General features: G+C 33.9%; 2 protein-coding genes across 2 annotated transcripts in view; one reads left to right on the top strand and one right to left on the bottom strand.

The window, feature by feature from the left end:
- Nucleotides 1–1,619, top strand: part of LOC129229413 (WD repeat-containing protein 70-like) — a 2,149-nt gene extending 530 nt beyond the window's left edge. The window contains exon 1 of the mRNA XM_054863717.1: nt 1–1,619. This exon is cut by the window's left edge and continues 530 nt beyond it. Within this exon, the coding sequence (XP_054719692.1) occupies nt 1–1,508 (1,508 nt within the window). The 3' untranslated portion in view covers nt 1,509–1,619.
- Nucleotides 1,620–12,802: 11,183 nt separating this feature from the next.
- On the bottom strand, nt 12,803–46,094 carry LOC129229922 (sulfotransferase 1 family member D1-like). The gene is made up of 6 exons (XM_054864301.1): nt 45,721–46,094; nt 36,716–36,927; nt 35,161–35,287; nt 31,196–31,290; nt 20,226–20,400; nt 12,803–13,037 (listed from the first exon to the last, which is right to left on the bottom strand). The coding sequence occupies exons 1-6, from the start codon at nt 45,899–45,901 to the stop codon at nt 12,925–12,927; spliced, it is 903 nt and encodes a 300-aa protein (XP_054720276.1). The 5' UTR covers nt 45,902–46,094; the 3' UTR covers nt 12,803–12,924.
- Between the last annotated feature and the right edge of the window lie 25,995 nt (nt 46,095–72,089).

Raw genomic sequence — 72,089 nt, 5'->3', positions numbered from 1 at the left:
CTGATAGTGACGACAAAAGTTCTGTTATGGTTAATGACAGGTATAAAATCATACCTGCAAGCCACGAAGTTGTTTTAGAGCATGGTAGCAAAACGGTTTCAGCTATCAGTCTTGATCCAAATGGTGCTCGTTTAGCAACTGGAGGATATGACTTTGATGTAAAATTTTGGGATTTTGCAGGCATGGATGCATCTTTACAATCGTTTAGGACACTGAGACCTTGTGAAGCTCATCAAATAAAAAATCTTGAATACAGTGTCACTGGAGATACAATACTTATCGTTGCTGGTAATTCTCAAGCAAAAATCCTTGATAGGGATGGGTTTGAGTTATTAGAATGTCCAAAAGGGGATCAATATATCACTGATACTGCTAAAACCAAGGGTCATTCTGCCATGTTAAATGACGGATGCTGGCATCCAAGGGTTAAAGAAGAATTTCTCACTTGTTCAAATGATGGAAGTTTAAGAATTTGGCACATGGATGAAAAGGCCAAGCAGGTAAATGTCATTAAACCAAGACAGCAAGGTGGATTGCGTGCCCTCCCAATTTCATGTCGTTATAGTAGAGATGGCCTTCTTGTTGCTGCTGCATGTCAAGATGGCTCAATTCAAATGTGGGACCACAGAAAGCATTTTGTAAATACAGCACTTTTGGTTAGAAATGCTCACGATAGAGGGACAGATATTTCATCTTTAGCATTCTCTTATGATAATAACTATATTTGTTCCAGAGGTTGTGATGATACTCTAAAGTTATGGGATTTAAGGAACTTTAAGCAGCCTGTTAATAGAGTCACTGACTTATTCAACAGATATTCAGTGACGGACTGCAATTTTAGCCCTGATGATAGTTATATTTTTACCGGAGTTTCTTTGGAAAAACACGAAAAGATAGGTAGACTTGTCTTCTTTCACCGTCATACTTTTGAAATAGCGTACGAGCTGGAAGTGGGAGACTCTGACGTTGTTAGGAGCATGTGGCATCCTAAGTTGAATCAGATTATTGCGAGCACAAAGAGTGGTACTGTAAAAGTGTACTACAATCCAAATCTCAGTGAACGTGGGGCTAAGCTTTGTGTGGTAAAAGAAAAACGCAAAGTCAAGCAGGCAGAAATGATTTGTGAGCAGCAGATCATCACTCCACATGCTTTGCCAATGTTTAGAGTTGACAGAGCAAGAAGTACGAAAAAGCAAATGGAGAAAGACAGGAAAGATCCTGTAAAATCTCAAAGGCCTGATTTGCCTGTTACCGGACCAGGACAAGGTGGTCGAATTGCTTCGGCCGGAAATACCCTCTCATCTTTCATAGTAAATAATCTGGGACTAAAGAAAAAAGTTGACGATACTCTAAATCCTCGAGAAGCAATTTTAAAGTATGCTAAAGAAGCAGCTGAGAATCCATATTGGGTCACACCTGCATATTCAAAAACACAACCTACACCTATATTTACTGCAGAAGAACAAAATACTGACGAACCACCGAAAAAGCAGATGAAACTTAATTAACTATTCTTTTTTAATGCTAAAGTTAAAAACTTTGTACCAACATTTATGACTAATGTATTTTATAAATTTATAAGGACCCAATTTTTTTGAGGAAATGCTTTAATACTACTGTCAAATACCTACATTATCCAAAGGTTACTAAAAAAAAAAAGTGATAAGGTGAGTTCGGGTAAGTGCGTAACCCTAATTTTCAAAGATCAGTTTCTGAAGGATGGTGTTCTGTACACATACACTTGCCAAATTTTTAAGGTTCATTTTCACGTCCTTTCTTAAAGTTTTCAGGCATATATTATAGCAATTAAACCATAAGCAGAAGCTTTAAGATCTCTTTTAAGGCACTTCTTCTGAGGGTTGCACTTTCTCTACGTGGCGGGACAAGTGCAACCCTTGGCCCTTTTCATCACGCATTTATATTTACATTGAATTGAGCATGGATGTTACACTGTGTTAATGAATTTTAAAGTATATTTTCCGTTACAAACCTACATGTATAGTTTTCGTATATAATTATGATTTTTAGGATTGACTTTATCTCGCTTATACGTATTTTGGTTTGCCCAATTTACAGAAAACATAGTCCAAATCTCCTTTTTTGATTTTCTAAATATTTAATTTATTCATATTTTCTAATTTCTTCAGCCAGTAAAGCTTTAAATTTGACTTTTTAAACTCATTGCTTCCATCTAAACTCTGTCTTCTTTCTACCAATTGAAGAATCGCAGTAGCTCTACCAAACAAAAATAACCAACCTCGCCTAGCTTTAAATGGCCTACGAAAGTTCATTTAGTAGAAGTTATTGAAAAGGGTAAATAAAGAATGAACTGAAAATAGAAATTATACGCAAAATGAAAGGCAAATTGCATGGGGTCGCACTTACCCTACAATATGGAACTTAATAGTCCAGTCAATGAGTGCTCAAAACGGGTGTAGCGTGCATTGAATATGCGATAATGTTTGACTTCATAATATTGTTAGGGGTAGTTAGTAAGTAAACATACTAAAAGTCAACAACCCTAGGGGGTGATCTAAAGGTGGGAGGGAGGAGGGAAGAAAACTTTGGGTTTTTCGAGACTATGTCGGAAACGGTGGAAAAAATTCATTTAAAATAAAAATTCTAGCTAAATAAACTTTCTACGAAACTGTTTCTACACTTTTTTGCCTAATTTTCTGGGTATATGTTATGAAAATCGATGATTTTCGGAAAAATTCTCTCTTTTTGTCAAACATTTGCTCCTAATGCCTCCCAGGATCAGTAATCATGAAAATTGTCAGTGACAATGTTGTAGAGCTTTGAATTTCCTTCAATTTGATATGCTTTTTTGTTATATTTTATTTAACAATCAAAAGTTACAGAATTTCACACACGCATTTTAATGGCAAAAAATGGAACACTTGCCTTTCAAACTGACTCGAAAGGATCGCGCACTTCCTCTTTCTTCAATGAATTCGACAATCCTGATGGAAAATAAAGAAGTATTTGTGGATTACTAAAACACAAATGATGTTTAGGGGGGGGGGGTCGTGAAATTGTGACAAGGGGGAAGGAAAGAGTATGAAGTGTGCCATCAAGAAATTTACTTTAACGAAAAGGAAAGTGCAACCTCTCTTATAAACAAAGTCTGGTTACAGTACTTAATTAAAACACACCATATATGTTAGTAGTAAATTGTTACTAAAAACACAACTTACACTTGCTGACTTCAGTTGATTGTTATGGCAACAAAATAAACAAAACTCTAACCTTCTCAATTTTCACATTAGAATTCTGTACAAGACATTTAAGTTATCACTGATTGTGTTTTATCTATGAGTACCAGTGCCAATCTCCACTTATAGGAATCATCACTAGACATTCTCCCAACATATTCAATGCATGGCAGAAGTCTTGACAGGTCAGCATTCCCAAAAATCTCAGGACACACTTACCCCACAGATGGACTTACCCGAAGTCACCTTATGTTTTTTTTCCATAGATATACCGTGTTAACTTTAAATGTTACATTTCAAAATTTTTTGCCCTATGAATAGGGTGCAATAGGTATCTTGCATAAAGTACTTGATAATGATGATACATGTGCGCTAGTATAAGAGAAATCCCATTTCTTGCTATAAAACAATGTCCAGAAATACACATCAAGAGTGTTGGACTCAGGGGTGATTGTGTTCCGGCATTTTACTGAATTTCCGGTATTTTCAGACGTATTTCCGGTATTTTTATGTCCAAAAAGACCGGAATTATGTTTTTTTTTATGCTTTTATCTCCCTACCTCCGCAATTTTTTAAAATTATATAATACTCATCAAATATACCTGCAAGAGCCTTGAGATAGACACCTATCCCTTAAGATGGACAAATAAATGTCACGATAATTTGTATAACACCAGCTCAAAAGTAACTTTGTAATCCATTAAAAGTTTTATCACATGTACACACAATATTTTGACTCAGAACTATTTAATACTATGGCAAAGGGGCACTTAAGTACCGTATTTTCGGGATTAAGCGCCGCGGCGCATACAAGAAAAAAAGTTTCAAAAATGTGGATGCGGCGCATATAATGGGAGCGGCGGGTATAGTGTTTTTTTTTTTTTTCCCCGATCAAGTTTTAAAAAAAATCCGAGTTTGCAAAAAAGTTGAACATTTTACCAATAGATGGCGCCACACTTTTCCCTTTCGTTTTGCGAAATGAGCGACAAGCAAAGCAAAGAGGGGTAGCCATGAGGGGAGGTGAGTCAGCGATTGCTGGTGTTGCACCATAGAGAGAAACGCTAAACCACGTGAGCGCTGAATGACGTGAGCGGCGAGGAAGCCTCATCGAAGCGAAGGGGGACGGAGGGTCAAGGAAAGGAGCTTGTTAGTTGGAAGTTATCGCTAAGGCTGAAGCGATCGGAAATCGTCCTGCTGCCCGGGAATTCGGAATTGATGAAAGATGTGTTCGGCGTTGGAGGTCCGAAAAATCAACGATCGAAGCGATGCCGAAGACAAAACGTGCCCGACGAGGAAGATCAGCTCACTGGCCGGATTTAGAACGGGACCTGAAGAAGTGGGTAGTGGAGCAGAGAGCTAAAGGAATTTCCGTTTCGACTGTCCGGATTCGAATAGAAGCCAGGTGCATCGCTGCTAATTTGAATATTTCCAACTTCAAAGGCAACGCGAATTGGTGCTTCAGATTCATGAAGCGGAATCATTTGTCCGTCAGGCAGCGAACAACTGTGGGGCAGAGTCTTCCAGCTGATTGGATGGAGCAGAAAAAAAAGTTTTTAGACTACGTCGAGAAGCTGAAGAAAGAAAACAACTTTCAGCCTCATCAGCTTATCAACATGGACGAAGTCCCTTTGACTTTCGACTGCCCTCCCAACAGGACTGTCACATCTACCGGTGAGAAGAGCGTCGCCATTACAACCACGGGGCATGAAAAAACATCATTCACGTGTGTTTTGGCTTGCACGGCTAGCGGAGAGAAGCTGAAGCCTATGCTGATTTTTAAGCGGAAAACGGTCCCGAAGGAGTCTTTCCCGTCCACCGTTGTCATCCGCTGCAACGAGAAGGGGTGGATGAATGAGGCCCTGATGTCAGACTGGTTTAACGAAGTTTGGAGAAAAAGGAAAGGCGCTTTTTTCCAACCAAGTGGAATGTTGATTATGGACTCCATGGCGGCGCACAAGACCGACCCTGTGAAGGAAGCGGCGCGGCAATGTTTGGCGTCCCTGGCCATCATACCAGGTGGGCTTACAAAAAAGTTGCAGCCCTTGGATTTGGCCCCCAATCACAGTTTTAAGAGCCACATGCGTCAACAATGGGAGTCCTGGATGGTGAACGGACTGCACGAATACACGAAAGGCGGCAACCTGAAGAAAGCGTCGTTCGCGGAAGTGGCGAAGTGGGTAGCTGCAGCTTGGAATGCGGTAAAGCCGAGCACCATAATTTCCGGCTTCACCGAGGCGGAGATCATTCCCCGAGTCCCGGATGTTGCTGCGGAGGACGATTGCTCCGATGACGAGGAAAACAGCCCGGAGCTCGATGCAGACTTTCTAGGACTATTTGCGTCCGACAGCGAGGACAGCGATTTCGAAGGATTTTGAATCGCCGATCCATAGTGGATGCGACCCACTGAAAAAAGCGTGCTTATAGTGGCGCCGACCACTTAAAAAAACGTGGAGCGCCATGAGGAGAAGGGTCCGCGTCCCGCGCTCTGGATAACCAACCAATGTCTCCTCCCAAAGTACGAAAATTTTAATTATAGTAATAATAATATAGTTATGTTAATTATATTCTTTTAAATTTTATTTTCATTTTATTGCAAGTTTCTGAACGTCTAAATTGCGCTTTTAAGTTGCGTTAAGTTGGATGCGGCGCTTATAGCGGGCGCGGCGCTTATAATGGGTGCGGCGCGTACATTAATTTTTTTTTTCCGGCGACGATAATTTTCGATGCGGCGCTTATACTGGGTGCGGCGCTTAATCCCGAAAATACGGTAATAAGGGTCAAAGATTACCCCCCCCCCTCTCGCTTTGAAACTTTCAGGTATTTTTTGATGAACTCACAATCACCCCTGGTTGGACTGCGACTATGGATATTTGGAGCTTGGCTTGTCAGAATTTGGAAAAACTAGCTTAAATCTGATCCTTTGTCATATAAAGAAATATCATAAACATTTCTAATATTTTTTTGGAGTCGACAGCTCTGAAAATGATTCATATCGTCCAAAATTCATTTGCATGTATCCTGGCATAGGGATAATCTTTTGTAGTAACTAGCAAGGCAAAAAATGAGATTGAATGAAAAAGATGTTGTAGAATTTTGATACTTTTGATAGGTCTCGGTACTACAATGCTGCTGGGGGTAAATAAAGGGCAATAACTGCAGTTTTTCATTTTTTTGTAACCTATTGTACATTAAATTCATTGTACAAGCTTGCTTATTTGGTTTCCATTAAAAAAAGTGCGAAAAAGACGTCCAGTTCCAACACTTTCCTATTGTTAGCATTGAATCTGAAACAGGGTTCTTCAAATATCTCAAAAACTCATTTCTGCAGATATTACTGTTTTACCTGCTCATGGCAAAATTGCTTATTGCATCAGTGTTAAGATTTTTTTTCCCTCAGCACACATGCTTCAACTTATTTCACCATCGATTTTTTCTTTTCCTTTTAACACCAGCTATGAAAATATTTTGGTACAATACTGATTAAAATCAGCTGTGCTTCTTGATACAGTGTTTCTCCCAGGCATTTTTAGGAAGGTGCTGCTTCCTGCCTCTTTTTAATTACTTTTTGATGCCCCCTTTTTTAGTATTCCTTGCCCCCTTTGGAGTTTTGACAAAACTGCATCATAAAAGCAAACTTTCTTTAGAAAGGTGAAGACTCATGCAAGCCTGGCCTTTAAATAACTTTCCCATTTCTCTTATTCACTAGAATTTGCCTGGAACATAAATCTGAATTTTCTATTGAAATTTTTAAAATTAAATACAAACAATCTTTTTATTGTAAAAGAAAAAAAAAATAATGAAAAACATTGTTTTTGTAAATATATAGGTACTATTCAAAAAGTTTTAAAAGCTCCTTTTCTACTACAATATTTTTTTATTAAAATGCAATTTTATCTAGAAGTACCCTTCCTCTTTTTGGCAGTTACAAGTAAACTATGAAAAAAGAACATCACCATTCCTCTAGTGATTTCTCCTCATATAATTATACCTTCATCTTAAACAACTTCCCCTTGATATTCTACAAATAGGGTACATGGATTCCATTTTGATCTTTTACAAACAGCAATCTAAATAAATAAGTTATGGATACTTTGTAAGATAATCAATTATTCTCTTTTATTTGATTATCAAATTTTGTTTCATTTGGCAAAATCTTAGCAAACAAACTACTGTATTGTGAAGAAATTGAGAGCAGGCTGCGTATAGACTGCAGAGATCCATTACATGACTTTGTTCGGATACCAATGTATTTTTGTCAATAAAATTGATCATTTGAACAATGTTGGAATTTAAACGAGTAGTCCCAAAATCAAATAATTTATGAATTACATTAATATTTCATACTTAATATCAAAAAAATCAATCTACTTTTAAAGTGCTTAATTTCATTATGCTTGTTTTACTTGATTATAAAAAAGCTTGTTAAAAATGTTGAAAAAAAAAAAAAACCTTTTGTGATAGTTTAAAAAAGTTCTTGTATGAAATGTTACATTCGCCCAGAGTGTTATTTTTTGACCAGGATTGTCTTCAGTAGTTCACTGTAACCAGATTCAACTGTATTACAAGTTACGACTAAGACCTCGATTCCGCAACCGTTAGCCCTAGATGCATACTTCCAGTTGCAATGGTCAAATCAAAATAAGATTCAAAGTTGAAATATTGAAGGTTTGAAACAATAGAAAATTAGTGAAAAAAAAAATCTAACTTTTTATAGGGAACCCTTGGTCCCCTAACTTATATATACCCTATATTTAAGGAAATAATCTCCATTAAAAAATAATTCCAGCACAAAAATTTTGAAACATTTGGGACCAAAACTCAAGGAGTTATCAGAGTTTAAAATTTTAAGGGACTGTGCAGTCGAGAATGGAACTTACTGCCCTTTCAGAAGAATCACAGGTAGTTGAAGTAAAATAACAAAATATTTATATTTTTCATTGCTATTGAAAAATAAATGCAAGTAGGATGCATAAAAACACACTTCAAAAGCTTGTACAATTTGAAAAAAAAAAAAAAACTATGTACTCATAAAATTGTTAGCTGCTATATTTCCCCCAAAATGTGCTATTGACTGCAAATGTTAAGTGGTGTAACCTACGCTGCATTTCATATCAGAGAACATTTGTCATACTAATGTCAAAACTTTCTGCGTTTGAATTCTTTTTCAATGGAGTTTATTTCAAGAAAATTTAGGGGGCCTGAGGTCTGTATAAAAAGCTAGTTATTGTATTTTTTCACATTTTCTTTTCTACTTCAAAATTTCAATACATAAAGTAAGTCTGCATCTAGTACTAACAGTTGTGAAGATCGAGGTCTTGCAGGTTAAACAGGAACACTCTGTATGATCACGGCTGGGTGATGTATTGATGCATCTCAAAAAAAAAAAAGCATCATACATCATTAAACCGGTCACCCATTTACACGCTGATCCACGATAGTAGCCGTTTTAACCTCTAATTTTCTCTCCCTTATGTTAAATTATAGTTATGTGTCACGTCAATCTGTTTTAACAACGGAGGTGTAAAGCGAAAGTTAAAGGAAACTTTTCAAAGCAACTTCTCGCTTTTCCATTAACAATCCATGAAGCAAGAAAAATATTAATAAACTAGATGTTGTCATGGTGGTTATTCATTGCCAAAAAACATAATGTTGTCTGAGAGTAAAATGCATTAAAAATACAGTAAAATCCTAATACAATAAAATATCCATTTCAATGAAATTAATTTTGTCCCAAATTAATTTCCATTGCACTGATTGAATTCCATCACAACAAACAAAATTTGTGGTCCCTTGAAGTTTTGTTGTCATGAGATTTCACTATGTATGTACAATTGAATTTGGTTTCAGTTTGCTAAAAATAATTGCAGCAGTTGAACGAACATTTCCTTTGGTGAATACAATTCGGACACCCGAGAAATCTCAATCATCAACTACTTTTGAAATATAGTGCAGGGGTAGAAGCGGTCGACTTGTAATATATAGGACATTTTCACAAAAAATATAGGACATGTTTTATGAATGATTTTGATGTGAAAAAATAAACAATACATAGTTTATTTTTTCTAATTATTTTTGCACCAATTATTATCAATGATTTCAATGAATCATACTGCATACAGTTTAAAAACCCAAATAAAAATGATACTTAGAATGAGTTTCCTGTTCCTGAAAAAATAATGTTATAAGAAAATAAGTTTACTTATATACAAAAAATATTTTAAAACAAATTTAAACAATCTGAAATCTATTTACATTTAATACAACTATTTACAATCATTGATTATTTATATTTTAGAAAAGCTTTTGCCTAACATTTTTCTGCATTTCATCTTTTGCCAAGTACATCAAATCCCCATTCCTCAAAAATTTTTATATTAATATTTTTTTTTTGCATAATTACCTACATTTAAATATTTTAAATAGATTTTTTTTTTTTGTATTAATAAAAAAAAATCTGGCTGAATCTTCACCACATTTTGTTGTTAGTGAAGATTCATTAACAAAGTGCTTTATCAAAAGTTTGAAGAGCTTGTCATAAAATATGGATAACTGAAGCTTTCTCTCAAAATAATTTTTAAATTTTGTCAAAAATACTCTACACTTACAACAAAATTTAAACAGACATTTACCGGCAGACATGAAAAAAAAAATGATACTAATGTATCTTGTTTTTAAGCAGTCTTGAATTATCTTTTGTCAACTTGTGAGATAAAGTGCAAATCAAGTAACCTAAAGGCTTTTCAATAGTCATTTTCTAGAAATCTTTATAACAAACTATGGGAATATAGGAAATATAGGACAATTGGCAAAAATATAGGAAATACAGGACACTTTTTATGCTTTATTTGAAAATATAGGATATATAGGACTACTTCTACCCCTGTATAGTGGCTGGAGCAATCTTGAGGCTAGTAAAGGGTTGGAGGAGAAACATACCAGCTAAGTCCCGGGAGGAAAGAAACCATGACTTGCGTTTTTCGAACATGTGAAAAGGGCTTTTCTCTTTAATATACTCGACTGTCACAAGTTCTCATCACTTTCAAGCACTGTGGATTGTTCATGAGGTATTCGAATTGATTCTGTTTATTTTGTTATGTCACCTTTAACCCGGGAGAACTCGCGGTACTTTTCGTCACATAAATGCTCGCGGGGGGCTCCGTAGGCCCGGAGTGGTTATTTCAGGAAATTAAGTTTGCAAAATGGAAAAAAAATGTGTTTTCAACACTGAATTATAAATAGATAAACAGCCTCTAAAATATGTTTTAAAAAGTAAGGTTTAAGAAAGTTTTATGATACATGAATCTAAATCTTCTTCTAAGCATTACTGATGATCGCTTTACTGTTCTGTGTCAACTTCTTCATCATCTTCATTAAGGAAGTTCTCATCAGTTGAAACCTCAACCAACAAGGTCTGCAACCTCTTCATTTCATCTTTGTAACTTAAATAGTGATGCATTTCACAACCTCTTCCTTTACATTCACAATCTGAAATGAAAAACGTGAGCGCTCGCTCCGGAACTCTGAGGCCCGAACTTGAATTTTCTAGGGAAAAGGGGGAATGTACATTCCTGAAAAGCATGTGGTCAGTATGTAGATCACCTCGAACGCAGCTACTGTGGATCTCATTCATTTTCGTTGAAGGGGTGATTTTTGGCAGCGTAGTTTTGTATTGAATGGGCTTGAGAGGCCCGATGCGAGTTCTCCCGGGTTAAAATAAATCTATAGGTACAGGGGTGTGTCCCTCGTATAACAGTTAATTCGTTCCGTGTAGTATTGAAACTGTGTTGTACAAGACTTTTTTAAAATTACATTTTTACTTATTTTTAATACTAATTATGTATGTGCGTGAGAAAAATCAGGTTATATAAGATGTATCGTGTTATATCGAAACCCTGTTATACGAGACTTAGAAATAATGTAAATCAATGGATGTGTACCATGTTGTATCGAAACCAAGTTTCATAAAAACCAAGTAAAGCATTAGAGTTATTAGCAAAAATTAAAAGAATGTATTAAACAAAAATGAAATTCCATCTTTTATAAATATAACATTCGAGTTGTATCAAAACCATGAAGCATTCAAGTCAAGTTTCGTACGGTGTAATATCGAAACCATGTTATAAGAGGGACGCCTGTACATATAAAGCAGACAGTGTTTGTTTCTTTGTACCCGATGGGCAGAACCCCCCGTAGCACCTACAGCTCTGAAACTTGGCACAAAATTTGAACGTACCCCGGGGGTGTGCATCTCAAAGCTGAAATTCTAAATTTTTGATTAGTTTTTTCTTAAATGTTTTATGAGAATTTTAGCCCTTTTTTATTTTGTCACAGACCCCCAACCAATCGCACCAGGAAAATATTTTTTGTACTATAATGTAGGGAATTTATATTCAAATATGATGACCGAAAAAATTTATGATTGACCAAATTTTAGAAAAACCTTTATTTTACATTTTGGCCCGGGTTTAACTTTTTCCTAAACCCATCCCAACAAAAGTATGAGAGATTTCTTTCTGAAAATTTAGTATGTAGTAGTCAAAACATTTCCCCTTCAGAAAAAAAAAGTTTTCAAAAGTACGCAATAGCTTTTTTCATAAAATTTTAAAAAACCCTTTATTTTATGCTTTTTTTTTGGGCTTAATCTTTTTAAACCCATCCCACAAAAAGTATGAGAGATTTCTTTCTGAAAATTTAGTATGTAGTCATCGAAACATTTCACCTTCTTCAGAAAGTTTCTTTTTTTGAAAAATATGCAACAGCTTTTTTTTTTACAATTTTTTAAAACACATCGTATTTCTAGCATTGGCCAACGGTGAAAAAGGCTTTCTTCATTATCAAGCTGAGGCAACATAATAGGGCGAAAAAGTTCCTTCCCAATTGTTGTGACGTCTTGCTTAGATTTCGATTTGCTTCCTTTTTTTTTTTGCTATTGCTTACAGTAGCACTTGCTTTTTTCTTTTATTTAGGCTTTCTTTCTTTTTTCAATCCTCCCTCCCCCGCCGGAGATTTCGTTGCATCTATCTTAATTAAAATAGTGAAGGATTTTTTTTTTGCAAACGCTACTTTTTTTACACTACGGAGAACAAGGAGAGAGGGGTTTTTTTTTGCTCTACTTAATTTAATGAATAAATCAGTTTTTTGAATGATCTTTATTTAGCTTAGGAAACAAGCGGAGAGGTTAAAATAAATAGACAAATAAAAAAAAGTAGAGATAGATGGTGTAGGAAGACAGCCGACGAAGGCGGCAATTTTGGTGTAAAAAGGTGAATGACACAAAATACCACTTCCAAATTTGTTCAATCAGCCGGCTTAGGCGGCAAACTTGGAATAAAAACAGAGGGGGGGGGGGGGGCTTGGTTTTTTTTTTATTCAACGGTTTTCCTTTAAATTCTTAGCACGGGCATCACCGTGCAAGTACTGCTAGTAAATAAATACAATAAACTAAATTCTTGAATTGATTTTGAACTTGACATATTTTTGTGTTCTTTTGGTGTGTCAAGTTTTTGAGGTTTCATTATACTTAAAGATAAAACATTATTTATTTTGTAAAATAAATTATTCAAAAAATGAAACAGGATGGAGGAAAAAGGAACATGTTTTTTATTCAATAAAATAATTAGAAAAAAGTTTTTTAAGAACATTCAATTTATATACTTTTAATACAAACAATAAAAATGTACAATTCTGAAATTAATGATAAAAAAATATATTACAATTCATAAGTGTATTCTAGGCCTGATTTACCACATACTTTTACAACTTCTTCATCTAGTCTTTCTATCTGTTCAGGAGTAAGATAGTTTTTCCAATCTCCAACTTGACCTAAAATCAGAAACAGCTATAATGACGTTGAACTCATTTGATACAAAATGTATTTGTCTTTATTAGCTGTTGTTCATAACAACCATGAATAAATGGTGCGACGTAAATAAAGAAATGCTTACCCATATTAAAAAACTAATTGCTAATATTTATTATTTCTAATATACACATTGTAACGTAATTATTAGTGCATTCAGGAAAAAAAAACCTTATTACTTAAATTTGAATGCTTGTAGAAAAAATTGAAAAAAGGAACATGAAAGTCAACAATTGTGGGACAGATAATCCACTATCAGGGTTGCCAAATTTAAAACTTATGAATACGGGATAGGCTAGCAGTGGCAATGGTAGGAGTGGTAATAGTAACCAGTGGCAATGGTAGGGGGCACGGAGCACTTCAGGTCCCTGGTGACTAATGTGTATGAAGCCGTACAAATAAAAGAAGAGCAAAAAATTGTACAAATATATCATGAGTTTTTCATCTGTCATAAAACTCACAGATGTGTAACTATTTTAACATATAGCAACAAGTAATTAAGAGTTTATTAACTGAACAAAACTTCTTTAGTGCCACTTTAAAAAAAAAGTTTTGTTTTGAATTCAGTACTTGATAATCATTAGCTTCAAAGCTGGCACTGCTTAATAACTAAGAAAAATTTGAAAATTAAGAACCTTGAATAGTTCTTCTGTTGCACTTTCTATAAATTTTTTACTTTAGGGCCAAATGTAGCAATATTAAAAGGGTCAAATGCAGCAATATTATTTATTTTTCTAAATGTTCTGAGATTCAGTTCAAATACAAATGTGACGACCAGCAACAGGCAAATGTTCAACAAAGCGATTGAGGCACGTTGCAGCCTTCCAGTATACTGATATATGCTAGTGCTTTGTCACTTTGAAAGACAGCACAATATAAATACACAGAGCATTGCATTTGTAGTAATGCAAATGTTTCCATAACAGTAACATTTAAACTCAGCAAGAATATAAGACTTTTACTCTCCCATATCTAAGTTGTCCGGAACGTGGGGCAATGTCTCAAAATACAAGACTGTCCGTTAAAGTCTGGGACTTTTGGCAACCCTGGCCACAATGGAACAAGGGCGCCCAGATACAAAATTGTTAGGGGGGGGGGGGGCTCAGATATTTTCCCCATGGTTTAACAGGGTATCATCCCCATGGAAACTGATTTTAGTGCAGATTAGAGTTATTAAAATATGTTTTTAATAACTTATTCATTAACGGCTGGAGAAGAAATGTTTTCACATTTTTGCAAAGAAAAAAGTACTCAAAGCAAGAAAGCTCTAATTTCAAAGGGGGGGGGGGGCTCGAGCCCCCCTTGTCCCCTATATGGGCGCCCTTGCAATGGAAGATCGACAGTTTTATCTCCAAGCAAATCAAAGTGTCCTCAGCATGGGCGGATTTATGGGGGGGCAGAGGGGGGCAATGCCCCCCCCAATTTTGGGAGGACTTCTTGTAGTAACAACACATCTTCCAAAAAAAAAAAAAAATATTATTTTTTCTTTTTTGAATAGTTCAGAAGGGCATGGGTGGATTTATAGGGGGGCATAGTGGGCAATGCCCCCCAGTTTTTGGAGGACTTTATAAAGTATCAACACATCTTCCAAAATCTTAAAACAAAAAAATCATGACTTTTTCTTTTTTGAATAGTTCAATGAAAATGAAGAGAAAAGCGAATGTCCTTTTCTGATGGGAGAAAAGAAAAGGGGGAAAAAAAAACAAACATTAAATATACAAATAGTACAGCTGTCACTGGGGTGCTGAAAATGTGTCTAAATTCACTGTTTTGGACTGAAAACCATTTGGGCGAGTATATGAATGAAAATATAGGCTAAACGAGCTATACATTAAGCTGCAACACTTATAATAATTGACGATTATTTTAACAAATTGAAACCTAAAGCGAAGGAGAAAAAACTCCCCCCCAAACTCCATTTGCACTAACAGAACGATACACTCGATCTACTCGTTATGATTTGTGTCCACATTTAAAGTATATTTGTGCATAATATTTATGTTCTTAGTAGATTAATTGGCCTTTTGAGAAATTCTAAAAAACAGTTTTTTTCCTTCTCCCCCCTAGCTCTCCCCCCTCTCCCTCTCTCAAAAAGAGAGAGAGAGAAAATAAATACTATCGCAAACTGAATAAATTTCAGTTATCTGAGTGTTTTGATTAAATGAATCTTTTTACTTAGAGGGAGAGTACAATTTTACCTACTTTATAAATGAAGAGCAAACATTCAAACAGTGTTTTCTCCAAAAATGAAAAAAAATGAGTTAGTGATTTTTCTTTGAACTCAACATTAAATGGTACAAAAATATGCTATTGTCTTCAACCAAAACATATTTTTTCCCATTATAAACCTATTTATAAAATTCAGGTTTCATTCAAAAAGTGTTTCCTCCAGAGCCAGTTTCCAGTCAAACAGTGATTCCTCCAGTCAACCAATCAGAGCTGTTCTTACTGATCACGTGACCCAGCTATTTCCCAATGTGTCTAGTGCAGCGGTTCCCAACTCATGGGCCGCGGCCCACTAGTGGGCCGCGAACAACGTCTTACTGGGCCGTGGGCACTGATTGAGGATTTGAACCAAAATAACTCTTGGAGTCTTAAATTCCGTTTTTTGCAAAAATGCACTTATTAGATGTATCATCACTCAAAAGCTTTCTCTGGCTCATATAAAATTTTTCATATTTCTTAGGAACTTTTCCCTAAAATTGAAGATGAAATCTAATGAATCGAAACACCAAAAAGGAAAATTACCAAAGAAACTACTAGTATTAGCTTCAAGCTTCAAGTTAAAAATGCTCCTCCTTTGTTGAACTGGCATATGCTTGCCACGGTTTGACCGTTATTCCCAGTTTTCGGACAAAATCTCGGCGAGGCCCGGCCGGCATACTTCACGCCCCGGTAGAAGATAAATTTGATTACAGATGACCAAAAAGGTCTAAAAATAATTAACTGTGAAGGATTATTAATATTTAGGTAAATTAGCAGGGATTTTTACAGCAAGCATTTTAATTTCTCAATCAAAGTGTATAGTAACTTATAAATATTAACATGAAGGAAATAAAATGTCTAAATTTATCCGCTTGTGTCATTTATTGTTACTCCTGGTTTAGGGTTCACAATTAGTAACCATTTATGAGAATAAAGCATTGAGAATGAACCCTCTTTAAAACACTGAAAAACCGACAAGGGTTGTGTGTACCCTTTTGAATACGCTGGGGGGGGGGGGGGGGACATTCCGATGGCCCGGTTGAAAAATTTCAGAAATCTGGCAAGTTTAAACTGGCATGACTAACCAGCGAATTGAGACACTTGAGGGACTTTTCGACAATTTATCTATTTGAATGAGACTTTTCATTGCAATTTAATAAAAAAAATAATAACGATATAGATATGCATTGAATGTTGCGAGTTATTTGAGAATAAAACGATCTAGTTTCAATCCAGATATCAACTCCATTGTAGCAGAAAAACAAAAAAACCATGGAGCTTTAATTTTATTGACTTGTTTTTGAGTTTTATAGCTATGCCAGCTAAGTGAATGCAATAAAGTTGTTTTCTTTTAACACACTTAAGGACAGTAATGAGTAGATGTCTCCACTCCCCTGAAAGTAAATTTTGGCTGTGCAAGTAATAGATAGTAGTTAGTGGGCCTCAATGGTGTTTTCTACAAAACAGGTGGGCCGCACAACTAAAAAGGTTGGGAACCGCTGGTCTAGTGTTTCAGAGGTTATGTTATTGTTTGCTTGGTACTATGTTGGGGGTTTGTTTGTTTATTTTAGAGCGGTGTGCTTTTACCTAAATTTTTATTATTAATTTAGGGATGGAAGAAATAATAGATGCACATTGTGAAAAGTGTTGTCTTACAATCTCTTCCTCTTAGCCATGGAATATCAGTTGAAAAGAAAAGAGACGTAGACAAACTTTTAAACTTAATGTATGGCGAAAAGTGGCAAAATCAACCTCATTTTAATTGGTACAAAGACATTATTTATAATTTACCTGCACGCAATGATGAAACGGAGGAAGTAGTGTGCGATTGCTTGGATGAGGATTATGCAGGACAATTTTTTTCACATATAAATTTCTAGCTTTATTTTATAACAATCAGTTTTATTATGTCATTAATTAGTTTTATTCCATTAAAAAATGTAATCGTAGCAATTTAAGTTACTATCTTTTTCATTCAAAAAGTGTTTTATCCACGTTGAAAACATTCAAAACACGTTTCCTCCTTTGAGTTCGGTCAAAACATGATTTCTCCAAATTTCAAATGCATTTTTCTAATTCATTTTAAGTTTATTAGGTAAAGTACGCCTACAAGTCTTACTAGTAATCAGTAATACAACTAAAAAAATGATAATTGGGGTCTAATACAAGATTTTTTAAAATATATTAGTTTTTTGTGTTTCCTGAAAAACTGTATCCGAAGGAGAAAACATGGTTTGAATGTTTGCTCCTCAAATACTGTTTAAAAAGTAAGGTAAGTCATAATCATCTAAGTCTAAGTGAATCAGTCCTTGTCATTATGGAAACATAAATAATTGAGTCATCAAAAGTTTTGGAAAAATTTGCTGAAATTTTATAAAGGTCTATAAAAGCCTAACAAAGATTGGTAAAATCGTAAAAATCCTTTAACCGTAAAAACTGACAAAATTTCGTAAAAATTACAAAAAAATCAAGCAAAAATTCGCAGGTAAGAGTTACAAATAGGACCGAATTTGCCTATAAGATAAACAAGCTATTGCTTAGGTCCTCTGCTTTGAAGTGGGTCCCTAACTCCCAAAAAAAATTCATGATTCGTTCCTTAAAAAATGGAAATTGCTTGAAAAAACTAATTTCATTTTTAAGTGCTTGAAAACCTTGAATATTTGGAAACGTGTGGCTACAAACCTTAAATTTTAAAATTTCTAACAAATGGTAGAGGGGGGAGGAATGCCAAAATATGTCAAATTCAGCTCCTTGCCACATCCTGTATTAAAAATGTAAAAATCATGGTCCTCACGTTGGTAACATATTATTTCAAGTAAATTTTTGTGACTCACATATTTCATATCTTGCTATTGATTCAATCCCGAATGCAGTATTTTGGAAATTCTTTTGTATTGATTGCTTTTATCTTACTTCTTCTGCATATTGTCTATCTGTTTAGCACGGAAAAAAATACACACTACTTCTATTTCTATTCGTTTTCTGCCCCACTTGCAACTGAAGAAAAGTTGTTATGAGAAATCTATGGTTTCTTTTTTCTTTTAAATTTAAAATAGCTATTTCTCACAAAGTTAGAACAGGACTGTAAAAATTTACAATCAAGTACTAAAGTATCAGAGACTGGAAAGTACAAATGAAGTGCATTAAATAATTTTATTTATTCTAAAGTCCTTGAAAATAATTAGATAAGTCTTTGAAAATCCTAAGCAAAATGGGCTCCAATTACTTCTACTGCATATTGTTAATCTGTTTAGCCTTCCAGGAAAAAAAATGTTACACTACTTCTATTCCTTTTCTCTATTCCTTTTCGTTTTCTGCACTACTTAAAATTAAAAAAAAAAGGTGGTTGTAATGAGAAATCTATAGTTTATTTCTTCTTTCAAACTTAAAATGGCTGCTTCTTACAAAGTTTGAACAATACTGTACAACTGTATAAGCTAGTTATCAATTGCTATATCTATCCAGTTAACCTTGATAAATCTTCAAAATGCAAAATTTTATATCCATTTTACAAAATTTTCTCCGGGGAAGAAGCCCCTGGCCCCCTAAAATTGGAGATATTCTATTTCCCACTTAAAAGGGATCCCTACTTCAATCTCTTGATACCAACTCCCTCTCTTAAGGTCAATTCAAAAAGGACAGCATGAAAACACACATTAATGAAAACGACACACAAAAAAGTAAAACATGGACTTATGCAGCACAGGAAACAGACAAAAACATGAGAGTGGGGGGCAATAAAAATGTTGCTAAAAAAAATCCTGCCCCCCCCCCCCAGGAACTCAGTCCTAAATCCGCCTATGGTCCTCAGGAAAACTAGTGTGTTTGCTTTATTCTATCAGCAAAATATTTTTTAAAAATTTCTTGATACGCAATAGGCCTTCTACAACCTTACAAAATGATGAATAATTTCTAAAAAAGAAAATTACAGCATTCAATGCCAAACATTTCCAGTGAAGAGCTCAGAAGTATGTTTGTCTGAGCTGCGACTTTCAGTTTAATACATGTCTTATGAATGAAATTTTTAATGTAATTAAATAGGAAACTAAACTTAATGCACGAAATGTTTGTTTCAGTGGTTTTGTACTGAATGTGGTCATATTAAGAGAGTTCAACTGTCTATGCAAAATCAATTTTGGTAAAATGTTGAATTTTATGAACATATTTTTTGCAGAGGAGTAACATATTTTAACTTTAATAAGGTAAATAAGAAAAGAGAGAAATGCTCATTGTTTAGAAAACTTATTAACACTAATAACAAAGGTATATTTAATGAGAAGTATTAAACAGTTGTGCCTTAGTTTAGTTCCACATCCATAAATGAATAGGTGAATTCCAGTAAGTAATGTACAGCCTAATCCAGTGGTGCAAAACCTTTTTTACCAGAAGGGCTGCAGCTGACATTGAGAATGAACCTAGCGGGACAGAACACATATAAAAGTTGGGGATACTTAATTTTTTTCTAGATAGCGTGAAAAAGGAATGAAAACTTCAAACCAAAAATTGTTATCCTTACTGCAAACTTATTTTATTTATATAGTGTTTTCGCCTGCTTTAAGAAACAAATTTCTGACTATTTGCCCCTAGAATTACAATTGCCGAAAGCAGAGGAGCGATTGTTTTGGAAGCATACAGAAGACGATTATTGATTTGTAACACTGAAAATAATAACGGGCCACATTGCATGTTTCATATGGCCCACGAACTGTAGGTTGGGCTCCAGTGCCCTAACTTTACAGACTAACTTTAGTAATTGAACAAAGGGATGTCCTTTTAACACTACAAAATTAATAATTAAAATAACTATTTATGTTCATTAGAAGTAACACAATTTTAGAAGAGCTTTGTAGAGTTAAAAGAAATTTTAAAAAAAGGAAAGAAAATTTTAAAAAAAGCATAACACATTCTAAATTTTACTTGGTTATCATCACATTCATCATTTTTACCTTTACGAAAGAATTTTCCGACACTGCCTCCTACAACGTCATTGCTTGATAATGCAACAGTATTACTTTTGGCCATGTTTTGAAAACTGCAGTGTTCAATTATTGCATTTATATTTTCCGTCGTCAATTGCTTCTCCAAGAAAGATGCGATTTTCATCACATTTGTATGCAAATCCTGTAAAGAAAATGACAAAATAAACAAAGTTGGTTAGAAAATTTCATTAAAATACAGATCTATATGTAAAGTACAAGGAAAACATATCATCTTAACAACCATTTCAGTTTATTTTCAGTAACCATTTCAGTTAGTTAAAAAAAGAAAAAGACAAATATGAGGATCTAAATTAGGGATGCACCAATAAATTGGTAGTAATCATTGACTTAGTTGATTATTTAAAATCGGCCGAGATTTTAATTAATATTATTGTAAAGTTATCCGCAGAAGCAAAAGCTACGCTGAATGAGTGCATAAACAATGTATAAATGTAATTTTCTGAAATAAAAAGCAACATGTCATTACAAATTAGTAATAATAATATAGAGTTAAAAAAGATTGAATAATTCATTTTTAAAAATATTTATTGAATTAATGTATATTTAAAAAAATGTTGGAGGTCAAGTGATAGTTACTCATATGAGCATTTTACAATAAGTTACCATCATAAGCAGGGTTATGGCAGAAATACATAAAATACACCACCAGTTCAGATATTCCATCCAAGGATTGCTGTTTCATGCTTTTTAGCACTCATCAGCCCGGAATAAGAAATGAGTGAGCTGGAGGTGAAAAACCTCTTAAGGAGCCAAGAGAACCAAACTGTTAGCTAATGTAGAATTAGCACACTAGACGAGTGACCACAACAATGGTGCGGTTCAACTTAAAGATTAAAGGCAAAGCTAACTCGGTCACTCATCTGGTGTGCTAATTCTACATTAGCTACCAGTTTGTTTGGCTGTATTGGTTCCTTAAGAGGTTTTCCGTCTCCAGCTCAGTTACTTCCTATTCCCGTGCGGGGGCCCGCTACGCAGACTATCCCCCCCCCCCCCCCCGGGTGGTGGAACCTAAGGCTTACAGCTAAGTGGTGGGGTGTGTGCGGAGAAAAGTTACTTCCTATTCCAAGATGATGAGTGCTAAAAAGCATGAAACAGCAGTCCTTGGATGGAATAACTGAGCTTGGCAGTGTATTTTATATACTCATATGAGTGTCGGTCGGTTCCACCTTTTCCCGAAAACACGTGAGAGAATACTTCGATTCAAACCTTTTTTCTTGTTATTCAATTACTGTATTCACTGTTTTATGCATACAATAACAACATACATGTTATAATTTTCTTTCAAAATTTACAACCTTTTCATTTGATAAAAAGTTTACATTTCAGAAACATGTTTTGATGCGTTAAAAGTTGTATGAATACTTGAAGCAATGTTAATTTTTTATGATTTTGTTTTATTATTTATACTGATCTACACATCTTATGTGTCATTGATTTTCTCTACATCCCACCTTGAATGGTTACGGATAGTAAAAAAAGTCAAAGCGAAACTGAAACTGCATATAGAAAAATTTTCATGTCTAGTAAACTATAGCATGGGTGCAAGTTTGGTGATGTGTTCAAGACGGAAAATATTTTGAGCCCCCCCCCCCACATGCGTGCTTAAGGAAAAATTTACGATCATAAATGTTGCAGATTTTGAGTATGGCAGTTTTGGAATCAGTGTTTACTTTGAATTTTTCACTTTTGACTTTTCTAACAATATGGACCTAGTAGTTTTAATTGTAATATTTAAGAGTTTTGATATCGTAGTTCCAAAAACCACCAATAATTGGGGGTCTGGGCTCTGGGGGCTCTCCTTGAATTCAAAAACTTCAATTTTTTTAAATTGAAGTCTAAAAAGCGCAATGATAGGCCATTTTGGTAAAGTTCAGGGAAAGGAGAGGTGCAGGGTCCCAAAATCACAATATTGGGTGATCTTCAAAAATATTATAGAAAGAGGAAGGGGGCGCTGGCTCTCCCCGAAATCGAAGCTTTAAAAACGAAATTGTACTCCCTCTTTCATAACATTTACACGCTTTTTCACTGCATTATCGAAGGGACGGAGTTCAAGAACTCTCCTTGGGCAATGTTTCCAAATTGAAGTTCCAAAAACGCAATTTTAGGCGATGTTGGATGATGTTAGGAGTAAAAGCAATCGGGGCTCCAAGCCATTAGTTTTTTTGCCAATCTTAAATCTTTTTTTTTTTTTTGCAACAATAAAATCGCATGGGACATAAGATTCACTTTTGCAACATAAACCAGTTTTGCTCGGAAAGTCTCCCCAAGATAGCGCAAACAAACCAGAAAAGAAAGAAAGGTGGGGGAAGGGTATGGGCGATTAATGAACTGGCAAATGAGAAAAAAAAAACGAAAGGACACACACCTCCAAAAGCACGTTGTAAACAAAACAAGCCCATGGCGGAAAATCAAGAGAATGTCCATGTAAATTCGTGGTTATGGAAAGGTCCTGCAATTAAAGCATATTTTTCGAATACTCAATTTTTCTTTTCTTAGTAAAAACTGAAGGAAAGTAATCGAATTTCTTTCCGTCTCGACCTCCGTCTCGGAAATTTTGTCCAAGACGGAAATCCGTCCTGAGACGGAAGGTCTTGCACCCATGAACTATAGAAGGTAATTTTATCAACAATAATTAGAAAATTGGTTTACACAACTCAAATAAAATTTAAAAACATTTTAACAAAAAATCATGAAAATGGAGAAAAATAAATCATTGCTCACAAAAATAAACAAATTATTAACTGATTATGCAAAGCCTGAACTGTTATGATAAAAGAAATGGAAAAAATGTAGTACTGAAAATCATTATCATTATAATTAATCAGCAGCCGATTATCTTTTGTTGATTAATCAGCAATCGGCTAATTTGCTTATCAGTGCATCAGTCTGAATGTTTAGGTTTTAACATACTAACAAATCTGGAACACTATACATACAAGGTCTGGCTATTAATTTCCAGGACTGACGTAACTGTAGCAGAACGAAAAGCCGAAAGATGGCACTAATAATTGCATATTGAAGAGCCCTTTCTTGCGCATGTGCAGTGCAATTGGCGTCATTCTAAAGTAAGTGGTTCTCGTGGAAAAGTGCATTAAAACGTAGCTCTCAAATTCTTGTTGTCGAAATGAAAATGGAGCAAAGAATTAACGTTAAATTTTGCTTCAAATTAGGCAAGACAGCTGCAGAATGAAATGTTGAAACAATTTTTGAATGGTTTAGACGCTTTCGGGATGGATGCAAAAGAATTGATGATGATCTACACACAGGTCGGTCGCAGTCCGTACGCACGTTGGAAGCAATTGAAGAAGTTTGCATTATGGTGACAACAGGAATTGAAGAGCTACATTTTAATGAACCTTTCCACGATGACCAATTACTTCAGAATGGCACCAATTGCACTGCGCATGCGCAAGAAAACACTCTTAAACATGCAATCATTAGCACCGTCTTCCGGCTTTTTGTTCTCTTACAGTTGTGTCAGTCTTGGAAAATAATAGCCGGATCTTGTATATTAACTGCATATGATATTATATATTACAGGTTAGAACTTGCAAATACTAAGAAGGATGGTGATTTTGCAGATCTCATAGTCTTTATCTGAAATGAAAAAAAATACAGCAAACTTTGAATGTATATTAGATATAGCAAATAATCCAGCTATTTGGCCTAAATGTATAAAGACAAGTATTTAGAAATTCAATCTTCAGAATTTTTTTTAAAAGATTTTCCTCAGAAAAAGAATGGAACTTATTTTTCTAAAGACATTATCAAAGAATATTGTCGGGAAATAACTAATCACCCTTAGGTTGTGTAATCCAAATCAACTGATAGACAAATTTGCTTCATTGATCATGTTTTTACAAAATAATATGAATAGTGTCTATCTACTAAAATATATTTAATGGCTGGCTAAGCATTCATGCAAGATCAACCGAATATGAACAATCTAAGGATAATCTAAACGGCTTAGGTTTTGATTTCAAACTTAATGTATCTCAAGCAAAAGATATATCTTTTAGATGCTTAAATTTATTAGAATATAGAATATTGATGGGCTGAAGAGAAAGTGGAACTAGAAGTCACTGTTTTAAGAGGTTTAAAACATAAGTTGATCTTAAAATCAGGAAATATTGGTACTTTAATAAGGTTGCTGGAATTTCAAATGTGTGTTATATGTGTGTGTGTGTTTTTTTCTGGAATGAACAATCAATAAGGAATATTTGCAACAGAAAACAATATTAAATCTATAACATATTGAAAATTTTGAGACTGAGTCAATATTAGATAGCATTATTGTTTTGAAGAAACTTTTTGTTGGGAATGGCATTTAAGTTAAAGTCTACAAATTTACGAAAATGCTGACAGAATGGTGTAGTGGTTAGGCATAGGCCTTTTTGCCCAAAGGGACAGGTTTGGATATGGCTCCAGTTAGTAGATTTTCTAGATGCAGAAAAATCGACAGTGTCCATGTCCTATGATTATGCTCCCTCAAGTACTGATTTGGCGTTGAGTACTCTTTTGGATAAATTAAATTCCTAGTGTAGTTTCACATTGGGAAGAGCCCAGGTGCTTCCATCTGGTGAAGAATCAAGGCATCAAAATTTTCGTAGTAATGACTTCTGCCCAGTGGTTGGAAGTAGCGCGCTACAAGTAGCGACGCTACTGTAGTAGCTACATTTTTGCGTAGTTTGTAGTGTAGCGCACTATTTTTTTAAAAAAGTAGTGTAGTGAGTAGTTAACTACAAAAAAATAGTAGTTTGTAGCGAATTCTGGAAACTACTTTTAAATAAACTGAAAAAAAAAAAAAAAAAAAATCAAGGTTCAAACGAATTTGACTGGCGCAAATTTTACACAAGTACATCAGCGGATGCAGTGAGAAATAAGACTCATAAAAATACAAGCTGACCTCAGGCATTTCATTTTGACGCCATACGTTCTACCTGTTTGACGCCATTAGTTTTTTTGCCCTCTTAATTTTCATATTTCACCAATATTTATATTGTAAAATGCACTTATTTTCGTGAAAATGAAGATATCGGTGATTTCGCAAGTTGAAAATTTGGTGAATTTTATATGAACAGACCGAAGATTGAAAAACAAAAATATTTTAGCAAGGCTTAAATTTTCGACAGTATTCACCAAATAAAAAGAAGCTACTGAAAATGTTATAGAACAGGATGAAATTGAACTGTTCTGGAGGACTTACAATAAATACGAGCATTACAGTGTGTGAGAGTATGATAACGGACATATTTCTTAGCGTCTTCTGATGAGCTAATTTATCAATCTTTTTTGTTCAATCCTTTTACGGTGTGTGTATGTATTAGGGTGTCCCCCCCTCCCCCAAAAAAATCGAAATTGATTTTTTAAGTCGCACACTCTCTTATATTTTATCCTTTTAGGTCAAAAAAAAATCATATAATTTGAACAACGGCAGCAAGTGCCGATTATGTCTGAAAGTGAGAACCAGCACTTGTGTAATGCTAGGCCAAATTAAAATAAAATGTTTTTTGAGAAAATTTCTGTTGATAAAACATTACTCCTATACCCCACACATGCACCACAAAAACATTTATTCAAATTAAAAACCATTTAGCTATTCCACACGTGCCTAACATTATAATAAAACTGGTTTTTTTCCAGGTTAAGTTAAATTTTTCATTTAAAATATATATATATATATATTTTATTCGTTTGTAATTGTTGATATGTAAATGTGTTCACCAGTAATTTTTGAACTTGATATTCTATTTAAATTTATATATAATTTTTTAAAAGATAACTGAAAAAAAAAAATCATAAATAAAATTATAAATTTTAGGTCAAGTGTGGCATATCTAAATGTTTTTTAATTTGAATAAATGTTCTTGTGGTACGTGTGAGGTGTTGGGTACAGGGGCAACGTTTTATCAACAGAAATTTCGAGTTTCTAAAAAAAGTTTTTTTTTTTCCGATTTGACGTAGCATATAAGTACTGTTTAACACTTTCAGGTGCAAGTCGGCACGGGTTGCCGTTGTGCAAATTATATGAAACTTTTTCTCACGATTGTTTTGACACAAGCGGAAAAATACAAGAGTGTATGCGACTTGAAAAATTGACTTTCATTTTTTGAGGGACAACCTATTGTGTATGCTTTTTATTTACTTATTTTTTAGAAAGTAGCAAAGTAGCCACTACATTTCAAAAGTAGTTTGTAGTTGCTACATTTTGAAAAAAGTAGTTGTAGTTGTAGTTAACTACATTTGTACTAAAGTAGTTGTAGTTGTAGTTCGCTACAAAAAAAATGTAGTTTTTCCAACAACTGCTTCTGCCGGTAGTGATGTCACATGAAAGAATGGCTACTGCTATATTGGGAGATAGTACTAGGTCTGTCAAATTTAAAAAAGCCTCTAACACAGCTCCATTGGAAAGAAAAAAAAGTATGAAATTTAAAAACTTTATAACTGATGCGAAACATATTAAGACAAGGATGATGATATAAATGATGCAAATCTATAATTTAAATTAAAAATTTTGAAAGTGTGTGAAGTAGAATAACAGGCAGTATTAGACACTGACTCTGCATGAGTTCACTAACTCCACACAAAAGTCATACCGGAACAAATTTCAGTAATTCTTTAAAAGAATTTAAAATGTTTGAAGTGGTGAGGTTTTAACATTTGTTAGAACTTTATAGGCTTTTTTTTAATGCTTAAATTAAAAAATATGCTGTAAATCATTATTTCAAGGATATACAGGGTGATTATAATTAAAGTTCCACTTTCAAAACGCTCTAAAAATAAAACCACTGGTCAGAATGACCTCGAATTTGAACGGAATATTATCGAAGAAGGGGGAAAACGTATGGCAGAAGTAAAATAAATAGTTGGAATTTTTAGCAATAGATGGGGCTGCAAGTGTCAGAATATATAAATCAAAACACCTGTCATGCGCACGAGTCATTAAAGTTGTTATAAAAACGCCAAATACATGTTTTTTTTCTCCTCATTTCGCATCTGCAGGCCGAGGAGTCAGTCACCTTTCTCACCTTTAGTCACCTTTTGAAAATTTGGTTACTTTTAGTCACCTTTTGCAACTTTTGTCACCTTTTTCACCTTTCTTGAAATGTGTCTTAGGATTTTTTTTTTTAATAATTAAATCCTTGAAAAGTATCAGAATGATAGCTTTAACAGTGAAATTAATTTAAAAAAGTAGCATTAAATAAGCCCCCTCCCCCACCTTATTGTTTTTTAAGAAAAACAGCTATGCTACCGGGAAATCAGGGAATTTTTTTTATCGCTTGCAATTGCACCCTATGAGCAGAACCAGTCTTTCTATCCCCCTTCAACTTTCAGACGTGTTTTCCGCAAGTCTTGTCTAAACGCCATTTTGTTTCCTATCGTGTTTCTGGCTATAGAGCGTTGTTCAACTAAAGTTCAGCTGCACAATTCATTTCTGCACACTTTATTGAATGAGCGATCATTGAATGCAAGTTGTCTTCTGTGTTTATCAGGAGTCTCTGAATCTCACGGAATCTCACGCTCATCTCTAACCGGGCTCGTTACTTGCTTGTTTTACTTTTTCTGACCTCCAAAGCCACAACTAAGCAGCCACGAGCGGTCAATTTGAAAAAGGGGTGATGGGTTAAGGAGGCGTGCCTCAATGTCTTCTTTGAGCGCGGAATAGTGAAAAGTTTTGGTTTGTATTTATAGTTTCACTTTGTGTTTGCACAGAAATGATTAGTTTGGGTTCTATTTTTGCTGCGCAAATGAGAAGTGAACTTGGTCTTTTCTTAACAATTCCTTTTTTTGGTGCGTCTCAGAGAATCTTCGAAAGCCTTTTTTATTAGGTTTCAATGCTTAATATGGCTAGAAAAAAAAAAGCTTTTAGAAGCAGATGCTTTCCAAAAGCTTTGTCTTATGTAACGGCGAGATTGATTTTATTAAAGCACGGTTTTAACATGGTTTGGTAATATAATGATTTGGTTCTTCCACATTTATTTTAAAATGCAGCTGATTTTATAATCCAGAGATTTTATGAGTGGCGGTCAGTGTTTATTTATTTATTGTATTGGAACAAAAAAACTGCTGTAAACCTGTTTGAAACAAAATGCACCACGACAGTATTTTTGATAAATGCAATATTATTTTCCTAGATGCAATAAGGAATAAATTTGTTTTTAAAAAAAGAAAAGAAATAAAAAACAGCCAACCAGCGCATCTAACAAATGAATCCCGATAGAAAAAAAAAAAAAACAAAAGTACCCTCACATCCTTATCTTTATCACTCCTATTTTGATCAAATCAGAAGAGACCATGACAGCATTCCTGCTTATTCAGCATTATTTTTTTTCCTAAGCCTGATAAGTATGGGGAATAGGTTGATGTTTTTTTCTAGTAATTTATTCCCCTTACTAATCAGACCTATGGAAAATAAAATAATATCAAAATAAGCAGGAATGCTGCCATATCTTAATCAAGCTACCACCCCTTTTTTAAATAGAGCGGTTCAACGGTGTTAGCCGCTGCTTTCGAGGTCGGACTGTAGTTACGTTTTTCAATTGATAAGTTTATTGTTGTGTGCTTAGGAAGATTAAAGATTGTTAATGTCTTTTTTTTGCTTTCTGGACAAACTTTAAAATGGGAAAGTGTAAATTTCGCAATGATTGGCTAGAAAAGGAAGATCACCTAAACACCAAGGTTTCAGTCTGGGGGAGAAAAGTGAATGAAACAGAACTGTTCTGCTGTGTATGCTTAAGTAATATATATTTTGAAACTTCCTGTTAGCTAATGTGTGTTTGGGACCGCACTGTGGTAATGCATACTTAGAAAACTCGACCCCCCAAATAAAATGCTGAAATGTGGCCCCTGCTCCGAATGAAAAAAGAAAGGATCATCTTCAAACCAAAACAGCAAGAAAAGACCTGTTTTCTGAAGCTTCTTAGAAACTAAAAAAAGCTCTGGAAGAAAATGACCTTAAAGCAGCAAAAGTAACTCAAGCTATGCTCAAGGGAGTTCAAAGTATCCAATCTGAAGAAAAAGTAAAAAAAAAAGAAGTACAAATAATTCAGAAGACAGTAGAAAAAAGGAAATCAAATGTTATCACATTTTGCAGTAAAAAGCTAAAAATATTAGGAAATAATACCAATGCAACATTTTTCAGCCCTCATATAATCTTCCCAAGCCATACAACCCCCCCCCCCCCCAAGGAAAACTTTCTGCATCCTGTAAACATTTCAATTTTTTTTTTAATTGAAAGTTATTCTTACATGTACTACTTTTGATAAACTATTTTCTTTATTATGTTACTATAATTTTTAATAACTTGATTTAACACATTTTTTACCTCCCATGGACATGTCATGGAATGTTTTCAGAGCTTGCTAAAAAAATAAAATAAATAAAAACAAGAAAGAAAAAATCATGAACATTTTCAGGCATATGAAACGATATTTTCAGTTTCATACTTCAACATCATTTTATTTTTGCATTGTAAGTACAATTATCATTTTGTTAAAGTCTGATTTTTCAAATAGGTTTTCTCAGTTATTCTCTATTGTGTCAAGACTTTCGATTTAATATTTATGCTTTGTATTTGCTTAGAAAAAAGAAAGAATGCTGATAATTTTTCAACAAACTAAAAAAAGAGAAAAAAACAATACTAAAAATGTGATTGAATAACATAAATTATATGTTCAATAAATGCATCATCTTGCTCTTTGCTTCAAAATTTCAAGCTTTATTATGTTGATTATATATATATATATATATATATATATATATATATATATATATATATATATATATATATATATATATATATATATATATATATATATATATATATATATATATATTAAGATTACACTGAAAGTTTTTTGAAAATGTCTTAAAATTTTTATTTTACTACTTCTTGCCCTATAATATTCATTTCCAAAATTGTAAAGAAATCTTTACAAAAAGTATATAGGCTATTTTGGTAAAAGTCAGTAAAAAGAGATAATCCTTTTCTGTCTTTTAAGTTCTTAACAAATTGCTTTTGGTCACCTTTTAGTTACTTTTTTGTCACCTTTGTTTTCAAATTTGTCACCTTTCTCACTTTTTTCAAAGGCCATCAGCAGTCCTCGGCCTGCATCTGAGAAGTTCAATATGACTGTCTCAATGAAAGACCTGACCGTCCCTTATGGGTTAAGATCACCTGATCTTAACCCGTGTGACTTCTGGATATGGGGCTATCTGAAGGCTGTTGTGTTCAGTGCTCTAATTGCAAACTTTGTTGAGCTGAAGGCATGCATCGCGCAACACATTCTAAACGTGACCCGGAAACACTTCAATCAGTCGTAGAACATGCTGTTTCTCGATTTCAACTTGTTACAGAAAACGGGGTATATCATACTGAAAATCTTTTACGCCAATCTCACAAAAATTAAAGACCGATTTGATTTTTACTGATGCATTTTATGCGGTTTTCGGTTGCAGGACATTTAAAAACCGATTTTTCCCATCTGATGTGATATGACTTTGCTGTGTTGGATGGGCTTACTTAACTAAGTATCACACCTGTACCCTTGGTCACGCTAAGTAGTACGGTGTTTTAACATATAGTTTACACCTTAGGTAATATTTTATGATTTATTTGTCATTTGCAGTCGACCACTACTATGATGCTTACAGCGCCATCTGTTGCTAAAAATTTTATCTATTTATTTTCTTCTGCCATCAAGTTCCCCCCTTCTTCGATAATATTCCGTTGAAGTTGGATGTCATTCTAACCAGAGGTTTTATTTTTACAGCGTTTTGAAAATGGAACTTTAATTATAATCACCCTGTATATTGTAATGACTCATAACAAATCAAAATAAGAATTAGTACAAGATCTCACAACAGACAGATAGCAAGAATAAGACAGTTCAAAAATAGAAGAATCAAAAAGTTACCTTCTTTAAATCTTCATAAAAAAGAAATAGGATATTCTTCTCATTTCTCTTATTCCAAAATTCTATATTGTGCATCAAGAATGGACTGTAAGTTGCTAGAAATATTTTGCTCATGTAATTACTAAAAAAAATCATTCTAAAAACATTTCATACAAAATTTATTTTAGCTTAAAATATAGCTAATAACTTACAAGTTGCTAAAAATAAATTACTATTAACTTTGTATTTTGAAATTGACATCACTTCAAATTATCACTCCCCCCCCCTCAATAAAAGAAATCTGAAAGGTAAGAGCAAGACACGTTAGCCAAATCTGGTAACACACAAGAAATTAATAAGACCTCATTTGGTATATGCTGTTCAGTTTTGGTTTTCTTATCACAAGAAAGATACTTCTTTATTGGAAAGGGTTCAAAGAATGGCTACTAGGCTAGTAAGGATACTTTCAGATTTTAATTATGAAATCAGACTTTAAAGACTTAATATGTGAAGCCAAAGGAGAGTCGGAGCAGATATGATTCAATTGTTTTACATTTATCAAAAAGAAAGATGCTAACGGGTTAAATTTTTGTACGAAAAGCAGGACAGGGGATGGGGGGTCATTGTTTTAAGCTATTCAAATCGCAAACTAACCTGGAAATTGGAAAAAAATATACTAGTGTAGTTGGGTTGTGAGCACTTGGAACAGCTTACCAGAAGAGGCTGTAATGAGCAAGAAGGTAGATAGTTTTAAGAGGGCCATTGAACTTCAATGGGGAATAATAAATTGGCTAGAACCAGCCTAGCTGGGCCTAGTGCCTGTTGCTGGTCATCACACTTGTATACGAGTTGCCTTGAGCAAAGAAGAAGCTAAGATTAGATTTAGATTTTTGTTCTTTAAGTTTACCATTGAAATTGAAATGACAATGGCATTAATTTCTGCACAGATATCAAAACTAGGGATGATTGTTTTAAGCTTTTGAAATCTCAAACTTATCTTGAAATAAGGAAAAATTACTACACCAATAGGGTTGAAGGCATTTGGAATATTCTTTACTAGAGGCAGCTGTTATTCGCAGAGGGGTGAACAGTTTTAAGGTGTCTCTTAATCTTCAATTGGGACTGATAAATTGACAAAAACAGACCAGCTGTGAGCACAGAGCCTAATACTATAACCCAGGGGTCTCCAACTTTTTTCACTCGTGGGCCACATTGCAAATTTTTGGAGACGAGGCGGGCTGGTCCAACAATATTTTAGCTCAGATGGTCTATTTAGCGCTAGCCTCCCCCCTCCACCCATACATCATGAATATATATATATATAGCAAGGGTGTCCATATAGGGGGGCAAGGGGGGCTCAAGCCCCCTTCCCTTAAAAATTACGACTTCCTCATTTTTAGTATTTTTTTCTTTGCAAAAATTTAAGAATATTTCTTCTCCAGCCATTAATGAATGAGTAATTAAAAATGTCCAATTTTAATGACTCTAATCTGTCCTGAAATTGGTTTTCATGGGGAAAATATCATGCTAAACCATGGTTAAAATACCTGAGCCCCTACTTACAATTTTGCATATGGGCGCCCATGATATATAGTGAAGCACCATTTATATGTTTCTCTTTAATACGTTTATATGTTTTTAAAATTAGTCCCTGCAAAGTCTGATACACATTAACCTATACCTATTATAAGTTTTTTCATTTGTACACTTTTTCATACAGTCCCTTCAAAACGTATAAACGGTGCTTCACTGTGTATAATATATATTATACAATTTAATGTCACACTCGTAGGTAGCGCAATGGCAAGTGTACAAAACAACAAGAAACCCAAAAGAATATTAACAATGTAAAGTGAAAACCATGTCAATAGGAAAAGTTGAACAATATGAACATATAGATAAAAAATAGAATGGGCAGTAACTGCTATGTTATCAAAGAGCTGGAGCAGTTGGCATATGATAATAATTTGCAGGTTTCTATAGAGGTTGGTAACGCAAAAGTCAGGGAGTATTTGCATTTTTATCAAATTAGCAAGAATTTACTTGCTTATTTCGAATGCGTGGTAGGCTTAGTATTGGTTGACATTAAATGAGTATTATAAAAGGTTACAAGTTTTTTGATAATGCTGACATGTACTATCCAACTCCCCAGCTCTGACCTGCAAAAAAAGAGAAAGCAGAAAACTTACCCATTCTTTTTGAAAAACATGAAAACGCCAAAATATCGGTCATCCAAGTACACGAATTCCAATTTTATGCCAATTCTAACAGGTAACAGAAGGCTGTGCATCCAAGTGAACGTCTCCTTTGCAGAAGGTTTTGAGCGTTTCTTATCATTCAAGCCATCCAGTGAACCTGTTGCCATTCCCAGTTATTTGGGAGGAGACTATAATTGTCGATGTTTTATAAAGATGTTTTATGAATATTTCCCCAAAAATGTTGTCTCCATGGAGTGAACATCAGCCAATTCTTCTGTGACTTTAAATTCACCCTTCACACTACGAACAAATAAAAGAACTTGAGCCGAGTCAGTAACATCAGTTGATTCATCCAGAGCGATTGAGAACCATTCAAAATATTTCAAGCGTCTTTCAGCTGATGGACAACATTATTTCCAATATCTTCCGTATGGTGTGATACTGTGTTCGCCGACAAACTTATAGCACTGAACAATGAAAGTTTATCAGGACAGATTTCTTCCACAGTTACCAAGATGAAATCTTTCACTAATTGACCGTCCATAAAAGGTTTATCCGCTTTAGCCAGGATATGGATGACTTTGAAACTGACTTTAACAGCAGTTTCGTTTTGTTGAGATTTCTTCGTAAAGATTTGTTTCTTAGTTGAAAGGGAAGTTTTCAAAGAAGCAATTTTATCCTGTCATAGTTTACCAGTTAAATTGTAAAATTTGCTCGTGTTTTGTATTATAATGTCTAAAGACATTAAACTCTTTCAGAACAGCGACAGTCTCTTTGTAAATAAGACACAATGCTTTGTTATTGTTGTCGATCATAAAATAATCGTGTGTCAACTGTTTATTAAAAGTTGGCACTCAAAATCAACTTTCCGTTTTTAAAAAAAAGTCATTGTAATACTAAATAAGACCATAAAAATAAAAGACAAAGTCCACGATCGCTGTTCACTTTGTGAGGTGTCTAAAAATCAATCTACATACCTACACCAGGGCTGACATATAAAAATTTAGCCAAACCACTTTGTGATATTAGGAAAAAAAAAAAAAAGCCAAACAGAGTGAAAACCGTCCTCTCTTCTAGATAGATTTTTAAGTGGTTGGGAATTCACTTTCCCATATTTTTCAGCTAAATAAAAAGTCACTCATGCATGAAGGAACAAAATTATGAAAGTGAAAAATGAAGAGATAAATCTACAATGGTTGATGTTCTGCTTAAAACGCTATTAGTGGGAGACTTTTGATTTCTGTTATCAAGTTTTTTTTTTTTGCGAAATTCAGAATCTAGCATCAAAGTTTGGGAATAAATATTTAAATCCAGTGTCAGCCCCCCTCTCAGGTTCAGTTGACCACCAGTTAAATGGAGGTGAAGACATGAGTGAGTACATGCTTTCCCTGGGGCCAGGAAATGCCCAATGCCATGAGACTAATGGGAGAATGTGGTGCAGAGAAAAAAAGATTTGTTCTCGGAAAGGGCAAAAAGAGAGATGGGTGCCTCAGCTGCACTCGTAGTTAACAGTAAAAAATGATTAAAATTAACCGTAAAAAGATTTTAAATAATTATTTGTAATTAAAAATAATGTTTCAATTATATTTCCAATGAGACTGACTCTCTCTGGTCAAAAAAAAAAAGTTTGTAAGCTTATCGCGGGCCAAACAAATCGATTGCGGGTCGGATCTGGCCCGTGGGCCCTAGGTTGGAGAGCCCTGCTATAGTCAGTTCTCTATTTGAATTTATAATTGCTACAGATGCGTATGAATAATGTATTCAAATTACTATTATTTTCTTACCTACCTCGACTTGAAATGAATCTTTCAAAAAATTGCTCAAAAGTTCCGGTATAGTGAGTCTCTTTCAACATGCAAGCAAAATGATAATAGGACACAACAACATCCCTTGGATTTCTGGTAATATAAATGATCTGTAATTTAAAAAAAAATAACATTAAATTTCTAAAGAACAAAGCATACAGTCATTATCACTAGGATCTTCCTCATTTTACATGATTTCAAAGATTTGAACTCAAATATTTTCAACAATACCAGCCTCTATAAAAAGCACAACCGAAGACGGAGGTGCTATAGGTCATTGGATTCTCTCTCTCTCTCACGGTCTATGCCCCCTTTGATGTAAGATCGCCCCCCCCCCTCATCAGACAACCATTTGTGGTCAATTCAAGAGTACAATCAAAATTTGAAACTAAAGCTAGTTGAATAGCTAAATCTGAGGTATTTCATAAAAAATATAGATAATTTTGCTAACAAACTTTAATGCTACTACACATAACTTTATTTTAAACATATTCTTATTAGAACTCATGAGATCAAAAGAAATAAATATAGTAAGATTTGAAGTAATCTTAGACCTAAGTGACCCAAGGTTAACAACATCAAAAAGGGGGTAGGTAACCAACTGTATTGTCTTGACAAGTTTTTGAATTTTAGGTTGTAACTTGTGAAAAAATACATTTCAGGTCAGAGGTCACCTTTAATGTCTGCCCTTGCTTGGTATTTTGATTTTATGCCTGTTAATGCTGCAAATACAAATTGACAGGAATATGTGGACAAAAACTGCACTAAAAACTTTAAAAGACGGCAATAATGTCAAAAATATTTACATGCATCCTCAAAATTGAGTAATTTTTGAGGTCACATGCAAATTTTTCTTTTTGTCACACGTAAATGCATGCCTTCATACTTTACTTTTAGAATATATTAACACCTCATTTGAAACTCTTCTACACCCTCAGGTTGAAACCCCTACTGTAGGTCATAGGACATGTGAAGTGAATACACAAACGCAGAATTAGTCAGCAAGTATTTTAGCTATGGAATGGCTGTTTACAATGGCTGAGCTGCATCTTTTTTGAAAAATAGAAAAAGATCCTATTATAGTAAGCAAAATCTCTGCTTCCAAAGAGTATGTCATAAAGATCTACTGTATTTCACAACACAATGCCCTCCCCCCCAAAAAAAATAAATAAATTCAATGCTGCAATCAAACTTATTAACGATATTTATTACCCAGAATATAATTCAGTTATTCTTGAAACATTAAGGGCTCCTCACTCCTTCACCCCCTTAATGAGAAGAGACATTAAGCATCATTTAAAAAAAAAAACAAAAAATTGCAATGCAATCTTCGAATTTGCTGAATTGTCAGGCAAAATTCCATCAATAAAGAATTCTTTGGGAGGTTAGTGACCTCCCATTGGGGACACCCCTGTATGTTCCCACTGAGAACTTCTATTAAACTAGCTTCCAAAAGATAAACTTACTTATAACCATTTAGTAAGGATTTAAAAAAAATCAAAAAGAAGTTTTTAGTTTAAACATCACATAAAAATCACCTTGCATTGTTTTTTGTGAATATCTGTTGGCAACAAACTGTACGGTAAATGAGTTTTTAAAAGCCGTGGACTCTTCATCTCTTTTACGTAACAGATGTCTGTTCTGGCATGTTCAACATAAGGAAATCTTTCATCAAGGCCTTTGGTCTTTGCACCTTCAAAATCCAAATCACTGTGGATTAAATAAATGATTTCCTGAGTCCAAGTTGTACCTTAAAAAAAAAATTTAAACTATACAAAAAATCTACTTACTTATTTTCCACTAAAGAAAAACCTCATTAAGTCAGATTAATTAGATATGGAGGTTAAAACAGAGAATGGGAAAAAACACAAAATAGAGAACTCATAATAGAAGGGTGAAAAAAGATTTTTTTTTTTTACTCAATTTCAAGCAATGTAGAACAAGTGGTGTGGTGGAGGGAGACAGTGTCACTTCTACTACAGTTGAACTCAGTTAGAAGTTTGGTAAGACCTCATTTGGAGTAGCATGCTGTTCAGTTTTGGTCTCCTTATCTTAAGAAAGATAATAATGTATTGGAAAGGGTTCAAAGGCTACAAGGCTAATAAATGGACTTTCTCATTTAGACTATGATTCCAGGCTTAGAAGGCTAAAAATGTACAGTCTTGACTCTTGAGCAAAGAAGAGACCGAGGGGACATGATTCAGTTGTTTAAATTTATTAAAATGAAAGATGTTACGGGGCTGTTCAAGGGCTCATTGCTTTAAGCTACTTAAATCTCAGGCTAACATGGATATTAGGAAAAAATATTATTTTAGCAGGGTAGTGGAACCTTGGAACAGCTTACTGGAAGAGGTGGTAATGAGCAAGGGAATAGATAGTTTTAAGAGGGCCATTTGATCTTCACTGGGGATTGTAAATTGACAAGGACCAGTCTAGCTGGGCCCAGAGTCTGTTGCTTGTTGTCACTTTTGTATTTGTATTTGTATTAATACTAAATGTCAAAAATCCCTGAATTTGTTCGTATTAGCCGTTATTCGTAACAGCCGTGAATATGTAAAATGGGGAAGAAAAAATGCATATGCATAATTTACTGTGTACGTATTTGTGAAATAACATAATACATTGCTAGTCATTTATATGTCTAACGTTTCAAGAGCTGATAGTGCTTTTCTTTTTATGCTACATACCATTGGTTTTTAAAGAATTACCAGAAAAAGCAGCATTTAATTTATAAGAAACATAGACTGTCAGGATAAGTACTACAGCTTTTTTTCTTTCATGAACCAGAAAAGATGAGTTGAAACAAGAAATAACCTGCCTTATTGATGTTTTAGGGGAGAATAAAATAATGTCACAGGCATTTTTATGGTGTTAAATTGTATTAGTGATAAAAGACACTGTTTGACAAAAGGTGATAATGGAGTGGAGGAAAGGGACAGGTGGTAATTCCCAAATGAAAAGATCGACTGTTTTATCCCTAAACCGGCAAACAGGAACAGTGTGAGTTTCAACTCTTTCATTCTCAGAATAGCAATAGAGAAATATGCCTTGGCTCTAACATTAGCTCCCATCCCCTTGAGAGCTAACAAGTTTGAACTTGGGGATAATGATGCATAGTAGGGGGCTGCATTGACCGCAGTCATTGTCAGTCAAAATTTTCAGTGCCATATGGAAAAGGTAGAATAGCTGTCACCACCCAATAACTAAAAGATATGTAGGAAGTTACCGTATTTTCCTGTATATTATCAGCGGCGGCATATAATCTGCAGATCCTAAATTCGGCCTGAAGAAAAAAAACCTTCATATAATCCGCGGATAATACGATGCAAAAAAATGAAGTTTTGATGTAACATACAGTTTTACCAACTAAACTAAAAACCTGAAGAAGTATAATAACTTTTGAGGTATATTCAATATTAAAAAGCAAAATAATCTAAAAAATAAAGATTTCGTCTTGAAATTGTCATTATAGTACGCTAATTACTTGAAGACAAAGAGTCAAGAAAGGAGCAAACGGTTTAATCTTGTGCAGAAGATTTTGTTTTTTACTGTATGTTGTTTATTTTACGTAGCCTGAATCGCGTAAGAAACACATTCAAGCTATGTAAAATAACCAACATATGGGCACCGTTAACGATCGCTAAGAAGAACATTCAAGCTATGTAAAATAACCAACATACAGGCAGGGTTTAAGAGTGCTAAGAAGAACATTCCAGCGATGTAAAATAACCAACATACAGGCAGGGTTCACGATCTCTAATGGCGAATCCTGATGGAAATATTGAGGTTCAATACAAATACAAATACAAATACAAATGTGACGACCAGCAACAGGCTGAGGAAAAAAAATGCACAGATAACCCGCAGCAGCGTATAATCTACACCTCATTAATTTTACTTTTTTAACAGATAATCCGTGGATTATATACAGGAAAATACAGTACTCAAAGGATTAGGAATGCATGGAGAGCTTTCTGCAATGACACAAAAAATAAGGGAAAAAATATATATTCAATCAGGAAATTTTTCCATAAAGAGGTCAGAACTTTTGTTCATCTTAAACCAAAACTTTCTTTTGTTCTACCTAGTATCCGTGACGTTTTTAATATTGTTCAATAGTAAACCCAAATTTATTAACAAAATGTTTGTTTTAGCCATGATTTCTTATTAACCATGTATTAACCAAGGTTCGTTTGATTTAAATCAGCTTGATTAAAATCAAGTGATTTAAGAAAAAAAAAGAATTGATTTAAATCAATTGATTTGAATTCAGTGATTTTTTTAACAAAATCAATTAAAATCAGTTGATTTTACTTTTATAAATTAATTTTGCATTTTTAGAATGTATTTCTCTAAGTTTAACTACACTGCATTATACTATCTTAACTTCAACAGGCAAAAATGCTCTTTCTGAGTGTGTAACAGATTTCCACTCTATTGCTTTTACTCCAAAATTACAGACTAATTTTGTATTGACAAACAAGTGCACACTGATATTTAAAAAAGAACATTAATATCTCGATATTTTAATCACAGGGGGGGGGGGGGGGAATACCAAATAAAAATATAAAAATAAGGATAATTTGAATAAATTAAACTTTTTACACAAGAAGAAAAAAAAAGCCCTCTTGTAACCATTCATTACTTGAACTTTTAAAAATCAAAGTTAAGTAGAATAATGAATATTAACGACTAATTTCATGCTCTCAAAATTAAACTAGTATAAAATTGAAGACGCATGTCAAATCAAACAACAAATATTTTTTGTTTTTATGATATACATTTTAATATTTACTAAAGGAAAAAAAAAAACTTTAAGTATTACTATTTTTTATTTTATTTTTTGAATGAACTTGATTATTAATATTATTTTTATTATCATTTATTTTGGTAGTTTATACATTTGGGCATTGATTTTGTAATTTAAATTTAAAAATTCCCTGTATTTTCCAGGTTTTAGAGGAAATTTTAAAAATTCCCTGCATTTTCCCTGTTTTTTGTTGATTTTTGAATTCCCTGTATTTTCCCTGTTTCTTCAGGTTTCCCTGTGGCGTGGCAACCCTGACAGTTTAGAACAAAATAAAAATTTGGAGTTTTTCTTATACATGCCTAATATAGTTCAGAAAAATAATTGTTCAACATATTTTTTTACACTAAATAAGTACATGATAACGGAAACCTTATTTTTAAGCATAGCATAAAACAAAATCACATCTTATAACGCATTATAACGTATTTATAAATCTTAAAATATTATTGAATAGTTAGAGAACTTATCTTAATTTTAAAAGTAAGTTGAATGGATTCATCTATTGTATGAAGTATATGTTTTAAAGTAAAGAAATTAATACCTATAAACTTTTAAACATTAAAAAAAAAAAAAATCAAAAAACTGATTTAAATAAATAATAAAAAAAAATCCAACTTTTTTGATTAAAAACAAAAAAAACCCTGATATTAAGAGTTTAACTGTATTTGATTTTTAGACCAGCTTTGCACTTTAATTTTTTTTTAATGTCTGAATACAACTTTTCAGTTTCATGAACTTATATGCTCATATCAGTAAGTATCACTCCACCTATGGGGGAGGGGGGAGAGACTATGCCACTGTGTAGGGGACAACACTATATATCATTTTCATATTTCAGAAGGCAAAATTTCTCTCTTTTTTTAAATTGAGTTTTTTCATTTTTTGAAGTGCCTTTTATATATATCTACAAATGATCTACATTTATAAACATACTAATTTCTGAAATACTGCTGGGAAATTTTATGGGTTAAGAAAATTTTGTGATTTTTTTCTAGTTTATTGAACTTTAAAACTGCTGCAATAAAAAATTTGAAAAAAGTATCTTATAACATTTTGCCATCTAACCACAGATTTGCCACTGGTGCTAAAAGGGTTTTTAGACTATTCATAAAGTTTGATTCCATTTTCCATTTATTTAGCCATCAAATATTGGTACAAACTGATATTTCTTCATGAATGACATAAATAAACTTCATTAAGGAAATTTGCGGACAGCTTCTTAAACAAGGGGGGGGGGGGTCTTTGTAAAGTCTTCCTGGGTTGTCCAGACACTAAAATACAAATACAAAAGCGACGACCAGCAACAGGCTCTGGGCCCAGCTAGACTGGTCCTAGTCAATTTACAATCCCCAGTGAAGATCAATGGCCCTCTTAAAACTGTCTACTCCCTTGCTCATTACCATCTCTTCCGGTAAGCTGTTCCAAGGTTCCACTACCCTGCTATAATAATAATTTTTCCTAATATCCATGTTAGCCTGAGATTTAAATAGCTTAAAACAATGACCCCTTGTCCTGTTTTCAGTGCTTAACTTCAGCCCCGTAACATCTTTCATTTTAATAAATTTAAACAACTGAATCATGTCCCCTCGGTCTCTTCTTTGCTCAAGACTGTACATTTTTAACCTTCTAAGCCTGGAATCATAGTCTAAGTGAGAAAGTCCATTTATTAGCCTTGTAGCTTGCCTTTGAACCCTTTCCAATACATTAATGTCTTTCTTAAGATAAGGAGACCAAAACTGAACAGCATACTTCAAATGAGGTCTTACCAAACTTCTATATAAGGGCAGAAGAACTTCTTTAGATTTGTTTGAAATAGATCTATTGATAAACCCAAGCATCTTATTGGCCTTGTTACTAGCAATGCTGCACTGTTGGCTAAACTTTAAATCCTGACTTATTAAGACCCCCAGATCAGTAACTTTGTCTGCCTGACTAATGACTGAACCTTGCAAATAATAACTTGTACACTTATTTCCATGCCCTAAATGTAACACTTGACATTTCCCAACATTAACAGCCATACCCCATTTATCAGCCCACTCCGTAATATGATCTAGATCCTCTTGCAGCTGTTTTGCTTGTTCTTCATTATCTACAGTCCCCATAACTTTGACATCATCAGCAAAACAATTCATGTTCCCAGAAATATTTTTGTGAATATCGTTCATAAAAACAATGAACAAAACAGGCCCTAACACTGATCCTTGAGGAACCCCGCTTAAAACCTCACTCCAATTAGAGTAATTTCCCCTTACAACTACCCTTTGTTTCCTTCCGGTCAGCCAGTTTTTTACCCAAATGAAAGTTTTCCCTCCTATTCCTATATCAGCTAATTTGCTAAGTAGAGCAACATGCGGTACCTTATCGAAAGCTTTTTGAAAATCAATGTAAACAACATCTACAGGCTTCTTATTGTCCAAAGCCATGGTAACTTTGTCATAGAAATGTAATAAATTAGTTGCACAAGATTTACCTTTCCTGAAATCATACTGAAAACTAGTCAATAGATTATTAGTCTCTAGAAAATTTACTATCTTAATTTTTATCAATGTTTCAAAAATTTTGCAAACCACCGAAGTTAGACTCACAGGTCTATAATTTCCCACACTCCCTTTAGACCCTTTCTTGAAGAGCGGTGTAATGTTAGCCAGCTTCCAGTCCTCTGGCACTGTCCCCGAGTTGTAAGAAGCATTGAAAATATTTACGATTACATCTGCTAATTCCTCCGCACATTCAACTAAAATTTTTGGATAAATATTATCAGGTCCCGGAGCCTTAGTCTCTTTAATTTTTTTCAAATGAAGTGAAACGTCATCCCTGGAAAATACAAAGTCCTCAAGCTGTACTATAGCTTGTGTCTTGTTGGTGTCAACTGTTGAGATACAGTTATCGTTAAAAACACTCGAAAAAAAGTTATTAAGAACATTAGCAATATCACTATCGTCCTGAATTAAAATTCCGTGCTCATCAACCAGTGGCCCAATATGACTATTTCGAACTTTCCCCGAATTAGCGTATGCAAAAAAACCTCTTGGGATTCCTGTTTATGTTATCTGCCAGTCTTTGCTCCAACTCTCTTTTCTGAATCCGTACCAAATACTTAAATTTACGCCTTGCCTTACAATATTGGAGCCTATCTGCACTGTGACCAGTTTCTCTAAACCTATGAAAAGCAGCTTGCTTGTAATTTAGAGCGTCTTTAGTTTCCCTGGAGAACCACATTGGCCAAATTTTAGTGTTGACACCCTTTCTCCTAAAAGGAACATGATCCCCAACCGTTTTTGCTAGCTTTTCCTTAAACTCTGCCCACTGAAGATTCACATCGCTATTGTCCAATCCAGAAGAAAAAACTGCTTTCAAACTCTGTCTAAGTGCCACAAAATCAGTATTTCTGAAATTGGGCACAAACCTAAAATTCTCTACTTTGTGCGTATCAAATTTAATCCCAAACCTAATACTGTTGTGGTCACTGTCTCCAATGTGTTCCCCTACACATAACCCCTGAACAGAACCTTCCATATCACAGAAAACTAGATCCAAAATCACGTCCTGTCGAGTACCCTGAGTTACAATTTGATCTAAAAAACAGTCACCAATTACTTTCAAAAATTCCTCTTCTCTGCTATTACTATGGTAAAAATTATTCCAATCAATTCCTGGAAAATTAAAATCTCCCATTATAATGACTGACCCCTTGCTTGAAATGTCACTAATAATACTAAACATCTGTTCATCTTGACCCTGGCTTAAGTTGGGTGGCCTATAAATGTTCCCTAAACGTAGTTTATTTCCCTTATTGCTCATCAACTCCAGCCAAATCATATCAATCTCATTAGGTTTATCATTAATTACCAATTCATTGCAAGTTAAAGTGTCTCTGACATAAAATAAAACCCCACCACCTCTTTTACCTACTCTATCTTGTCTAAGCAAATTATACCCAGCAATAGATAATAAATCATCATCACTTTTGGTAGCCCATGTCTCAGTAACTCCAATAATATCCAACCTCTCATCTATAATTATGCTTTTCAATTCTTCCATCTTGTTCCTAATACTACGAGCATTTGTATAAAAAACCTTAAGTAAGCCCATCTTACTTTTATTTAATGCTGCACGATTATTTGAATCCCAACTGTTAAAATCTTTTCTCTTATTAGCCACCCTATTTCCGTTTCTACTAAAATCCAAATAGTTAAGTAATAGTAAAAGAAGTAATATACTTAATAATAATGCTTTACTGAAATTATTAGTTAAAATGAAACATCCAAAATTGATTCTTGGTTTGAATGACGAACGAGGGAACCTTAAACCTTAATGCTGAAATTTAAACAGTTAGAAAAATTATTTTGATAAGACATTATAAGATCTGAAAAATAAAACTCACGAAAAAAGTTGCAATGAAAGATACAATAGCAATAATTCTAATTAATAAATAAAAACTAATTAAATGAGATTTAATAAAAAAAAGCAATGTACTCAAATTATTTTGAAAGACAAAGCAACAGAGAAGGATGTAATGTGTTCCATGTTTTTAAAAAGATAGGTAGTTTTAAAAGGAACAAGTAGGGGGAGTCAGGGCATGTTGGCCGTTGGCCCACAATTCTACTTTTTTTTCTCATCAAAAAATTAAATGAGTAGTTTGATTTCATATAATGCGTTTCACTGAACATTTCTCATAATTCTAGATTTTTTGAAAATGCTCAATTCATTAACTTTTTGACAGAACTTTGTTTAGGGAACCAACTTTCCACGGACGCAAGGCAGATTGGCTGAAATAAGAAAACAACTCCCTGTTACAATTTTAATGACAAATATTATCTAATATTGTAACTAACTTATGTTTGTTTTGTGCTTGATGAAAAAAATCAAGTTTAAAGATCAATCATTAATGAACTTCCCAACTTCTACCTTCTTTTGCACTATTCATTCCAGAACCAACTAATTTTTTTCAAGAATCAGAATAACATGAGTCTTCATAAACTTCAATGCGTTAGGATAACTAGAATATTAGTTTTCTGATTTTTCTAAAAGTGTTTTTTACAAGGGTTTTCTAAAAGTGAACCATAATAAACCAGTTCTGGTCTGAAAAAATGCTATCCTCTTTCTTTACGACAGAAAATAAAGACACAACAAAAAACTGTGAAACTCTTTTTCAGAAAGGAATTCAATTTATTGTTTGCTCTTTCCTGAAATAACTTTCTGATATATATTTATTCAGTATAACTGTAGGTACCATGGGATTAAAGCCTTTGTAGAACTATTGATGCTATTTGTAGGTCATAAGTTATAAAATAAAAAATATTATTAGTATTAAAATCATCAAGACCACCCATCCAACGAGTCTTGATGACGAGTCACTGGAGATTAGAGAAGCATCACAAAAAGTTCAAAAAATAAATGAAGAAATAGATTAAAATATACAAATACGAAATGAATAAAATTAAACAAGGAGAAAAAAATGAATAAATAATTAGCATAGGCAGAGCAGTAGTTCTATTAAACAAAAAGACCACGTCCTATGCACATTGCTGAAAGTCAGAGGGGGAAATAGCCCCCTCCTGTCCCCTTTAAATGATGAGCCAGTTTAAGTAATAAATTCTTTGAAACACACAATTAAGATTAATACATATTTTGGTTTTACATTGCAAAAATTGTTCGGAGTTCAAATAGCAGCATGCACAAAAATAAATAGTTACATACTAAAGTTTGCAAGTATGATTAAAAATTTACCTGTTTTCGGGTATGAAGCAATGTATATATCATCTTCTCTAGCTTCATAAGAAGGAGCTTCTTCTTTCAGAAATTTAATGGCAAAGGATGGTAAAGAATATTCATTACATTTAAAAACATTAAAATCTTCAGCGAGAGATTCATTTTTGGGTAACGTTTCGAACGTCAAACTCACAGCCATTTTGGTCACCGACGGATGAATGACGAAATGACCTATATATTAGATAACTTAAGGGTTTCGCTCGAATAATCATGCTCTTTCCCTTTTTAACTCTTTTACTGGTTGCTCAGACAAGTGGTGAAAAAAATCGATAATTGTCAAATTTTAAAGTAAAGTAAAAAACTAGACCTAACGATGGAAGTAGTTCGGTGTAGTCCTTTATTTCTATTGTGCTGCTGCCATCTATTGACAAGAAAAGATACCTAAAGCTATATATCCACGAGGGAGAGGAAACCTATTAGCTGTACGCATGGCTGTACGATCTACGAATACATTTTTTTGTCGCTACTTACTTTCTGCTATCCCGGTTCTACGTACCCACGGTGCGGGGAGCCCACTTTACAAAAGGGTCCAGTGGCTCTCAGTGGCGTAGAAATCCAGTAGGCAGTTCGGGGCTCTGTTGATTTTTTGCAGGGAGGCGGGCCTAAAATTTATAGATCCGGTCCTGCTTTCGGCTTTTTATCAAATGTTCAAAATCACTGGATTAAGCAATTGGACGTTGCTACTACTCCTCGAAAATAAGCAGCTATGATTGGCTAACGTAGTCTACTCCAGTAGGGACTACTTATTGGTAAAATAATCGCTCATTTTGGCGAAAAACTTCTAATTCTACAGGAAATAAATTACATGACGAATTATACAGTTGAGTAATATTGTCGGTTGCCATTTTTTTCTTGCGTAAAGAGAAATACGCTCGGAATCAATATTACAAAAGCTTTGAGGCTTTGTCGTAAGCGAAAGCATTTTAAATGTTTCCTTTTTGATTACCTATTCTTTAAGAAATGCTGATGTGTATGAGAATTTTGTGGGATCCTTATTGCGATGAGGACTTTCCTTGAATTTGTTTTTTTTTTCCTTTTTTTTTTGTGTGTGTGTGGGGGGGATGTACTAGTACTAGTTCTCATGGGTTTTCGAACTAGTATTATAGAGTAGAGTCCCTACATTTTTAGAGGGCGGAAGGGGTTAAGAGCTATGTATTGGAAAGGAGATCTCTTAATACTCTAATGGAGACTTTTGGGGAATGTTTTTCTTTTTATAATATAGCTTGAGTTCTTGAGTATTAAATGTCCCCATTCACAGGGGTGCCCACCTATAGGGGGAGGATCATGGCATTTTTAGGGGGTGCTTTTAGGGGTTTTTTCATTCGGGGGGACTCTTGCTCTTGTGTTTTTTGCGATTTTGAGGAGTTGCGCCCTTGCCCATCGGGCATGAGTACCCCTGTCATACAAATGAAGATTTTCAGGGACTACTGTCCTTAATTTGATGCGTCGCTTGAATAGGACCGTTGACATTATTTAGGAAGAAATATAAGTGGAGAGAGAGAGTTCATGGTACACAGGCTGCTTTAATTAGGTTTTTTTAAGGGGCTAGTTTTAAGTGATTTGTTTATCCTCATTTTAGAGGGACTCTTTTTACGGAGGGGGGGGGGGGGAGGGGTACTCCGGCCATAGACGCCCATACGGGTGGCAAGTGAGGGCTCAAGCCCTCCCCTCTTAGAAATCACAGAGGTGTCCCCCTAAGGGCAAGGGCGCACCCCTCGCAATATTGCGTTCCTCCCCCCAAATGAGAAAAATGCGCCTCCTTATAAATATTTTAATGGGGCAGTCTGCGCCATGACCCCCCCCCCCCCAGGTGAGCACCCTCGGAAATCAGAACTTCCTTGATTTTAGTACTTTTTAAATGTATTAACATTTCTCTAGCTACTAATAATGAATAAGTTATTAGAAATGTCAAATGTTTAATAACTCTAATCTGTACAGAAATCGGTTTCCACGAGGAAAATAAATCCTGCTACACCATGGGGAAAATATCTGGGCCCGCTCTTCACAAAATGTTGCATATGAGCGCCCATTTTCCGGGATCACAATGATATATCAATATACTCTGGGGTTAAATGGAGTTAGGACATCGCTCATGAGAAAGATTAGGCACTCTTGATACTATTAAACTGTTTCTTCATTCCAAGATTGTCACTTTTGGGGATTAGGAGGTGTCGACGCCCCCGCCACCAGTCATAAAAAATTTTTTGGACTAATATCAACTACTATATTTTATCTTAATGAATATTGGCAAGGTCAACACTATTCCGAAACTGTTGACATTTTTTGTTCAGCATCATTTTTAGTATTTCTTCAGGAGAGAAATCCGATTCCGACTTTGTATGCATATCGCGCGTCAGCATTACGTTAACGTCATTTGTTCCTAAGCATAAATCTTGCTTTGTAACCGTGGTTCTGAGCTACACACAGACAGCACAGCTTATTTGGACGATATAGTTATGAATCCCCTACTGTATATATGCACAATGGGAGAGGGGAGCATGAGTGTCCTCGGTTCCAGGGCTGGATCTGCGTACCTGCAGACCCCGCGGTGCAAGGGGCCGAACGTCCCAAGAAATTGGGGAAAAAATTGGAAAAAAAAAGTTAATTAAATAAATAAAAATAAAAAAATACACAAAGACTTAATTACATCACACACATACTACAAAGGGAAGAGCCCTACAGATTTTGGGGCACAAAATTTATAGATCCGGTTCTGCTCAGTTCAAAGTAAAATAAAAAACACAGCCCCTGGTCAAGAAAAAAATTGGGCCTACCAATACAGGACCACCAGAGCTAGAGTTTTCCTTCAATCGGAGACTACCCTCCTTTAAGACTAAACTGTCCAAATAACGGGCCTGCCCCCCCCACGACTATATGGCCTATTGTGGCAATTGTCCCTGATGAAAAAAAAGTACTTTGTGCTGATTAACTAATACGAATACGACGACCAGCCAGCAGGGGCGGATACAGAAAAATCATTTGGAGGGGGTACGGAAAATTGAATAGCCCCCTCCCCCGCCCCACCTTCGATGTTTCATAATAAAGTTTTAATGAATTTATTTCTCCTTTATCTAGGAATCTACTTGGAAGTACATAAATATTTTGCACTAATATACTTTTAATGTGGACCGAAAACATCTTTAATGTTTCAAGCCATTTAAATACTAAACCCAATATAATGTCACCGAGATGCTAGACAATGAGCAGTTTTACTCAGGAACATTTGCCATTAAGATTATAACACAAGGGCAAGGTTATTAAATAAACCCATACCTCACTTGAGTTTTTTAAATTAATTTATAAAGAAAATCATGACATATAAGTTTTACTGAAGAATTCAGAAACTATTTTTGTGTGAATTTCAAAACAATTGCTGATTTGTTCTTGAAACCATGATACAGTCGAGATAACATATTGATACTACATGCCGTTTCCATTAAAAATCATGGTTTTTCCAAGAAACTATCATATGATTTCTTTCATTTTGCATTTTTTATAAGCTGAAAAAGAATTGCAAATAGGTTCCTGGATCAAAATGACTCTTTTAGGCGCGCCTACAAATTAAAAAAGAAAAATTAAAAAAATCAAAATAATTATTGATTCCATCAAAGAAGAATTAGTGGACGAATCGCGATAATACGGTCCCTTGAATTGGAAACTAGCGAGTTAAATGTATTCTGCAACTCTGAGCCTCCGACTCCAGTAATACTTCCTTAGCAAGCAAATATGCTGTGTGTGTTTTGTGTTCTTTTTAATTAACTACGTAAAAAATGCAAAAGAAAAGTCAATTAAAATGTAATAAATAAAGTAGTGAAATTAATTCATCCTTGGGGGGGGGGGGGGCAACTCCCAGCCAGTGTAGCGTAGATTAGGGTTGGTGACAAAACCCCTCCTGGAACGTTGGTTAAAAAAAAAAAAAAAAAAAACATTTATTCCTATAAAGAAAAAAAGTGCGATTTTTCCGTTTATGTCATAGTTAGGAACAACTAAGCGCATTACAGAAGTGGGAAAAGCAGATTCTGTATGTCGAATTTGGAGTTTAGGTTAGGGTAGAAAAAAAAAACGCCAAGAATAATCTCTTCACGGATTAATCGGTAAAATAAATTTAAGTGATTGATATGCTAATTAATGGACGTATCTCAACTCCACATCAAGGAAAATTGATATTCCGTTGAGCTTCTTGAGTCATTAAATACAAAATTAATCAAAAAATTTATTTTCCTTCTTTCTTCCCATAATAGGAGAAAACAAATATAAAATATGTATACACAAACCCCAAATAATGAGGAAATTAATAAAATATTTATAAATAAATAAAAATATTATGTTTTAAATATTTATTTAGCGAGACTAATTTTTGTCGTCATGGTTACAAATCATTTGCATTCAAGGCTTACCTCAAATAGTTTTTACATGAAGGGTTTTTTTTGTATAAAATCAAGTATTTTTGGGAAAAACATCTAAAAATACTTAATTCTGGTAATGATAAAGATATAACATTATACGCAGTAAGTTTAATCTTTATGAAAAGTGCACGAGAGCAATTTGGTCATATCTTATCTTTATTAACCTATCCTAATTACTAGTTTTTTTTAATGAAAATGCTTCGTTTTACCTAACCTAGAAAACTCATATCATGACCAGCATGATATGAGTGTGAATTTGTCCTCTACTCCCATTCTATATATAGAAACAAGAAACTCAACGAGTAGGGTCCTATCGTAATTCGTGATTTCAAGAAACATAATTTGAATTCAAGACGTCAAAATTCAAATGAATGGCAGGGGCTTTTTTTTTTTTTTTTTCAAGTTACAACAATTTATACATTTTCAAGTAAAATTTAAATCAAAGTTTATGTGTGGTCTTTGTATTACTGTGGGGTCTCTTGACCAGAATGTGCTACGCTGCAAATGCTTGAAAAAAAAATGACAGAATCTTGAAAAAGAGATTAAAGAAACAAAATTTTGAAATCTAAGAAATCATGGCTAAAACTAAAACAAGTGAAAATGTGTGAGGGCTATCAGCTAAAAACAGATAATTATAAATCATGTATTAATTTGAAAAAGAAATTCATATCCTCTCTAATATGCACACTTGAAGGATCCATGAGCAGTGCATGTCTGAAACAATTTCTTTTACTCATCATGTCCTAACATAACTGAACCAACACTTATTTGCAATATTAGCAACCAAACTTCAAATGATTAAAATGTTATTTTTTCCCACCACACTTCTAAGATTTATATGAAATGGCTAGATGTAGCTGTTAAAAAATACATAGTAGCTAATTCGAGAGGTTGCAGAAAATTTATAACAATCTGGTAGAAAACATTAAATATACAGACACATAGATTTGATACAAGAACTTTATTTATAGCTTCCAAAAATATATACGCATAGTAGGTAACAATTCAAATGATCAAATCTTTATTTCTTCATGAATGAAACAGAAATATAACTGTTTAACAAATTGGATTTGATCAGAAGATCCTAATTCAAGGGAAATGGAGCAAGCCTCCAAACAATATGGTAAAAACCTTTTAAAAATTAACCAATTCCTCTTAAAGGAATTGCTATGAGGCATGTTATGTCTTCAGATACTTCCACCCTTTTTTGATGACAAGCAGACAAATTACACAAAATACTTTCAATACTTTGTCCCAATGTCTCGTTAGTTCTACCATTATCCTGCACCACACGTTCTACGTAGGATGCCATTAAAGGTGTCTTAACAAGCTTCTAGGCAAATATCTGCAAAAAGGAGGATCCAAGCTTTAAATCTTCAAGAATATGCTCCTACTTAAGTCTTCCATTGAGCTTAAAAACTTACTTTCTGAATTTTCATTTAAACTATTTTACAAAAATTATGGGTGCTATTAACAAAGATGGGGTAAGAGATATCAAGACATGAAAGAAACAGGTGATCTAAAGAAGCTCCAAACATCTCTATATGGAGTAAAATTGGGTAACTTTTTCATCAAGGGTGTGTAAAGAGGTTTCAGAAGGTATAAAAATTACCTTACAAATACACAGTAAAAATTAATTTAGGTTAGCTATGCCAATCACTGTAAATTCAAGAGATCAATGAGCCTGAGCTGTTATCTTTCGCTAACAGCTCAGTTAGCTAAAGCTAACACAGTTCGCTTTTGCTTCTCAGATGTGTAGACAAAATACTACATAGTACAGTTAACTCTCAATCACAAAGTCCTAAAAAACCGGCTGTAACCTTTGAGTTACGGGAAGCAACCACAGCCTTCTCAAGAGTTAGGGACCCAATGAAATCTATGAAATAAAAAAATATTCGAGTTAGAGTCAACTGCATAACACAAATCAATGAATAATAAAAAGTTAGAACATAAGGAAAAAATTCATGTACACTTGTTATTTGATGATTTTAAAGTTGAATAATTTCCTCCTTGATTACTTATTACAGATAAAAACTCTTGAGATATCACACACATTCATACTTCTGTTGAATCAGTTATTACTCTTCAGGCTCTAACTAAATTGAAAAGCATAAGCAGAGGAAATGACAGCAAATGAAGCCAAATCTCTCTACTATGTGCCATTTAGAGTTTCTGCATCTGCACATGCGAAATACTTCTTAGACTGCGGGGGAAAAAACAACTTAATTAAAAACTTAAATGCACCAATATTACCATGCATCATAATCATACTGGAATAATACACAATGCATCGTTTTTTCTACTTTTTCAAATATCAAATTGCAGTTGGTTCTCTGTTTAACGACATTCTATTGAATGACTTTTCATAGTCCCAGATACTCCACTGCAGTTTTAGAAGCATTCTATTTAAGTACGATTTTTTTGTGGTCCCCTGAAAGTCGTTAAATAGAGTCAACTGTATTGTATTTCTTATCTATTTCTAATTAAATCATTTATTTAATAGTTTTAATAGGTTAACTAGCTGTTTTTAATAGCTTACTCTGTTTAACTTTTTTCGAACACAAATCAATAAACAATCAAAAGTTAGAACACATGGGAAAAAGTTCATGTAGGCTTGTGTCATTTGTCAACTTTTAAAGTCTAAAGTTGTATGATTTTCTACTTGATTACCTCTACAGATGAAAACCCTTGAAACATTGTACAGATCCATACTTCTGTTGATTCAGTTGTTACTCTTCAGGCTCTGGCTAAACTGAAAAGTACAAGCAGAGGAAATGACTGACAGTAAATGAAGCCAAATCTCTCTACCATGTACCATTCAGTAAGGAATTCAGTTTCTGAAGCTGCACACCCAAAATACTTCCTTAACTGTGGGGGGAAAAAAACAACTTAATTTAAATCTTAAATGCAACAATATTGCAATGCATCACAATGGAATAGTACACAATGTATGAGTTTTCCCTGTTTTCATAAACAAATTATATTTCTGTTGTCTATTACACCAGGTTTCTACTTACTCAGATGAACAATATAGAATAGCATCCAAAAGGATAACAATTATAATAAATTAATATGAATTTCTGCCTTCTGTGCATAGAAAAAAAATCAAGAATACCAAATATCAAGCGGGGAAACACTTTGCACACAATGCATTTTAACTTGAAGTGCTCGCAGACATATAAGATAAACACACCAGTTGTGATCAGTGCTTCAATAGAGGCCACTTCAAGATTAATACTTTAGAAAATAGGATTCCAGGTCTCCCAATGGATTCAAAAGTGCATCAAACATCATTTACACCTCAATATGAAATATTAAATACATTGTAACATTTTACCGACATCAAATCATATTATCCACATGCAAGGCGGAGCGAAACAATTTTGTAATAGATTAACTAGGTGCATCAATTTTTAAATACATATTTGATTCTTTAATAATTGAAGTTTTCAGTACTGTTTTTTTTGGGCACTCATCTAGTTCTTTTGTGAAACATAAAATAAATTTAATTATTTAAATTTGCCTTACCAAATTACCCTTGGGTACTTTCCGTTTGTTCATGCGAGTGAAACCATTGCAGTCGCCTAACGTCATAGTTGCCATAAACTCCAGGTCAAAATCACCAACGATTTAGCTGTTATTTACATCCACTCGACAAAATGCTGTCCATCTTAAGATAAAAGTAGAATCACAAAAACGGGACCAGTAATGCATTGCCATGAAAAGAAAAAAGCCAGGAATATAATACCAACATTACAGTGCAACTAGAATAACACACATAAAAAAGCTACAAAAACATTATTAAAAAGATATTACATGAAGCAATTTGGCAATAATATAATGTCACCGAGATGCTAGACAATGAGCAATTTTACTCAGGAACATTGCCGTTAAGATTATAACACAAGGGCAAAGTTATTAAATAAACCCATACCTCACTTGAGTTTTTTAAATTAATTTATAAAGAAAATCATAACATATAAGTTTTACTGAAGAACTCAGAAACTATTTTTGTGTGAATTTCAAAACAATTGCTGATTTGTTCTTGAAACCATGATACAGTTGAGATAACATATTGATACTACATGCCGTTTCCATTAAAAATCATGGTTTTTCCAAGAAACTTCCATATGATTTCTTTCATTTTGCATTTTTTATAAGCTGAAAAAGAATCGCAAATAGGTTCCTGGATCAAAATGACTCTTTTAGGTGCGCCTAGAAAAAAAAAATCAAAATAATTATTGATTCTATCAAAGAATTAGCGGACGAATCGCGATAATACGGTCCCTTGAATTCGAAACTAATGAGTTAAATGTATTCTGCAACTCTGAGCCTTTAACTCCAGAAATACTTCCTTAGCAAGCAAATATGCTGTGTGTTTTGTGTTCTTTTTAACTAACTACGTAAAAAATGCAAAAGAAAAGTCAATTAAAAAGTAATAACTAAAATAGTGAAATTAATTCATCCTGGGGGGGGGGGCGCAACTCCTAGCCAGTCTAGCATAGATTAGGGTTGGTGACAAAACCCCTCCTGAAACGTTGGTCCAAAAAAAAAAAAAACTCAGAATCATTTATTCCTAGAAAGATAAAAAAGTGCGATTTTTCCGTTCATGTCATAGTTAGGAATAACTGCCTTAGCGCATTACAGAAGTGGGAAAAGCAGATTCTGTAGGTCGAATTTGGAGTTTAGGTTAGGGTAGGTGGGGGGGGGGGGAGGGAAGCGCCAAGAATAATCTTTTCACGGATTAATCGGTAAAATAAATTTAAGTGATCGATATGCTAATTAATGGACGTATATCAACTCCACATCAAGGAAAATTGATATTCCGTTGAGATTCTTGAGTCATTAAATACAAAATTAATCAACAAATTTATTTTAATTTTTTCTTCCCATAATAGGAGAAAACAAATATTAAATATGTATACTCAAACACCAAATAATGAGGGAATTAATAAAATATTTATAAACGAATAAAAATTTTGTTTTAAATATTTATTTAGCGAGACTAATTTTCGTCGTCATGGTTACAAATCGTCTGCATTCAAGGCTTACCTCAAATAGTTTTTGCATAAAGGTTTTTTTTTTTTGTGTAAAATCAAGTATTTTCAGGAAAAACATCTAAAAATACTTAATTCTGGTAAGGATAAAGGTATACCATTATACGTTGTAAGTTTACTCCAGGCACGTAGCTAGAACTTTGTTAACGGGGGGGGGGGGGGGGGGGTCCAAGGTTTCACGAACTTCAAAAGAGGAGGCATGCTAAAGCAAAATTAGTAGCTCATATTTACGTTAAAAAATAAATCCAATTAAAACTAATTATTAAAATATGATAATTAACTAAAATTAATTAAATAATTGAAATTGATAGAGCATTTATTAAAAAATTATTTAACAAAAATTTTACATTAAGTGGCAAAAAAATTATTGTCAGTTTATAAAATTAACATTAAACTAAAAGTTTTCCCATACTAAGTTTTCATACATGGATAGAAAAATTCCATCACATAAGCTTCCTCTGTTCTGATGCTTTGAGAATGAGTGATATAATTCCTATTAATAAAAAGTTCACAATAAAAGAAAATCGGAAAACGAAAACTGTTCTATGGATTACTTGGAAAACGCAGGTAATAGTTTAATAAAATATTAAAGCTTTGTAATATATTTCAACAAAATATGTACAAGTCATTTTATTTGAAAAAAAAATAAAGAAATCTATATCTATCGAGTCGAATGTATAACTATGAATGCAATATAACGTAATTCCGCCACCCTGCCCGATTTGAACAAGATTTCTGACAAAATTCAACCACCCTCTCGACGAAAATATTAGCAAGGTTTCATTTAAAAAGCTTGAACTAGTTCTTTATTTATCTACTTTATAACATTCTTTTGATTATACGAAATTGAATGAAGTTTCTAATTTTATCCGTTTTCTAATTATCATTTCTAACCATCATTTAAAAACTTGAACAAACTATTAACTCTTTGATGGATGGAGACTTCCTTTGTTGCAATCATTAAAAAAAAAAAAAAAAATGCGTATTGCCGTTTTTTTTAAAATCGTTATTATTATTTTTTTGCAAAACGAATTGGTAAAATAAGCTATCTTAGGATCCGTTATGGTATTTTTTTTTCTTTCTAATGGGGCTTCGTTAGAGGCTTTAGCCTTTTCGGACCTAGTGCGAACCACCGATATGGCATCTAGTCTTTCAAATGCTACTATTAAGGCGCGGATGTGACTGCACTGGAAATTTCGATGCCGAGTTTCCACCAGATGGAGACACTTGAGCTCTCTTCGGTGCGAAACTGCACTAGGGGTTTAATTTTGTCAAGCCAAACGAATACCTGAGAGATCTTTTACCTGTCGAGTAATGGAATGTATGGTGAATGAAATTAAGTATCTATGTATTTTTATTTTAACAACATTTTGGAAAAAATGCAAATGATTGCTTTTTATAAATGTTTTTTATAAGGTCATGAATGATTTAAACATTATTGGCGATTTTCCTCTGATGTTTTCAATTTGATGTTTCATTTAAAAGATCAAGAGGAGGCATCGCACCCACCTATCTCACCACCAAACACGAGTTCAGTTTATTCTGCAAAAACAAAAAAAACTTCTGTACAAATCAGTCTTTTTCAAGTTAAAAATATAATTGTAAACAACTACAGGGAAAATGGCAATATACTCTATTACGAATTATCGTGTCAATATTTGATTATAACCTGGTTACTTTACTGTCTTTATTAGCAGTAAGCAAGTGTTCGACTCGAAAATTTCATGATTTGGAGTCAAACGTCAAATTTTGATCATTAAGGTAATCTTCGTCCCGTTTGCGATTGCGATAATACAGTAGCATTAAATTAGATACATTTCCAACAATATGTAATATGCATAAAGCTAGCCAATTTTTGAAATCAAAACTTAAAGGTTTCTTATAGCCTCAGTTTATAAATTTTTTGCTCAACAGTCATCTGATGTTCAAAAGCCTAAAGACAATCTTTTGTAAAAAAATCTTAGAATGATTGTGGTTAAAAATCCAGTAATGATTTAAATCTACCTTCCAAAATTCATCTAACAATAATAACACTTCTGATTCTTTCATTTTCAAATTGGTATAACTTCCATTCTAGGAGCGATTTTGTAATCATGTATTCTCGAAAGCATATCATATTTTATAACGTAGGTAATGACTTTTTTTTTTCTTTCATGTGATGTTAGTAAAAGATATTCTATTGCAAGAAATAGCATATAATTTTAACTTGAAGAAATTAAGAGTTAAAAAAAAATCTAATATAGACGTGAAAAACACAAGAAAATGTACCTCGCATTGACCTTTTTTTAATTATATGCGCAGTAAATAGCAGAAACTTTCACCTAGTAATTTTATAGTTAAATGCACATGTCCGTTTTTTGCTACGTTTAATGCTACCTTCGCAATTTATTAATGATGGATGCATAGACGCTTATTAAATAATTCCTCAGTAAAAAGGCGGTAAATACTAATCAGAAAATTTATTCCAATGAAACAAATACAAATATGCTTTTCTTGAAAAACGGAACAACATCGAAGAAAGATTTTTTTCTTCAGTTAAAAATGACTAGCTGCTCTTCTCTTGGGACCATAGACTCACATTTCAGTAAGATTTAAAAGTACGAATTTCTAATAATTACTTTTAAATTACATGTGTTAATATGGGCGAACTTGCAATTTCATAAACTGATTACAGTAAAATATTCAAGTAATTTTCAATTTCATTCTTCGCTTCATAAAATTTTGATACAGCGAAAAGTAATTTCGTTGCATCAACTTCAAATTTATTTATTCACTTATGTTCAAAAAAAAAAAAAAAAAAAACGAACTTTTCAGGATTACAGTTTAAAAGTTGTAAGCTTCCGGGGAGATAAGCAATCTATTATTTGTTAAAAATAAACTAAAAGTTTAAATAAGATTATTAATCAAAATATAAAATGAATCTGAAATAAATCATACCAAAAATATAAAGTTCAAAAATAAATTAATAATTAATATTTATTTTTTCTCATCCTCAATCACACGAAATGTGTAGAATTTTTCTTCCGATGCTGTCGGAACTTAGTTTTTAAATGGGAAAACATATTAACACATAAATTGCTCGTATTGTTAGGAAAACTTTAAAAGGAAATACTACAACTTACCTAGTTTATGTACACTTAATTTTCTTCTGATTACAATTTTGTTCAAGATATGTTTCCTATAAGCGCGTGGTAGAAAAAAACTGTGTGTTAAAACAGAAAATAATAGGAATTTCAATTACTAATTCACCAGGGATGCACCTCACTCTGGCTGTCCTTCGTGCACCATGTGTCTAGGAAATCAAGTCCAAACGGGAAAAGAGTCAAAACGAAAAGAAGAAAGAAAGAAAATCACCCCAGTGAGACTGGGGAATGTTTGTTTTCAATTACTTTGCCGATGGCAATTTGGTAGGCTGAGGGAGAGGGGCCGAATTTCAAGGTCACAACCCAGTTGGGTTGAATTGGAAATTCGTCGTTTTCGGACGGATTCTTCGCGACACAGGAAGAGACCGGCGGCAACTGGGAACCCGCAGTTATTTCAAGAGGTTCTCGTGTTCTGAATTGACTCGGACGCGGGAAAATTGTCGATAAATGGGAATATTTAAGGGGAAAATACCGGGTTTCATAAAATTTCTCTCTTTGGAAAATTTTTGTTGCCGTGAGGTGCAACAACCGAGAAAAAGCAGACAGTGGTCTTTCGGGAAAGGGGGAGTCCGGACCCCATGGACCCCCCCCCCCTTGGCTACGTCCTTGTTTACTCTTTAAGAAAAGTGCACGAGTGCAATTTGGTCATATCTTATCTTTATTACCCCATCCTAATTACTAGTTTTTTTAAGAATATGCCTCCTTTTACCTAACCTAGAAAATCACTGGTCATGATATGATGAGTGTGAATTTGTCCTCTACTTCCATTCTATACATAGAAACAAGAAACTCAGCGAGTAGGGTCCAATCGCAATTTGTGATTTCGAAAAACATAATTTGAATTCAAGACGTCAAAATTCAATTTTCAAGTTACAACAATTTATACGTTTTTAAGTAAAATTGTGAAATCAAAGTTTGTGCGTGGTCTTTGCAAACTGTGGAGTCTCTTGACCAGAATGTGCTACGCTGCAAATGCTTGAAAAAAATGACAGAATCTTGAAAAAGAGAGGAAAGAAACAAAATTTTGAAATCTAAGAAATCATAGCTAAAACTAAAACAAGTGAAAATGTGTGAGGGCTATCAGCTAAAAACAGATAATTATAAATCATGTATTAATTTGAAAAAGAAAGGCATATCCTCTCTAATATGCACACTTGAAGGATCCATGAGCAGAGTGCATGTCTGAGACAATTTCTTTTACTCATCATTTGTCCTAACATTACTGAACCAACACTTATTTGCAATATTAGCAACCAAACTTCAAATGATTAAAATGTTTTTTTTTTCAAACCACACTTCTAAGATTTATATGAAATGGCTAGATGTAGCTGTTAAAAAATGTAGTAGCTAATTTGAGAGGTTGCAGAAAATTTATAACAATCTGGTAGAAAACATTAAATATACAGACACATAGATTTGATATAAGAGCTTTATTTATAGCTTCCAAAAATATACACATAGTAGGTACCAATTCAAATGATCAAATCTTTATTTCTTCATGAATGAAACAGAAATATATCTTTTTAACAAATTGGATTTGATCAAAAGATCCTAGTTCAAGGGAAATGGAGCAAGCCTCCAAACAATACGGTAAAAACATTTTTAAAATTAACCAATTCCTCTTAAATGAATTGTTATGAGGCATGTTATGTCTTCAGATACTTCCACCCTTTTTTGATGACAAGCAGACAAATTACACAAAATAATTTCAATATTTTGCCCCAATGTCTCGTTAGTTCTGCCATTATCCTGCTTCACATTGTTCCTTCAATGTTCTATGTAGGATGCCTTTAAAGATGTCTTAACAAGCTTCTAGGCAAATATCTAGAAAAAGGAGGATCCAAGTTTTAAATCTTCAAGAATATGCTCCTACTTAGTCTTCCATTGAGCTTAAAAATTTGCTTTCTGAATTCTCATTTAAACTATTTTACAAAAATTATGGGTGCTATTAACAGAGATGAGGTAAGAGATATCAAGACATGAAAGAAACAGGTGATCTAAAGAAGCTCCAAACATCTCTATATGGAGTAAAATTGCGTAACACTTTTTCATCAGGGGTGTGTGAAGAGGTGTCAGAAGGTATAAAAATTACTTAACAAATACACAGTAAAAATTAATTTAGGTTAGCTATGCCAATCACTGTAAATTCAAGAGATCAATGAGCCTGAGCTGTTATCTTTCGCTAACAGCTCAGTTAGCAAAAGCTAACACAGTTAGCTTCTGCTCCTCAGATGTGTAGACAAAATATTTCATAGTAGAGTTAACTCTCAATCACTGTACTCAAAGTCCTGAAAAAACCGGCTGTAACCTTTGAGTTACGGGAAGAAGCCACAGCCTTCTCAAGAGTTAGGGACCCAATGAAATCTATGAGATAAAAAAATATTAGAATTAGAGTCAAATGCATAACACAAATCAATGAATAATAAAAAGTTAGAACATAAGAAAAAATTCATGTACACTTGTTATTTGATGATTTTAAAGTTGAATAATATCCTCCTTGATTACTTATTACAGATTAAAACTCCTGAAATATCACACACATTCATACTTCTGTTGAATCAGTTATTTCTCTTCAGGCTCAGACTAAATTGAAAAGCATAAGCAGAGGAAATGACAGCAAATGAAGCCAAATCTCTCTACTATGTGCCATTTAGAGTTTCTGCATCTGCACATGCGAAATATTTCTTGGACTGAGGGGGGAAAAAACAACTTAATTAAAAACTTAAATGCACAAATATTGCCATGCATCATAATCATACTGGAATAATACACAAGACAATGCATTGTTTTTTCTCCTTTTTCAAATATCAAATTGCAGTTGGTTCTCTGTTTAATGACATTCTATTGAATGACTTTTCATAGTCCCAGATACTCCACTGCAGTTTTAGAAGCATTCTATTTAAGTACGATTTTTTGTGGTCCCATGAAAGTCGTTAGAGTCAACTGTATTATATTTCTCATCTATTTCTAATTAAATCATTTATTTAATAGTTTTAATAGGTTAACAAGCTATTAAAACTATTAATAGCTTACTCTGCTTAACTTTTTTTGAACACAAATCAATAAACAATCACAAGTTAGAACACATGGGAAAAAGTTCATGTAGGCTTGTGTCATTTATCAACTTTAAAAATAATACTAAGATAATAAGTAAAAATACTACCTTATCTGCTTTAAAAATACTACATACAACTAAAGTTGTATGATTTTCTACTTGATTACCTCTTACAGATGAAAACCCTTGAAACATCATACAGATCCATACTTCTGTTGATTCAGTAGTTACTCTTCAGGCTCAGGCTAAACTGAAAAGTACAAGCAGAGGAAATGACTGACAGTAAATGAAGCGAAATCTCTCTACCATGTACCATTCAGTAAGGAATTCAGTTTCTGAAGCTGCACGCCCAAAATACTTCTTTAACTGTGGGGAGAAAAAACAAGTTAATTTAAATCTTAAATGCAACAATATTACAATGCATCACAATGGAATAGTACGCAATGCATGAGTTTTCACTGTTTTCAAAAACAAATTATTATATTTCTGTTGTCTATTACACCAGGTTTCTACTTAACTCAGATGAACAATATAGAATAGCGCCCAAAAGGAGAACAATTATAATAAAGTAATAAGAATTAGACATTTTTCTGCCTTCTGTGCATAGAAAAAAATCAAGAATGCCAAATATCAAGTGGGGAAATACTTTGCACACAATGCATTTTAACCTGGAGTGCTCGCAGACATATAAGATAAACACATCAGTTGTGGCCAGTGCTTCAGTAGGGGCCACTTCAAGGTTAATACTTGAAAAAATAGGATTCCAGGTCTCCCAACGGATTCAAAAGTGCATCTAACCTCATTTCACCTCAATAGCGAAATATTAAATACATTGTAATACTTTACCGTCATCAAATCATATTAACGACATGCAAGGTCAAGCGAAACAATTATGTAATAGATTAACTAGGCGCATCAATTTTTAAATAAATATTATTCTTTAATAATTGAAGTTTTTAATAGTTTTTTTTGGGCACTGTTATCTAGTTCTTTTGTGAAACATAAATTAAATTTAATTATTAAAATTTGTCTTACCAAATTATCCTTGGGTACCTTTCCGTTCGTTCATGCACGTCAAACCATTGCAGTCGCCCAACGTCATAGTTGCCATAAACTCCAGGTCAAAATAACCAATGATTTAGCTGTTATTTACATTCACTCGACAAGATGCAGTCCTTCTTTAGATAAAAGTAGCCTGACAAAAAGTAGACCAGTATGCATTGCCATGAAAAGAAAAAAGAAGTCAGGAATATAATACCAACATTACAGTGCAACAAGAATAACACACATAAAAAAGCTACAAAAACATTATTAAAAAGATATTACATGAAGCAATTTGGCAATAAGTATAAAATAATAACCCATAGCTATTTTAATTGCGTGTTGAGCTGTAGGAGCTCTTAATATAAAAAATGGCTGTTAATGCAATAAATGTATCATCAAACAGAAAGCAGCATTTATGTTGATTAAAAATACACCAAATAGAGGTCCAAAAACACCAGAAAGCTTCTTTGGTGGCTAAATACGGTTCATAAAACCAATCATCGGCAAACTTAGGATCATAAATGAATTGCGACACATTTTGAGCAATGTATTTATTTATAACCTTATAAAACAGCTAATATATGCAACGTAGTTTTACTTTTTAAAAAGGAAGAAACTTGCAAGAAAGTAAGATTAAATTTCTTACATGTCAGTTCCGTGTACTGGTCAACACACAAAACTTATACTCACTTAGATTTCCTTCATTTTTGTTTTGTTTTCTTTTTCTTGGCTAAAAACATTGGTGTATTTTAATTTGTAATACACCAATTCAGCATTTCCATGTTTGTAACGTGTCGAATATGAACATCACTCGTCAATTTAGCAGAATCTTGCACATAAAAATGCACAAAATTCTCTTCTTCCGTAATTTATTTGTAAGCTTTCAAATGAAGAAAACTTTGACCCTACTTCAACAGTCATTCCTCTATAATTACAATAATTAGATCATTAAAATACTATCCATATAGGAAAGTATGCTGAGAAAAGCACGAGGCGCAGTTGTTGTTCGCTACGCGAGAATGTGATCGCCAAATATCGAGGACGTCTGAAACCACGCCAAGTTACTACAAAGGTTGCTATAAAAATCGAGGAGTAGCAGACACTTCCTAAGCAATTAATCCAATGATTTTTTCTTTTTTTGCATACGAATGCAGTGTGTAGAGAAGTGAATTGAAGATATGATACACCAGCAAATGTGGGGGGTCCTGAGCTTAAATCTTTTCCCGAGGGGGAAATTCTAAATTCATGAAACTCCAAATTTTACCGAATGATAAAATACGAGCACACACAAGTACCTACATGCAATAAGAAGATACATCAAACATCTTTTTTTAAAGTAACATTCTTCCCAAATTAGTACTACAGTTACGACTTTTAAAGCAAAATTTCAAAAACTGCCAATTTTTTAAAACTAAAAAAAAAAAAAAAAAAAAAAAAACCTCTAATTTGAATTCCAAAACTTTGAATTCAAATTATGTTTTTCGCAATCACGAGTTGCGACAAGACTCTACTGGTTAGAGTTATTGTTTCTAGAAATGGCTCCCCCGCCCAAGCATGTCCCTCCTCCTGGGTGCTTACGTGTATATAGTTGTGTGCGTGTGTGTGTAGGCTTACGTGTGTGCACGTAGGCGTGTGTATGTGTGTAAAAGCGTGCGCGCGTAGGCGACTATGTATGAGCATGCGTGTGTAGGACATGGACGCCACGCCCAGCAAAAGTGGATTCCGGGGGACAGTGCTCAGGACCAGCCACGCCGCCGCCGGTGGATGGTGATGCTGCAGGCCTGGTCCAAGCTGAAAAAGGAACCGGAACATCAAGGACTGTCAAGTGAGAACAATAAGCAATCGTGATTGCTCAAAAAAAAAAAAAAAAAACATGATGTTGATGTATTTTACCGTTAGATGTACATATGTGTGCATGCTTGTTTTTTTATCATCCGGTAAAATTCGGAGTTTCATTCAGCAAATTGGGAAATTCCCCGCTCCTAAAAATTTCAGTTTGGGTCCCTGGTCACAAAATGATCTCCCATCAGGGACATGAACTTACGGGGCCTGGGGTTCTGGTCCCTAAATCTAGAGAATGATCAAAAATCGCAATCAGTAAATAGTATGTGCTTTAAAGTATTCATCTTCATCTTCTCATTAGTGGACTATTCAACCGCATGTTGACTGACGATTCAAACGGCTAAACCTCAAACAAGAGCAATGCAAGGGCGCCCATATGGGGGGGGGCAAGGGGGGGGGGCTTGAGCCCCCCTTGGAAATTAGAACTTCCTTGCTTTTAGTATTTTTTTCTTTGCAAAAACATGAAAATATTTCTTCTCCAGCAATTAATGAATAAATAATTAAAAATGTCAAATTTTAATGACTCTAATCTGCCCTGAAATCTGCCTCCATGGGGAAAATATCCTGCTAAACCATGGTTAAAATTTCTGAGCCTCCCCTTACAATTTTGCATATGGGCGCCCATGGAGCAATGTTTTCACATTTCAAAGCATTATTAACTACTTTTCTGAAACCCAGTCAGTAGTGACTCACATCGTTCCCGGTACACTGAATATTTACAGAGACACTTGATAATTTGCTAATTCAGATCCAGGGACGTAACTAGGTCATTTTCGAACAGGGGCAAGACCTCGTTTCGGCGCCCCCCTCCCCCTATGCAAAACAAACAAAGCAAAAAAAAAAAAATCACCGAGAAACTTCATAACGTCAACACCAGGGCCCCTCACGTACATTACAGAGAAAATACACGCTCCCTATATATATATATATATATATATATATATATATATATATATATATATTTATTTATTTATTTATTTATTTATTTATTTATTAAATATATAATTATTATTATTATTATACACTAGCAAAAATATCCGGCGTTTCCTGGGTCAGTAATAATTATTAGAAAAAATCGCTACTTGCTTTTGTTTTCTGTTTTAAGTGAAAGAATTTAAAACACATCTTTTTGACGTGATTAAAAATCGAGTTTCTTCCTTACCCATAAAACTAAAATAGCAATAAGTATAAAAAAACAAAGTAGTATTGATTTAGAAACGAAAGCACTATATTTAAGCATATACAAATTTAAAAAACATGAAATTAATCTTCTCATGTTTAAAAAGATTAATCTGTTGATACTTTTTTTTAACATGGAGTCTAAAACTTTCTCTGTATGGCTAATGACGTACGAAGTGATTAAAAAAAAGTAGCTGCGCTCGTAATCCCCTACTTATACTTGCTTTAGTTATTTCGGGAAATTTCAATCATTGTGGCTCTTGGTGCGATTTTACCGAATTTGCGAATGTCGTTTCGGGGGGCGACAATTGTTGTATTGTTGACTATCTTTGCTTTTCGTGACTGTTCAAGGCTTTTCTCAAGTCAAATCTTGAAATAAGATTTTTGCACAAGAATGGCAAATAATACATGATTTGGCTGATCGTTTTCCATTTAAACGGAACTTTAATGTAATTAATGGTTTTTATTATTATTTATGCTGATTGAACACTTACTCATTATCCAATTAATCAGCAGATCGCCAAAATTTTTGCAGAAAGATTTCCGTAGCTGATGCATTCGGCAGTTTTTTTCCAACGTCGCTGTTTTTGAAGCCGAAGACTACGTCATAATGTTTCTCAGCTTTCACCATATAAACAAATATCTCCAATCAAAGAATCTTTAAAAAACTTTTTTTACTGTGTTAAATAATCCAGCAACTAAATTAGGTAAAGCCATAAAGAGCACAAAAACTTCCATTAATTTTCCTTTCTGCACAATGTCAAACAATCGCCAAATTTTATTACTTATTTTGGAAACATTTCGGAAGAAACTCTTTAGCGCCATTTTATGGTGACCAAAAGTATCTCAGCACCTCGCGATAATATCTCAACGAAAATTAATATCATATCGTTTTACAAAGTAAGGAAAGAAGGGGGGAGCATCATCGAAGGTATCCCAAAACGATTCAAGCAAATTCGGTAAAATCGCACCAATAGCCTACAATGATTGAAATTTCCCAAAATAACTAAAGCAAGTTTAAGGGGATTACGAGCGCGGCTATATATATATATTTTTAAACTTCGTACTTCAATAGCCATACAGAGAAGATTTTAGACTCCATGTTAAAAAAAAAGTATCAAGAGATTAATCTTTTTAAACATGAGAAGATTAATTTCATGTTTTGGAAATTTGTATATGCTTAAATATAGTGCTTTCGTTTCTAAATCAGTATTATTTTGTTCATTATACTTATTGCTATTTTAGTTTTATGGGTAAGGAAGAAACTCGATTTTTAATCACGTCAAAAAGATGTGTTTTAAATTCTTTCACTTAAAACAGAAAACAAAAGCAAGTAACATTTTTTTCTTATAATTATTACTGACCCAGGCAACGCCGGGTATTTTTGCTAGTATACAATAAACAAGAAATTAAACCTAAAATTAAGATCTTAAATAAATTTAATTCTAACTATCAAATTTCAACGCAAATTGAGCAGAATCACGGAGGAGACGGTTACATTAGAGTCAGTGAGTAGCAAAGGGATGCAAGTGGCAAAATTAAAAATTTGGAGATAACCAGTACACATAGTAGGTGAACCCCTTCTCCGTCTTGGGGCAAGAGTAGCCCTGGTAGGTGCTGCTGTATAGCATGATTTAGAAAAAAAAGTCAATGAAAGCCTACCTAGGCTATACGCGTTTTACTCAAAACTTGAAAATGTCCACTTATATCCATTTGCTTCTCACTGCCTCATATGAGCCAAGGACGAATTTTACACAAAATGCATTTGCAATTTATACATGCCTTGTAATGTAACTTTTCGTTACACCGTGATGGAGTACTCTTTAACCAGTAGAACAAATAGATAAATAATATTCCATTTGGTATCATTTTTGAACCGTTTCACCACTGGAAGCCATATTTGAATTAGGCAGTAAGATAGGAGTCCGCTGCTTATAATGCCATAAGCCTTATAAATGCGACTTTTACGTAATTATAAGTTTTTATATAACTTTATCACTGTATTGCTTTTCTAAAAATAGCGATAGGTGTAAAAATCTTTAAGTATTTTATTTATTATTTTACATACGAAGTTATTCAAGGGAAAATATTTTTGTATTTCCACAAGAGAGTAATTCACAACTCGTTGCAATATTGCTTTAAAAAATTTAATTAAAAATTATAACTTCAATAAAACAAAGATTTTCAATTATTTATTTTTCAGTATTTTAATATACTACTATGAAGAAATTCGCAAGAAAAACAACAATATTCAACTACAAAAGAGTAACATATCGCAATAATAGGTGAAATAATTTTAAATCCGATAAAAAAATTAGTAGGTTGTTTATTTTTGTTTCTTACTTGAAATTAATTGAATATTACTATACTTGGCTTATCCTGACTTTAAGCTGACATCTTACTGTAGTTCAAAAGGACAGACTATCTTATTTAAACTCTATCTTAATTTTATGTGCAACACATTTTAAATTTTCGCAATCTGTACAGTTAAATATTAATTATTACAAGAACTTATTTTTATAAAGGACGCACGTCCCCCAACTCTGGTATATAGTATACATCTGAGAAACAGTTAATAGAAAAACAAAAACCTAATGTGCTTGAGATCAAAACTCTTTCTGTTAACCTTTAAAAAAATAAAAAAATAAAAAACACATATCTTAAAAATGTTAAATATTATATGTTTTCAGTGCGCTTCCGTTCAAGTTATTTTCATTTTCAGTAGGTACAACTTCATTTTTCCGAACTAGCGGGGACCAAAGGCAATCAAGATAGCGAAAATCCGGGTAATTTGTAAAACACATTCGTAAATAAGCAGACTTATCTTTTATAACAGCAAAGAACGCTGTAACAAAATTACCCATGGTTAGGATTGTTACTCGCAAACACTTAATCATTTATAGTTCAGCTGCTGTGGTGTAGGAATGACACTCCAAATATGCCATGTTATTTATTAAATGACTATAATTTATTGCACGTCCTATGCAGGAGTTGTGTATTTAATCAAAATAAAGAGCAAATATTTGGTACATTGACAGTTTCGTTCAGGCTATCATAATTTAGAATTATATCATATCAGTGAATATATTTTTTAACTTTAAAAATTTGATCTGGATAAGCCGGAGATCTGGATAAACGGGGGCAAGATAAACGAGGTTCTACTGTAATTATAAATATGCATCAAAAGTATCAAAGAAAAATTCAAGTTTAGATCCGTAAAAAATAGCTGATTTCTGACACATTGATTGACGTTGATGATTATTTAAAATATTGTGTGGGTGAAAAAAATATATTGAAACTAAGTCGAAAATTTATCGTTTTAGTTCAATTTATCGTCAAAATAACCCTAGTATTTTCTAAAGAAAAATTGGCAGCCTCCCGAACTTTAAATTGAATTTCCATTATTATAATATAGTGCGAGATTTTTTTCCAAAAATGAGAAAAATTATAAAATTCAACAAATTTGTATTGCATCATTCAAATTATGTAAATAATGCCTTACCTACTCTCCTAACGTCTTTAGCATTAAACCACGATGATAAATATGATGAAGATTATTGGGGGCCTTTTTTCTGTGGTCTTTCGCTCTCTTTCTGAATTCAGCTTAGATATTCAGATAGTTTTTTCAGATAGTTTTTTCGACATATCTTAAAATTGATTTAAAACTATACAAGATGAGCAAAAAATACCCTGAGAACGGAGTAAAAAGCAGAAAAAAAGTTCATGGTACGAGCTAGAGAAGATACTCTTTAGAGAATGGTTCTGTTAGATAAAGATAGACCCTGTAAAGATAGTGGCTCTGGCTCCAATTCCTAAGCCATGGGCTACGGCCAAGGGAACATAAAACGATTTTCCCTTAGGCCCTTGGGGTGGGGTAGACAAGTTCTCGTCATTGTAAAAGCTGAGAGGAAGACATCATGTTGACAGCTTTATGACGTTTAATCGTAGAAAAAGGACATTTGAACATTTCCGCTGTTTTGTATTGGTGTGTACTTCCCTCAGCTTAGCTCCCATATTCCTCCTCCGAGAGGAAAATTCTTAGATAAGATATAACAAGTATTGGTCACTCTGAGAAAACAAAAACACATTCATGGTATTTACCGCGCCCTCCTCTCTCTCTGTCTATCCTTCCCACTCTATCCACATTAAACCATGCAAACTTTCATCCAGCGCCTGCACAGCGTATATATATTTTTTTTTTTGGGGGGGGGGGGAGTGGCTTTTAATAACTTGTCCATTTTTAAAAAATTAAATTCAAGCATTTATTTAGTCAGTTTAGCGCCCCCAAAATCTGGCGCCCGGGGCACGAGCCCCGTCTGCCCCCCTCTAGTTACGTCCCTGTTCAGATCATTTTATTTTCACTGAATATTTTCAGAGACACTTGATGATTTGCTCATTCAGATCATTTTATTTTCACTGAATATTTTCAGACACTTGATAATTTGCTCATTTAGACCATTTTATTTTCCCACTTAACTCCGAAGGAGTATACTTTATCCCATCAACAAGCATTTTTGAGGTGTTTGGTTTTAGAGCTGCAACTCTCCGCTTCCGAGGTTGTTGCTCCGATAGAAAATTATAGTAAGCTAAAAAAACATCGTCTTAAGGTTAAGACTAACCAAATATTGATTGAACGACACATCTGTGGATTGGTCTACAAGTTTAGAACCGCTGTTCTATAACTTTCTGCAAAGCCAGAAATTTACGTCATACAAATTCTATGCGTGAAATTTGGCAACATTTATCCGGTTTATTCGCCAACTTTGACGAGAAATTACTAGTACTGTCGTCAAATTTGGCAAAATATCGCGAAGAGACGGGCGGCAGTGTACAAAGTGCCCTTTGTACACTGCCGAAGGCAGGGTTTGTTTCCAGCAGCCGCAGGCGGCGAACGTAAGTTGGTGAGCGAAATGAGCAGGGGGCGGAATCCCCTAGTTAATTGTTAAAATGTGATAAATTGCTTAAAATATATGATATAAATAAAACTTATAGCGTGTTTGCCCAGTGGTCGAAGTTCAACCATTATTGAAACTGAAAATTTGAGGAAATCTTTTGCCTGAATCTTTGTCTGAATTTTTGTCTGAATCTTTGAGTTACTTCTTGAGATCTAGCAGTCCCGCTTCACGGAAAAAACTTTTGATAATGCCACCCGTTCGAAACTATTGGCATCAAAAACTAATAAACCTTAATCCCCACGAGAGAACATATGTGTATTTAATTTCGTTCGATTCCATGTACGATGTATGTATTGCATTTTTAGTTGAGGGTGGTTACAAAAAGTCGTTCACGTGCAATTCAGGCACACAGACATTAAATTAATTCAGAACTTCTTAAACAGGGGTGCCCACAAGAACAATGGCGCATGCCATAGTCAGCGCGGAGACTCCTCCCCCCCCTAGTTGGGTACCCCGCCTCAAAATGGGTAGACAAGATTTTGTCTGAATCCTCGCATTACTTCTGGATATATAGCCCACAGTAGTCACACTTACCATTAAGAGAACGGTCGATTTTACCTCTCTCGAAATTCGGAAACTTTCACGATTCCAATGCTTTTTCTGCATATTGAGCACGCAAGAAAGTAAAAATGATATGAAGTAGGTGTAGTGACACGTTGGCGAATCTTCAAGCAGTTTCCCGCTGAGAATTTTCCTGGTTTCTCTTACGAAATATGCTCATGTAGCTTGAGCAGGGCTGTGGAGTTGGAGTCGGAGTCGCACTGATTTTGGGGTAAAGGAGTCGGAGTCGTTGAAATACATTCTGACTTCGGGCTTCTTTTTTTTTCTCTAATTTTCACTGACTTTCCTTATATTAAAAAAAAACAAAAAAAAACTGACTACAAATTAGTTTGATTTTTGTATGAATATCAATTAATAAGAAATTAGCTGCCATTGGCAACTAGCTAGCTTTTTTATTTATCGAACTTTCCCTTTCAGCTTTCTGTAATAGTTACCTCCGCAAACCCGCTACTTTGCTTGTTTTCATAAATTTCTTTAACTAATAGCAACGGTCAACAAATGTTTTGTTTCCTAATAGTGTGTAAGTAGAAGCAGTTTTTGAATCGGAAGTAATCACTTTTAAATAATAATAACAATATAGTTTTACTTTGATCTCAGTTATAAAATAGTAAAAAGGAATGTATCCCTGGGTAAAGTCGGGGCCTGCAGCCTGGGTGGAAACATCTGAGGGGAGGCAAATTCAAAGAATTTTTGGCGTGAAAGCACTAATCCAAAAGATCCAATAAAATATAACGAATGTTTTTCAAATCTCAAGACTATTCTATTAACTTGGTTCTCATTAAGAGGTATGAAATAAAATCGGTATATGATTTCTTGATTACAACGCTCAATAGAAGTTAATCTTGAAATTCTTTATATTAAGGGTAATTCTATAGCATCCAATAGCATTTAAGCTCAAAATTGAGAAAAGTACCTGTAGTTACCTTTGAAACTATACCTATATTTAATATAGGTATGGTTTCAAAGCTATTCGTACAAAGCTGTATACCGTCGCATTTTGTGTAAAGTTTGCTCCAGAGGTATATGTACCCATCCTCTTCCAGCAACACAGTGCCCTATTTTCATTGAAATTTTACACAGGAAAT

This window comes from Uloborus diversus, chromosome 9 (assembly GCF_026930045.1).
Source record: "Uloborus diversus isolate 005 chromosome 9, Udiv.v.3.1, whole genome shotgun sequence".
Lineage (NCBI taxonomy): Eukaryota > Metazoa > Arthropoda > Arachnida > Araneae > Uloboridae > Uloborus > Uloborus diversus.
This window is presented reverse-complemented; position numbering and strand designations above follow the sequence as displayed.

Excerpts from the sequence above, each read along its gene's own strand:
- LOC129229922 (XM_054864301.1), bottom strand. The coding sequence starts at position 45,901 with ATGGCTGTGAGTTTGACGTTCGAAACGTTACCCAAAAATGAATCTCTC. Across the intron at positions 36,928-45,720 it reads TGCTTCATACCCGAAAACAG|GTACAACTTGGACTCAGGAA; the intron begins GTAAATTTTTAA and ends TTTTTTTTTAAG. Across the intron at positions 13,038-20,225 it reads CGGAAAATTCTTTCGTAAAG|GTCAAGTTGGAGATTGGAAA; the intron begins GTAAAAATGATG and ends TTCTGATTTTAG.